Consider the following 67921-nt stretch of genomic DNA (forward strand, 5'->3'; position numbering starts at 1 on the left):
TGGGGGCGGGCACTGCTGGGGTAGGGATGGGGCTGCCGATGCAGACGGAGCACCAGGGCTGGCTGGCAGGGCCAGGGCTGTGGGGGCACCAGGGCTGGCTAACCGCTCAGCTCTGTCTTGCCATCGGCCTGTTCCTGGCAGAGGTGGTGGCCAGCCGGGTCACAGGCTCGCTGCTGGCTCTCTCCTGCTCACTCCAGACACTGGGGATGGTGCTCGCGCTGGGGGTGGCTCTGCTGGATGGCCAGCTGACCTGCGGAGCACACCCTGATTGCAGGAACACCTTTGGATGGGTGCGGGCCCGAGTGGCAGGGACCCTGGTGTGTGGTGTGTTCCTGACAGCACTCTGCCTGGCCCTGCTGCCCAGAGCACTGCACCGGGCAGGGCAGCCCCAGGTGACAGAGCGGCCCCTGGCACTGGTGGGAGTCGGGGCTGCTGGGCTCCTCATCCATCTGGCTGGGGTGAGGCTGGATGGGCAGCACCATCCCTCTCGGGTGAAGAGCCACCACAGCAGCAGTGCCAGCACCAGCAGAGAGGGTGCAGCTACAGGCAGATCTGCCCAGGAGACACAAGGTGAGTCCTGGCAAGGTTGGGGGCTGTACCGGGCCAGGCCTGTCTCTCAGCTAGAGGGCAGGGCTGAGCTGGGGGTTGGTACCAGGCCAGGCCTGCTGTGTCAGCGGGGGGTGAGATGTTTGGGGGGAAGGGGTACTGGGCCCTCTTTCAGCTTTGGGTGGGGGAGTTTGCATAAGTAAGAACTGAGCCTGCCCTATGACTCCCTAAGTCTTTGCTCCTTCCCCCCGCACCTTGCCCTGAGATCCCTGCCCTTTGCCCCCAAGCTGTAGCATGAAATGCTGCCCCCACACCCTTTTCACACCTCTTCCTTCTCCCCTGCACAGACCTGCTGGGGAACAGGCAGCCCTGGCTAGAGGACGGGTGCTTGCCTTCAGAGGAGTCTGGTGCCCGGTTGGCTCTCTGCCTTCGCCTCCTGTCTGCCTCCTTGGGCCCTGCCACCGTGCTGCTATATTCACTTGCCTTCCACCTGTTGTGGCCCGCATGCGCGGAGCAAGTGGCCTGCCTGCCCTCCAGCATTGGGACGCCATGCCGGCCCCTAGGCAGCCCTGCACCAACCCTGGCAGAGCTGGGGACCTGCTGGCTGCTGTACCTGGACCCTGGGCTTTGTGTGGTTATGGTGCTGGCCTTGATCCTTTTGGCTGCCCCATCCCTGCGGGGGTCTGCCCTGGTGCTGCTGCAGGCTGTGCCCGACCATCTGGACCTTTGGCGACTTGAGTTGCATCTGAGGGGCACGGAGGGGGTGGCAGCCCTGCGTGAGCTCCATGTCTGGCAGCTGGACAGTGCCTACAACCTGGTGGCCACAGCCCATGTTGGGTGCCTGGACACTGCCTCCTACGGGGCTGTGGCCAGGAGGATCCAGCAGGTGTTTTGGGAGCATGGGATCCACACAGCCACAGTGCAGCCTGAGTTCGATGCACTTCAGGGACCATGCTGCATGGCAGCAGGTGGGGGTGATGGCTGCTTGGGGCATGGTGAGGCCCCCAGGAAGAGGCACCCGTCACTCCCCTCCCCCAGCCCCACGGTGATCCTGGAGTACGAGACCATGGTGTGAGCCATGGGAGCCACCTTTGAACTAGCACTTAAAAGCGGCACATCCTGGAGCGAGCGGGGGCCATTGCAGCAACTCTCCATGAGCAGCGTCTGCTGCCCCCACTCCTCAGGCAGGTCGGGTGTTGAGAACTATGCCAGTGCCCCCACCCCCTTGCCATGCCACTGCTCTTTGCCTGCCCCAGGCCCATGTGAGTTTCCCGGAGGGAGAAGCCAGGGGCATGTGGGGGAGCAGTGGGGTGTTGGAAGCCCTGAAGACTGAAAATTAAATGGGGAGCAGAAACCGGCCTCCAAGGATCAGCAGCACTATGGGGATTTGGAACCTGCCGTGCTGCGGGACGGGGCTGCCTCCAGGACTCACCACGTGCCATGCTGCGGGACAGGGTTGCCCCTGGACTCAGCACTCAGGACAGGCCGTGGCACAGGATGGGGCTCCCCATAGGACTCAGGACCGGATATGCCACAGGACGGGGCTGACGTGGGACTTCCCCTTTTAGAGCACTGCATTCCCTGTAAATAAAGGGTACGGAGTTGCCTGCCAAGATGTTGTTCTTTATTGCTTGGTAACAGCCACAGGGGTTGGAGCACCAGGGGGAGATCAGGGACTGGCCTGGGCTGTGACTCCCTTTCGGCTGATCCCGTCATGTGCTGCCCTGGAAAGCACAGCACCCTGTGTGGAGAGAGGGGAGATGGGGCAGTGTCAGCTCCTGGCATGTTCATCCCCTGACCCCACACAGCCAGGGGCGTGTCCTGTGACCCCACATGGGCTGGAGCATATCCCTCAACCTCCCACAGAGCGCAGACCCCACCTGGGCTGGGACGTGACCGCCTAGCCCACTGGGCTTCTAATGCCTCCAACTACCCCTCAGCCAGGGTTCTCTTACCCAATCCCTGCTCGTTACTGTTTCAGGACCTTGCTGATGCCTTCACAGATGCGCTGCACCTTGGCGTTACTGTCCACATAGCCATCACCGTTCTATGGGATCAGGGGATGGGTCAGTCTGTGCTCCCCGTGATACCCCTGCCCTTCTGCCCATTTCCCCCTAAAGCTGGGGACGTGTCCCCCACGCCGCCTCCCAAAACAGGGATGTGCCCCCTGCACAGTGCCCCCAAGCACCCCCAGAGTCAGGGATGTGCCCCCATCACAGTGCCCCCCAGCACTCCCAGTGCTGAGGATGTGCCCCCTGCAGAGTGGCCCCCAAAGCCAAGGATGTGACGCCCCGCACAGTGCCCCTGTCCAGACTCCCCCAGTTAAGGATGTGCCCCCAGCACAGAGCCCTCAAAGCCGAGCATGTGCCCCCCACAGAGAGCCCCCCAGAGCCGGGGATGTGCCCCCAGCCCCCCAGCCCCCAGCCCCCCAGATTCCCCAGCCGGGAGGTACCAGCACACAGCGCCTGCTGGGTACTCACAATCTTGGAGTGCAGGACCTCCCCGCTGTCAGGGAGAAGAACCTCGAAGGCCCCAGAGCCGGGGGCCATTTCCCCTGTCTGGGGAGACAGCGAGTGTGTGGTGAGCAGATGGGGGAAGCGTGGGGACTGAACAGCAGGGCAGTGGGCCCCAAGGAGAGCTGTCCCGGAGTGGGGATGAAACCTTGAGGAGCCTGGGGCATGAGATCCCCACACAAATCTTGGGGATGCCCTTGGGGGCTCAGGTGAGTGGAGTGGGGCGCCTTGCTCTAACCCTGCCCTGCTGGTGCTGGAGAAGCTCCCAACCCAGATTCCCTGTCCCGCCTAACCCAGGCCCTCTGCCCCTCCTGCACCTGGTCCCCAAGCCCCAGCCTCACCCCAGTCACTCACAATCTCCAGCTGCTTTGGGAAGCGTTTCTCTAGGAACTCCTGCAGCTGCAGGAACTAGGGGGAGCAGAAGGAGAGATGGGGGGAAGGTCAGTGACTTGGAGTGGGGGAGGGCCCCACCACTGCTCCCCTTTCCCCAGCCCCAGGGAGCCTATTAGGCCCACAAATCCCCCTACACCCTGCCCTTTGGCATCACCCAGGGCATGCCACTCCTCAGAAGGGGAGACACCATCAGCCATTGGGCCCAGCTCCCTCTGCAGGAGGGACCCTGAGGGCAGATCCCTAGGGGGAAGGGCTGGGAACCATCCCCCACATATGAAGGTGTGAAGGCCCAGCAAAAGCCAGGGGCACATGGGGGCATTGGGAGGGCACACAGGTGGAATGAGGGCCACATAGGCTGTGTCTCTCACAGGAGGGTGGGGGACACATGTGGGGGGAGGTCTCTTTACTCACCCGGCTTCTGTATCCTCAGCTGCCACTACAAGGCAAACAGAGCCCAACATCAGTGTGGAGCAGCCCCATGCTGAAAGGGAACCAGTGTGGGCAGGAAGGCTGGGGTTTGGGCAGAGGCCCAGTGTCAGGGGTGTTAGAATTGCGGGGGTGAGAAGGGAGGCTGAGGCAGGGACCCAGTGCCTAGGGTGGGCTGTGCCCTTAGGGGGGCAGTGCTGGGTAAGAGGTTCCCATGGAGGGTGCCAGGGGGCAGTGCTGGGTAGGGGGTGCCCATGGGGGTGGAAATGTATGGGGTGTGCCCATGGGGGCATTTCTGGGTGAGGGGTGCCCATGCGGGGTGGAGCTGTTTGGGGCGTGCCCATGGGGGCAGTGCTGGCTGAGGGGTGCCCATGGGAGGTGTAGCTGGGTGAGCAGTGCCCATGGGGGTGGTGCTGAGTGAGGGGTGCCCATGGGGGTGGAGCTGTATGAGGTGTGCCCATGGGGGCAGTGCTGGGTGAGGAGTACCCATGGGGGGGTGTAGCTGGGTGAGGGGTACCCATGGAGGGTGGCGTTGTATAGGGTGTGTTCATGGCGGCAGTGCTGGGTGAGGGGTGCCCATGGGAGGTGTAACTGGATGAGGGGTGCCCTGGGGGGGCAATGCTGGGTGAGGAGTGCCCATGGGGACGGTGCTGGGTGAGGAGTGCTGGGGGGCAATGCTGGGTGAGGAGCGCCCATGGGGACGGTGCTGGGTGAGGAGTGCTGGGGGGCAATGCTGGGTGAGGGGTGCCCACAGGGGTGGTGCTGGGTGAGGGGGTGCCCACAGGGGTGGAACTGTATGGGTGTGCCCATGGCGGGTGTAGCTGGGTGAGGGGTGCCCATGGAGGGTGGAGTTGTACGAGGTGTGCCCATGGGGGCGGTGCTGGGTGAGGGGGTCCTGGGGGGCAGTGCTGGGTAGGGGGTACCCGTGCGGGTATCTCTGCCGCTCACCAGAAGATGATCCGCACTTGGAGGCCTGGGGCAGCCATGGTGATGCCGGACCCAGCAGGAGAAGGGGGGTTAACGGCTCGGAACCAGCCTGGCCCAGAGCGGCCCATTCATCCTGCCACGGGGGAAATGTGCCACCAAGGACAGCTTCCCCCCTAGAACCGACTTCTCCCCCCAGCCTCCCAGCAGCCTGCACCAGGGCTTGGGTCCACGGGAATTGGGAGGGGGGGGGGGTCTCTCAGGTTAAAGCTCCTACCCGCCCCACATGGATTGGTCTTGGCTAGGTCTGTGGGGCATCCCAGTTGTTAGGCAACCGCTGAAAATTCTGTGTGAGTCGATGCCCATAGGCCCTGCCCCCCGTACCTCTCACAACCCTGCCCTCTACCCCTGTCCCCCATGCCAGATTGTGCCCTTTCCCCCGGTCCTACCCCCAGCATCCCTCCCCCCCACCAGCTCCCCCCATGCTCCCTCTTCCCCTTCTGCTCCCCCTTTGCCAGCTATTTCCCCTTGGTCCTGCTCCCACTCCTCCTCCCAGACCCTGCTCCATTTCCCTGGCTTCAGCCATCTGAACGGGGCTAACCCCCCGATTCTTGCAGAAAATCTTGTAGGGATCCTGAGTGACCCCATGTGCAGGGGGATGGAGGGAGAGGATAGGGCTTGTCACAGCCTGTCCTTCCCCCTGCCCCTCCTCTGAATGGACACCTGGCCATTGTGAGGGGACCCTGCTGCCAAGCCCCCTGGGTCTGGGCTGAGCCAGGTCACTGTTACCAGCCCTGGATCTCTAAGTGCCCCCACAGTCTGGCTGCCTTACACGTTGGAGCCAGCACCCCAGCCTGCCCCAGCCCCAAGTGCTTGGACATGTCTCCCGGTCCACGTGTTCTCTGGACATGTCTCCCCAGAGTCCCCTGGGCCGCGGATGCTCTGGACACATCTCCCTGGAGTCCTCTGGGCCACGGGTGCTCCGGACACATCTCTCCAGAGGCCCCTGGGCTGTGGGTGCTCTGGGTTCTTGACAACGTGGCTGCTACCACTTTTGACCTGAGTGGCTGGTCAAGGCCCAGGGCCCTGGGGGTGGTTCTAGCTGGGAGGAGCCTGGACGACAGAGTCTGGGCCCTTTGGTATAATCCTGTGTCTTTACATGGACTGTACAAAGTCCTGTTCCCCCAAACACAGGTGGCACCAAACAACAGGAGGCAGTGTCCTTGCTCACAGCCCCAGACACAGCCCCCACCCCCCACCCCCAAGCGCTCTAGGCTTGCTCCTGGCTTGTGCTGCCAGCTGCTTCTTCCGGCTTTGTCTGACTCTTGTTTTGTTCTGCTTCCCTCTTACCCAAATACCCTGGAGAGCCCTCTGCCCACATAGGCCAAATTCCTGGGTGGGCTGGCATACCTCTTGGCTCAGGTGGGGCTGCCTAGCTGTCTCTTACACCGCTCATCAATGAGGACTGGCAGTCACAACAGTTTAAGGAGATTTAACCCAGCCCGCATCAGAACAGGGGCTTGGTCAAGGCATTTCTGAACCACAGGCACGTTGCTCTTAACCAAACCACCTGGAGATCCACAATGAGTCCGTGGCCACAACACAGAGCCCTGACTGCAGCTCCTGCCCCAGGCTGATCTACCCATCCTGGGAGGCCTAAGTGTGCCCAGCATCCTGAAGCCATACCACCCTGTCTCCTCTTAGCCTGGCCGCCAGGCACGGAACGATGGACTGGCCTCACTTAGGGTAGCCCCCTCCCTTTTAAAATCATCTTGGGCCCTCCTTTCCCCATGTGCTTCTGTTGGGGGAGATGCAGGCTCGAGCTGCTTCTGTGGAGAGGGTCAGTCCAAGGTAATGGCCCTATGGATGGCAAAGGCACTGTCTCAGCAGAGGAAAGCCAGTCTGTCTTGTGGCCCTGTGCCATCAAGTGATCAAGACGCATCTCATAGTCTTTCCACTAGGTGTCCAGCCCCCACTGCGCAATGGATGTGCCAATTAACTATGGACATGAAACATAACATGAAAGTCACACTCCTCCGGGAAGGTCCCGATACACAATGGTGCATTCACAGACCCAGGAGGAGGTCATACCGGAATATAGACATTGCTCCCAGTCTGTCACAGGAAGTATCATGAATTTACACGTAGGGCTGAGATGGGAGCCAGGACTCCTGGGTTGTATCCCCGGCTCTGAGAGAGGAGTGGGATCTAGCGAGTGAGATCAGGGCAGGCTGGGAGCCTGGACTCCACGTTCTTTTCCCAGCTGTGCCCCTGACTGTGTATTTTGTGTTTGTCTTTCTTGGCTGTAACATTCTCTTAGCTCTCCAGGCAGAGGGAAGTAAGTGTGTGTGTCTGTGTGTGAGAAGTGCCAGGTTCTTCCCCCTCACCCATGGTCACTGCCCTGGAGAGTGGGTCAGGCTGGGGGTCCCATGGCCAAGGAGTGGGGTACCTGAGGCTCAGTGTCTGGGGCCTCGGGCCGGACAACCCCTTCTACCAGGCTTCAGGGCCAAGCAGTTGGGGGTTCCCATCTCAGCATGGGACACAGCTACCCAGGGGTGGGGGAACTGATCCGTATTGTGGGGGCAGGGTGGATTGTTGCCCTGAATGCCATGAAGCACCTTCGCCAGGGCAGGCCTGTCATGGGAACGGGCTGGGGCTCATGCTTCCCCCTTCCTCCCCATCATGGCTTTTCCTTTCCCATCCTCTGCTCCAGCTGGACCCTTTCTTTTCCTTCCCTTCCCACAGCCCCTCCTGACACTGCTCCCACCACTACCTCATGGCTCAGCTAAACTGCCCCCTCCCATGCCTGCTGGGACAGAGCCACGGGCCTTGGCTCAGGGCAGCATGGGGAGGTATGTAGGTCAGACAGGAAACTCTCCAAGCAGGGAATGAAAGAGGCTTTGTCCCATCCTCCCCCCTCCGTCCCCAATCACTGGTGCCACCCTTAACACTCTGTGCGCTGGACTGCAGCCAGCATTGCACGGCCCAAGAGTCACTCGCAGAGCACACAGCATGTATTCAGACAGGACGGGGCAAATGCACATGCATGGATGGGGGGTTACAAAGAGTGTGTTTTTGTGCATGTATGACATGTTGGTCATGTGGAGGGGGTGAGGATGTGTTACAGTGAACATGTGTCTGTGTGAGTGTCTGACAGTGAGTGGGGATAATGTGCGTGTAACATGGTGTGTGTGTTTTTCAGTGATCATGTGGATCTGTGTGTGATATGTCAGTGTGAGTGTGCGGTATAGTGAGCATGTTCCAGTGAGTGTGTTGTCTGTGTTTGGTATGTGTTTTACATGGAGTGTGTGTTACAGCGTGTGTAAAGTGAGTGTGTGTGTTATAATGGTTGTGTGTTACAGCGAATGTCAATGAGTGTGAGTGTTCCAGTGAGTGTGTGTGTGTGAGTGAGCATGTTTCAGTATGTGTGTGGGTGTTATAGTGAGCATATGTTGGTGTGTGTGGAGTGCGTTTGTGTTACAGTGTCAACGAGTGTGTGTTACAGTGAGTGCATGTTATTGTGTGTTGCAGTGTGTGCGTGTTGGTGCACGTGTGAGCGGGTGTCAGACCCAAGGTGTTCACAGCTTTCAAGGCAGGCGATTGTCCCAAAACACGAAGCTCTTTGTAGTCGGGTGCTGCCTGGGAAATCATTGCGGCCGACCGAGTGCAAACAAAGCGCAGCTCAAAGCACCTGAGTGCCCAGCAGCGAGAGCCCCAGACACACACACTCCTGCCTGGCCCTTCCCCCAGAGTGCCCTAATGCAGAGGGGCAGGTCCTGGGCTCACACCCCTGTGGCAGGGGAGTGCCGGCTCAGTGTCTGTGGGTGAATGTTAGAGCGGTGCTGGGAAGCCATGCCAGCTCAGGGGGTGCTCAGCATCTGGCATGCGAGTGGCTCAGGGCCAGGTTCTGAAGGTGCTCACCACTGAGACCTGGCTTCCACAGCACGGCAGCCAGCGTGGTGAGAGCATGGAAAACCTGGCCTGGCAGTGAGTGTGTGAGAGAGCATGTGTGTGAGAGACACTGTGTCTGTCAGCGAGGGGCCAGGAGGGGAAGGGGCTGGGCTTTGGACCCAATAGCACATACTGTGTGTGCACGTCCGTGTGTGTAGCATTCGCATCCTGTGTCTGGATTTCACTCCGAGTATCTGCATGTTTCTCTGTGTGTGCACGTTACTCTGTGTGCCTGCATGTCTCTGTGAGCAAGTGCCAAGAAGGGAAGTGGCTGCAATCTGGCCCGTTATTACACTATGTCCCGTACCAGCGAGTTCCTCAGCCGGGGGCAATGATGTCTGCCCAGATTACACAACTTGCAGCATGAATGGCTGCGTCACAACAATACAGGAGCAACCCCTTCCCCCACTGCCCCATCTCACTGTCAATCCATGCTGGGGGGTCCCTTTGGCTTCAAAACAGCTGGGACCTAGGACACACACATAGGAGGGCTGGACTAGACAGAGGCATCTCCCCACCTCCATGCCCAGCCAGTCCCCTTGGCCCTGGGGTGCACAATCCTGAATGCAGACGGTATCAAATCCATGCATTCAGCCTGGTGCCCGGCACAGTGAGGCTGAGCTCTGCCCCAATACCTCCCTCCCGCCTGCGCCTGGGACCTGCGGAGCATCCCTCGACATGCACCATCTGTCCTGGGCTTCCCCTCACATACCTGGGCACCACGGCTTCCCCAGCAGTCAAGGCAGGGAGCTGGGCCGTTCCTCAGGAATCCCCAGGGCGAGGAGGGCGGGGGCTGCTGAGGGGGGTTGGGGCTGCTCCTCATTCCCATTCCTTCTGGGCTGGGGCCCTCTCACACACATCTGGGATGGATCATGTTTTCCAGGCAGTGGTTCAAGGGCCCTTGTGACGCTGCTGGATGTGGATGTGAGCGGAAACCCCAGCAGAGCTGGGTCCAGACAGATTGTCCAGGAAGTGGGGGGGAATAGCCCCGATGGGGGGTACCATAATGATTCACTGTTCCATGCAACCGACAGGAGCTGAAGGAGACGAGGGACAAACCTGCGGCCAGGACATTGCTTCTGGGCTTTATTCAACACTAACAATTTCACATTGCCAGCAGCACAGAACACCCCCAGCCTCCCCATCTCGGCAACCAGCCCCCTGCCATGGCTCCTCCCCCCACCGCGCCATCCCAGCTATGGGAGGAAGGTGGTCTCAGGGTGAAGCCCCGAGGCCATGCAACAGCAACTGGGACGACCTCCCCCCACAACAAGCAGGGGGAGCCCCAGGTAACCCCCTCCCGCACATGGAGCCAGCACAGGGGTCTGGTGCGGGATGGGACTGTTACTCAGAATGATTCATACTGGTTGTCAAGGGCCTCTGCCTATGGGTCCCTCTGCTCGCTCCCCCATGGGGCCTCCCCACAGCCCTTGATGCTTCAGGACCCCCCCCCCAACACACTTTCACTATATAAATATATAAATAAATAAATAAATGTTGAGGGGGGGCATCAGGACCTGAGCAGCCTCCCCCCATGTGGAGTGGGGTAGGTCATCATGCCCTGGCTGGCTCAGGTGGTGCCCCCTACAAACTCCACATCTCCGCCAGCCCTGGTCCCCACTGCACTGGACAGTCCATGGAGCGTGGCTGCGATCCAGGCCAGCAGTGTACATGTCTGGGGGCTGGAGGGTTCAGGTGCCCCTACAGCTGCTCCTTGCCCCCGTATGAGCCATTGGTCACCCCACCTGGCCCCACCTCTCCATCCAGGATGTTGTCCTGGGAGCCGTGGAACTGCCGTCTCCTCGAGCGCAGGGCAAAGTGCCAGGTCAGCGCGGCCACCACCACCAGGCCGAACATGGCCGCCAGTCCTGCCACCACATATGCATAGGGGAGCTGGGGGGCCAGGGTGCGGATGGTACGGCATGGTCCGTGGTCCCGACTCCCATCGTCAGTGGGGCTGACACCGGCCTGGTTGGCTGCCATGATGCACACCAGATAGGAGGTGCTGGGGTGCAGTCCCCCAAGCACTGCCATCCGGAAGGTGCTGTTGAAGATGGGACCAGCAATGGTGTGGTCCCCATCAGCCTGGTACATCAGCCGGTACTCCCACACTGTGGAGGAGGGGGCACACCAATGCAGGCTGGCCGCAGACTCAGTGACGTGCACTACCCCCAGCTGGGGCGGTTCTGGGGGCACATCTGGGCCAGTCACTCCAGGGCATAGGCAACCAGTCTCCTCTCTCAGCTCTGCACAGGCTGGCTGCAGGTGGCGGCAATGGTGGTAGTCACAAGGCTGATAGGATGGGTGCTGGGAGCCAGGCATCTCTGGGGTGGAGAGGTCCTCATAGCTGTAATAGTCTGTCCCCAAGTCATGCTGGGGGGTGGGGGAGGTAAGGGGGCTGCTCTCCTGGGCATGGAGCCAGGGCCAGTGGCTCTGGCCCTTCGGGGGAAGGGGTAGGGAGCCTCCCATGCTCGTTGGAGCCCCCTTTGGGCACAGGATCAGGAGGCATGCGGCCGTGAAGACTGGAGCCGAGAATCCCAGGAGGATGGTCATGGTTCCTGGAAGAGAGAGGACTGGGTGACTGTATGAGGTGAGATGATGCTACAGGATACTGGGAGAGGTATGATTCCCCCATCAGAGCACTCTGCCCCAGTCCCGCCTCCTTACAATATCCCAGGGAGCTATACAGCCCTTGGGAGCCAGGGCAAGGTTATTGCCCCTACTTCACACAAGAGGAAACTGAGGCAAAGACGGGAAGGAACTCACACCAACAGCCAGTCAGTGGCAGAGCTGGGAACAGAACCAAGGGGTCCTAACTGCCAGAAGTCCATTTGTCCCTACTGGGGGCTGGAACTGAAACCACAACTATCAATAAGATAATACTGTCCATGTGCCCCTTGGGGGCTTCATCCCACAGGCCCTTCCGCAGGAGAAGCGGGGGCTGGTTGTTCCCGCACAGCAACCCTCACAAGGAGACATCCCTGGGGCTTTGGCCTCCAGGCAGGTGTCCCAGGACTCTGGAGATGGGGGTTCCCTACAGCCCTGGCCTCACTCACCCGCTGCCTGCAACTGGAGGGGGGCGGGCGTCAGGTCACTGGGGCCACGGGGCTCTGGTCTCCAGCAGGAAAGGGCTCAGCGCTGGGGGTCGGGGTTCTCCTCTCCGGGGCGCTGCGGGATCGGGGCTGGCACCGCTCGACTCTGCTCTCGCGTCTCGTCTGCTTCGCTCCGGCAGCTGCAGCAAGTTTTATCCTGTCGGGGCGCTGAGCTCATCCCCCGCCCCCAGCTTAGCTGGGGCTGCCAGGGGCGGAGCGGCCCGGGGGCTCCTGAATGGGGCGTGGGGGAGCTGCAGGTGGCCATAAGGAAAATAAAACTCTGCCTTATAAGGACATTTCTGTCCCTCCCGGCTGATCCCCCACCCGGAGGCCGCAGAGATGCTGCAGGGCGGGCAGGGAGCCCAGCCCCCGGAGTCACGGGCACGGTCAGGGACGGCTGCGGGCGGGGTGGACAATGGGAAGCTGCCTGGCCACAGGTATCTGTTCCAGACAGACTCTTCCTGCCCTGGCCCAGCCCTGACAGTCAGGAACCAGACAGACCGCAGGGACCAAGCCTGCAGCCAGGGCAAAGCATGGGGAGGGCTGGGAGCCAGGACCCCCGCGTTCTAGCCTTGACTCTGGTAGGGGAGGCGGGGGCTAATTGTTAGAGCAGACAGCCTGGCAGTCGTGACCTGGTGCTGTCCCCAGTATTCAGAGGGAAGAGCGATCTAGTGAGCTAGAGCTGGGAGCCAGGACTCCTGGGTTCTGTCCCTGACTCTGGGGGGGACTGATGGATTAGAGCAGGGAGAAGGAGCTGTGTACTAGAATAGGTTTTATTCTCTGCCACTGACTCACTCTGTGATCTTGTCTCTGGGGCTGACATTCACCCACTTTACAATGGGGACAAGCATCCGGAGAGGCTCCATTCATTCCTGTTTATAAAGCAGCCACCATCCAATGTGTATGACAAGAGGCTGGTGGAGGCGGCCACCCCTTGCAGACAATGCTGACCCCATCAGCATCCGTGAGCTCGTGAAGGGCAGGAAGTGACAGTCTCTTCCCTGGATCTCAGCCCCTAACTGCACTGTGCACAGTAGCTGTGGTGGGAGCCAGCCCTGCTTTGGAGGCATGGGTGACTCATGTGGAGCAAAGAGAGCAGGAGCCGCTGGGGTGGATGGGATGGGAGGGGGGCTCTGCTCGGACAGACACATATGGTGCATCACTGCTAGGACAGTATCAGCTCCTGGGGAAAGCCTGGATCCTGCTCAGAGCCATGGCTGCTCCAGGAGAGGCCTGGCTTGCAGCAGAGCTGGGGGCTCCCCCACTGGTTCTCAGGTGTCCAAGAGGAACACAGCCTAAGAGCGGGGTTATTCGTAGCTGGAATGGTATGGGTGGGAAGGGAGCAGTGCCAATGTCAGAGTCCTGGCTCCCCCCAGCCAGGGGCCTCATGTACACCTGCAACTTGCTCTGGCTTAAAAGTGACACGCTGCCCTGGAGGCTCCGAATCTAATTAAACCCAGGTTACTGCAGGTTGGCTCGGACCTAGGACTCTGCCCAGTCAGCTGGCAGCAGCCAACTGTGGTTTAACACAGATTGAGTGAGAGGCTGGAAACTCCAAACTGTGACAGACTCATGAGTCAGGCAACCCAAATCACAAGATTTAAAAAGAACACTAAGTGTTGCAATGTTGGAGCCCTGCACACCTCACCCTAGAGGCATCTGCATCTCAGCACCAGCCAAAGGAGCCTTGCATAAACAATCCCCTTGGGCTATGCTAGAGGCAACTGTGTCTCCTTGCTGGGCAAGGGATCCCTCTAGAAAAAGGCCCCTCACTCCACTCCAGAGACAGCTGCATCTCAGTGCTGAGAGAAGTAAATTTTGCACCTGAGTTAATTAATTAACTGAGGTCTCTCCAGAGCTTTGTGTTCACCTGCTGCGGGCTTGGAGAAGCATCATTAGAACTGTCTGGTGACTTTTAATGTAAAACCAGGCTGCTTCAGTCTTTACATTGTTTAGGGTAATTAGTTACTTGGTTTAAGATGATGCAGCAGGGCCCAATTCTGGACCATGACCCCACTGCTAGTCAGGGATCACTCATTGCTGAAGATGTTTGTAAAAGATCTGTCTGTTCCCAGCAGCCCACCCACACAGTTTGGGAAGCTCTTAAAAGCACAGGCCCTAATACCACAACCACTGTGATAGGTGCTTTATGAACCCGGGGGGAGGGAGGGAGGACAGACAGACAAGACAAAAAGTCACTTGTTTAAAACATATGCTGGTACTGTTAGCGGTGGCTTGCTGCTGCATGGCCCACTGGTGTTTCTGAGCAAGGTGGCTTAGCTTAGTGGTGTCCTGGTATAATGTGCAGGTGCTTTTACACTACTATCATTATACCGCTGCAAGCCCTCCTAGGGATGCGACTAGCCCAATCCAGCCATCCCTAGCTCTAATCCAGCACATCTCAGAGTGCTTTATGGGCCCAGGCACAGAGAGGGCCACCAACTTGCCCAAGGGGACTGTGGCCAAGGTGGGGGTAGAACCCAGTTCTCTTGAGCGCTGGAGCTGGATTGAGGCTCCAGTCTCTTCGGGGTCATGGGTTCATATCCCACCACTGCCACCAGTTGTCAGGGAGGCCCCAGGCAATGCTCTGGAACTGCTCCCCACGAAGTCAGTCAGGACTCTGGGGAAGTCTCCTTTCTGTGAGCAGACTGTCTTCAGGACACACAGCTCACACAACTTCCACCTTCCTGGGTCTGACCTCGGAGCATTCAGCATCCTCTGCCCCTCTGTGTGCTTCCCACAGCGAGTCTGCCCAGGCAGGGTCCTGGGGAAGCCAGAGGGTCCTGCACCCCAACTTTGCAGTCAGACGTGACTCTCAGCCAGCCAGTAAAACAGAGGTTTATTAGATGACAGGAACATGGTCTAAAACAGAGCTTGTAGGTGCAGAGAACAGGATCCCTCAGCGGGGTCCATTTTGGGGGGCAGTGAGCCAGACAACCACGTCTTCGCTTCACTCCATGTCCCCAGCCAGCAGTTAGCCTTAACCTTGCCTAGACGGGGATGAGCACCTGCCCCATGGTAAAGCGGCAGCACCATTCAATAACACTAGCAGAGTCAAAGCTGAACTTCACTGGTGCAGAGATAAGGCCGAGGTTTCCAAACAAACTGATCACTAAAATAGCAACTAACCTGAAGCAGAGGGACTGTAGGTGCTGAGATACAAACACCTCTGGGGTGGGGCAGAAGAGCAGTTCATAGACAGAGCCTTCACTCCCACTGCACCCCCAGGACATCCTTGGATTCCTCCCTTCCCCCTAAAAACTGCCTGGGTGTCACCTTCCCAGCCTCCATTACAGGATTCTGCAACCCCCCCCATCCATGCCAGGGGCTGTGTGCCCACACACTGGCCCCTGCCATTTCCCCCCATGCCAGGAGCTCTATTTGCCCACCCAAGGATAAGACAGAGTTGGGTACTTAATCCTAGCAAAGATTTGGGAATGGAGAGAAACGCTCATGTGTCAGGGCTCAAGCTGATTGCAGAAGATGTGACCTAACCTGGGGGTAGGTTACTCTACCTCTGCTACTGGGGCGTTCTTGCACCTTCCTCAGCAGCAGCTGGGGCTGGACAGCCAGCGGCTAGGTGGGCACTGGGGACAGAGCCAGCCTGCCCCTTCCCCCAGGTCCCTGCTGTTAACAGGCTGAGTTGGTTGCACCAAAGCACGTTATTCCACGCAAGCTCACCTACAGCAGCCAGTGGGGCCATTGGCAACTGCCCAGCCCCATCGATGACGCAGCTGGATAGGGGAACATTCCCAGATGTGCCTCAAAGGCTTAGCAGCCCACAGTGCATTTACAAAGGGACCTTATGCCCCCACCAACTCATTGAAAGGGAAAGGGCTTCAGGCTCATATGTCACCCAAGGCCTAGAGGGGTGGGAACACCCCACAGCAGGAGAGGGACTGTGCCTCCCACTCCCTCCACGACTGGCCAACCAGCAGCACCCATGCCTGGGCCACCCACAGGCTAGGCCAGCCCAGAAACAGCAAGGAGGGCTGGGCCACACACTGGCTAGCAGTCTGGGGTCTTTGGCTGGGGCTGGCTAGGGAAGCTCTTGCCATCTAAGTGACAGACTGGAGCAGCAAGGACAAGGATGAGAGAGAGCACAAGGTGCGAGGGCAGCCATGGCCACAGCAGCCTTCAGCCCCTTTCTGCTCGGCTTGAACTGGGCTGATGGCACCAGGCCATGGTCAACCTGAGCGCAGGGTAGTGGTGGCTCCTCTACGGTCTTTGTGGAGTGGATGGGCTACCTCCAGGGCAACAACTCAAAGCTCTTCTTTCCCCGCCGTCCCTTGCCACTCCATCCCCCTCCAGCTCTGCCACCTGCAACCCAGCTCCCTACAGGGGCAAAAACTCCCCAGTGAAGCTACTCCTTGAAGCCCCCAGGCCCAAAGGGGGTGGGTGGGGGTACAAGGAGAGCAGATTCTTGCCCTGCTGGGTGGGGCTGCTCACCTAGGCTGGCAGGCAGAACAGTCTCAGGCATGGCCTACAGGAGGACAGCCAGAAGCTCATAGCTGGTCCAGAGACAGGAAGTGGTGTAGGTGCCTGCTGCCTACATTGCCCCCAAAGTACAGCTGGTCTTGGTGGAAGGGAGGCGGGGCGTGCAGCTAGAGCTGCCTTGAGGAGTTGCAGGTAGATGTGCCCCCCGAGATGGCCAGCCCCTCCCCCAAGCCCTGCAAACAGGGGATAAACAAGTGCAGCTCCCATGCTGGGAAAGCACCATTGCACTGCCCCCTCCCCACCTACTTAGCTGAAAGACAGTCTGGCAGCTACAATGTTCTCCTCCCACCACGAGGGCGAAGGCTGCAAGGAGTTTGTGGGTGGGTGGGGTGGCGGGATGTACGGGTTGGGCTCAGAAGCCTGGCCCTGAACCATGCATCACTCATCGCAGCTGCCAGGTGCCCACAGGGGTGGGTGAGAGGTGAAGGCTGCAGCATGCCAGGAGCAGACATCTCCCCTGCGAGGCTTACAGCCCTCTCCGGAATCCAGCCCCGCCATTACTGAGCCCTCTGGAATGTAGACATCACACAAGCCAGGCGGGAGAGCTCACACCGGCTTCCCAGCTGCAGTGAGCTCAGTTCAGGAGCGTGGGGAGAAACCCTCCCATCTGGCTTCGATGAGGCCCATGGGCCAGCACAGCAGACAGGAAGGGGTGCGGCTGTGGAGAGAGGATGGGGGAGCTGGGGGGGCCTCCCAGCCTGCTGCCATGGGTGCCCTGCTTGGCAGCACGGATGCCAGGGGGACCCCAGTCCAGCTCATCATGAAGGGAGGGGTCCCTCTTCTGGTAAGGGAGCAAGAGATGGAGCACAACTCATTTCAGCCCTTCACCACAGTGATTTAGTCCCTCACCTCCATGGAGAGGCCCCCAGCCCTCCTGTGCCCTACAGCCCCAACATCTGCACCTACCTCCACCCCACTCCCACACTAGCAGCCTGGGTCCATTAGCAGGTGGTTTATTAAAATTACAGCAGTTCCAAGTGAGGGGGCAGCAGGCTGGAATGTAAACATGAGCTGGGAGCCCAGGGAACAAGGTTAGCGTTTTTTGTTTTTGTTGGGGGTGGGGGGAAAGCATGGTGCCCTCAGGAGCTGGAGCAGATGTGTCTCTGACGGATCTCAGCCCCTGGGATGGGCTCAGCCCCCTCTCCCAGCTGTGGTAGCGTTAGGAATGTCCCGCTAGGGGGCGGGTAGTTGGCATCTGTGAACAGGGAGGACTCATCCACTGACTCGAACTCAGTCTCTGCAGGAGAAGAGACAGTTAGAGATCCCAGAAGAGCAACAATATGGGGCGGGTGGGGGGGGGCAGGGGCTCTCATAGGCTCCAGCAAGAGGAAGCTGCAGGGGTCCTGCAGACACATCCCTTCCTTCAGGGGCTGGACCCTCTGTCTACCCCCCAAGGGGCACACAGACAGCCCACAGGGGACAAAGCCCATCTCCCATAGAAGCTAGAGGCAAGGGGCAGGGGACAGCCTACTCCCCACTACAAAGCCGTTCCCAGCTGCACCCCTCACCCTCAGCCCTACTGCACAGTGGGGTTCTAGGTTCCTGCTTGGGAACAGAGGGTCTCTAGGTGCCCTGATGGATGCTGGAGCCTTGGACCACAGCTCGGTGGGTAAGGAGTGGAAGCTAATGGGTTGGGGCAGGGGCAGAGTGGAAAGAGTCAGGACACCTGGGTTCTATCCCCTGATCTGGTGCACGGGGGTCGGGCTATGAGGAGCCTGGAGCCCCCAGGGGGAGAAGCTGGGGAACTGTGTTACCCACCTTCACTCAGATCCAGCTCCTTAGCCTGGGCTGATCCCCCTACGGGGCCAATGGTCTCCAGAACCTCGCCTGGTAGCTGTGGGGGGGAAGCTGCAGGGGAAGGGGAGAAGCACAGGTCAGAGGCAGGGCTAGGTCCTGGGGTCCTGCCCCCTTGCATAGCAATTAGGGCAAAGCACCAAGACATGCCAGGTCACAGGGCCTTGTCCCCTCCTCCACTCCTAGCGTAGCCAACAGGCCACACTGGCCAAGGCTCCATTCTCTCCCTGGTGGGCTCATGGGAGCCCGCAGTAATGACTGGGCCTTCAACCATACCCTCATTGGAAAAGGAAATACAAACTGTCCCCCTAATTGGTAGCAGTAACTGGGCATGGGAAAGGGGCACTCGCAATAAGACTCAACGAGTCTCAGAGAGACCTACTGATGTGACTCAAGAGGAGCATGAAAATCATGCCAGAAATCAAAGTGCGAGAACAAGAATTAACCAATCCAAATTGGTGTGGCAGAAATTAAGGCTAATGGGTAAACAAAACGTAAGGGGATGGGTTGGGCCACCCCCCACTGCCTTTCGGGGTCCTCAGAAAGAGACTCTGGGGTGGGGGGGGAACGCGTGGAGACAGATGCTGGCTAAGAGATAGAAGAGCAGAAAGGAAGGAGCTTCACCATCACGGCTACCACCCACACTGTTCGCTGGGACCCCCAGATCCATTCTTGGGCTTTTGACCTCCTGATCCTGAGACATACCCTGACCAGACAGAGGGATCCAGATGTCACCACCTCAGCTGGCTTTGACTGAATCCCAACCCCCACCCCCTCACAGGTCCTTTTCCTTCCTTCTCTCGCATATCCCTCTCCTTTGGCCTTCTGGCTTAGTTGGCCAAGGCTGCACATTTTGCAACACTGCTGTAAGCCTGTTACCAGCTACAAGTACTGCCCCGAACAGCCCAACCCTGGTACGAGTTGCCCAGACGCGGGTCAGAACAGCTGACGGGCATGGGTGGCTGTGTCTGTGTTTGCCAGCAGTAGATGCAGGTGAGGAGCAGCAGAAGCTGCATTTGCTGTCCCTTTCTTTCTCCGCTGGTTTTTCTTCTAGGAAACAGGATTGGAATTTAAACAGCAACAACTGCGCCAGCCCATCTCAACTAATGTTTTCTCTGTTCCCAGAGGACAGTTACCGCCCTCTAACCCTGGTGTAAAGATTGAGGGGGGAGAAGGGGGGGGGGTCTTTCAAAACCTCTCTCCATTTGGAGAGGGAGAACAAGAGATGTTGTTACAATGCAAGCCTGACTTAACCCTTCACATTCCAAATCCTTTCCCTTGCTCTGTATGGTTAACAAAGGGTTTCCAGGGGACTGTAATGGTGTTTGGGGCTAAGCAGGCTGAGGGCTCTGTACTCCAGCCCCCAAGCCTTGGTTAACACTATTCAGTGGCGAGCAGCGATAGAGCCACATTAACACCTTCGCCTCTTTGGGTCCACCTAAATTAACAGAACAGCCCTGCCTCCCTGCCCAAACCCCACCTCAGCAGGTAGGGAACAGCCCAGCCGCAGGCTCCTCCCCCACAGACCCAGCTGGAAGGGAATCGTCAGTACCTGTGCCCTGGGGAACCCTCTCCTGGTCACTCTCGCCCGGCCCCATGGCCTCAGGCTGCGGTGTTGTCAGCTCCTCTTGGTCATCTGCTTCAGGACAGAGAGCATCAGGGCAGGGGTTGAGGCCAAGACCGGACCTGTTCTGCGCCACCCCTCAGGTGAGAGTAGTAGGACCCCCCCGCCCCAGCCACAGACAAATGGGAACCCCCCAACCCCACACAAAGGGAGAGCCCACTCTCCCCCCTAAACCTGCTTTACCTGGCCTGGGGGAAGCCATGCACCGTCGTGCCTCCTCCTGCCGCTGCTGCAGGCTGGCCCCATCCTGCATGTTCACCTGGGGGGGACGGGGGGGAGAGAAGGGGACAGGAAAGTGGGGGGACCAGGCAACACAGTGTCTCCATTAATGCCACCCCCACCCCACCAGGGCCCCATACCCCCAACTGCATAGTGGGGCATAGCCTCCTGCTCCAACTCCCCCCAGGCACTATCCCCTTACCCTGCTGCACAGATACTTGCCCTCTTATTTGCATGGGGTACATCTCCAGCTCCACAGCCTGCCCCCCCCCCCCCCCCCCAATTTCCTCACGCCCACTCTGCCCCCTGTTCAATGCCCTACCTCATCCCTCTGCTCCCCTAGCCACGGAGCCACCTTCTCACCTGTACAGAGAGGGGCTCCCGGGGCCACACGCTGCCCCAGATCCATTGCAAGTAGCTGAAGAGGACGATGACACTGAGGAAGGTGAAGTTACTGGCCACGCCCAGGATGGCCGAGGTCACTGGGAAATTATAGAGCAGGTACCTGGGGCAAGAGGGGGTGGAGCCTGAGCATTAGGAGGCTGCAGCCTGGATCCAGTCTTCCCCGTCCCAGACACAGGCCCCTCTCCTAACCCATGGGCCCCCAAGCATCATTCATGGGGCAGATTATAGGGATCAGCTTTGTGGGGCTGCTGAATTGAGTGCACTGCAGTCCCCTCGCACCAGGAACTGCCCCCAGCACTGGACAGTCCCATCCGTCCCCCCACCACCAGTGGCACCCCCCCCAATCCTCACCGCAGGCCCCTGAAGTGGGCATGGATCCGCAGCTGTGCCCCGTAGATCTGGATCCGCTTGGTCTGGATTTCTATCACGGCTCCAACAGTTGGGACATACTGGGGGTCGGGAAGGACAGTCAGGGTCAGAGCTGCAGGTGGGGCCATCACAAGATCCCCAACCCCAACAGCAGGGCATACACCTGCCTTATGCTCCAGTGCCCAACTCAGACAGCCAGGGCATGTGACCCTCCCGACCAAACCAGACAGAGCTGCAGTAACCCCCAGCCACCAAACTCGGACAGCCGAGAATACACTCCCCCCCTGCACTCATGCTCCCAACCCACACAGGAAGGGGAGCCATTACTTGCAGGGAAAAGAGAGGGTCTCTACGCCAGGCATCCAGGACACTCCTGGCAATCAGCTCCCACACTGGGGAGCAGAGGCTCTGGCCAGGCCAGCCAGCCAGCCAAGGCCCAGCAATCCAGGCAGCTAATGCAGAAGAGGCCTCCTCCCTCACCGAGTCCTCCCGGTAGTCTGAGAACAGCTCCACCTCGACCATCTGCTTCTGCTCAGCAAAGCCCACGAAGAAGAGCCCAGCAAAGATCAGGGTATCCAGGGTCTGCAGCAGGCCTGAGCGGTAATGCAGCATGGTCTGGGGAGAGAAGAGGCAGTGTTGGCATTGAACCCAGCCCCCAGCATCTCCCACCAGCTCCCCGTGGCCATTAGGGGCACTGCCAGCAGTGAGCTGCTTCTTGCCCAAGGATCTTCCAGGATTTCAGAGAGGAGTCCAGGGCTTCAGCCCCACTGCAGAGAGGAGAAGGGAACTGCCCAAGACTGCACGGGGCAGTGGCAGAGCACAGAATAGAACCCCTGTGTTCTGGCTCCCAGCCCTCCCTGCCTAATCCTCGAGCCCCACTCCCTCCTAGAGCCAAGGATAGAACCCAGGAGTCCTGACTGCCAGCTCCCTTTGCCATACTACCCGAAGTGTCACTGTAGCCCCTGGCTACGGGTGGAATAGCTGCCATGGGGACCCCTACCTCAGCCTCCCTGGAGGCTCTACGTGAGGCAGCAAGGCCAGGATTGTAGGTGTGTGTGGCCCTGAAATGTTCGATTGGATGGCTCAGAGAGGGGGATTGGATGGGCAGCAGACTCACCGATCTGGCTGTGGAGGAGATGATGCGCCCACCCTTGGTGTAGCAGGACATCACCACCATGAACATGCCCAGCTCCTGGTTCACAGGCGACTCAGGCAGCTCCAGCTCCAGGGAGATGCGGTAAGGCTGCCCATACATCAGCACCTACAGGACAGCAGGAGGCATCAGAGAAAGGGGGTGCTGCTTGCCCCTCCCGAACCACCCTAAAGGCCCCACAGCTTCCCAGAGATCACAGCTGAAGGGAAAGCGCATCAAAGCTAGAACAGGGAGCCTGCTCCCCAACTCTCAGAACCTCTTGCTGTGGGAAGAGTACATCAGATGGATTGGGAAGCCTGCCCCCAAACCGTTCCAGAGCCCCCGCTGCAGGGAGAGAGCATCAGAGATGGAGCGGGCAGCCTCTCCTCACAGCTTCCCAGAGCCCCCTGAGATGAACAGCGGGGACTATGAACTGTAGTCTGTAACTTATCATTTGAATCAGCTCCTGTACCAAATGACTGGAGGATAGCGAATGTGACACCAATTTTTAAAGAGGGCTCCAGAGGTGATCCCGGCAATTACAGGCCGCCTGACTTCAGTACCAAGTGAACTAGTTGAAACTATAGTAAAGAACAAAATTGTCAGACACAGAGATGAACATAGTTTGTTGGGGGAACAGTCAACATGGTTTTTGTAAAGGGAAATCATGCCTCACCAATCTACTAGAATTCTTTGGGGAGGGGGGGTCAACAAGCATGTGGACAAGGGGGAATCCAGTGGACACAGTGTACTTAGTGTGACATTCTATACCTTGGGGGAGCATCCTGTAATCCCCATATTCCTCATTTATATATAATTATGATATTGCATACACAGCATGGCATGTAAGGTATCAGGGTAAAGGTTATGATCTGCTGAAAGTCACTGTTCTATCTAAGTATGTATATCATTAGTGCATATGAAGTTATGAGATTGTGTTGTATGGTTGTCAGTAAAACATGTTATAAGTTGGGGAATCAGCCAGATATTAGGTCCCCAGAGACAACAGCAAGGAAAGTATTCAGTGCCCGGGCAGGTATCAAACAAAATCAACAGCCATTATCCAGCAAGGGAGCTACAATGCAATGACTCACCTGCATAAGGTCAAACCAGGGGAATGGCTCAACCTTGCCTGGGGATTCAGCAGTGCCTAGCAGACGTGCTTGGAAAACACAAGTCCAGGCATATCATGGACTAAGGGTAACAGAACAGAACACAGTGGCCACATGCTGGGCCTTTCTCCTGCCCCCACCTATGCTGCAAGCAACAAGGGCACTGGAAGTCTTCAGTCTAACAGAGGAGACTGGCCCAAAGTTTAAAGGAAAAACCTGTATACTATGAACTGCAATATCCAGTGGAATGAGAAAAACTGCTTAGTCTAGATGTTACCCAGTCTAATCGGGTTGAGAGTTTAGACTGTGTACTTACATTTTATTTTGGTAACTAACGCTGACTTTTTGCCTCTCACTTAAAATCTAAGTTGTTTTACTGTTTATCTTTATCAGCGAGTTTGCCTGAAGTGTTTGGTAGATCTGCTCAGGTTTGCAAAGGCTGGTGTGTATCCACTTTCCATTGATGAAGTGGTGAACCAAGTAACAAACCTGCACTGCTTATCTTGAACAGTGCAAGACGGTATATTCCTGAGGTGCAAGGCTGGGAGCTGGGGGCGGATTTGGCACTGGTGCCTTTCTCTGTGTGATTCATGAGTGGCTCTGGGAGCATTCATGCAATCTGGCTGCATGTGGGGCTCCACGTGCAGTTGTGCTGAGTGATAACAGAGCCTGGAGAGGTTTGCTGCTTGTCTCTAGCAAAGCATTGTGAGAGACAGCCCAGTCTGGAGAGTTAAGGGGGCACAGTGGTCCCACGGTCCCAGGCTGCACCCCAGAGATCCCATCACACTTTTCAGAAAGCTTTTGACAAGGTCCCTCTTAAGCAAAGTAAGCAGTCACGGGATAAGAGGGAAGGTGCTCTCATGGATCGGTAACTGGTTAAAAAATAGGAAACAACGGGTAGGAATAAACAGCCAGTTTTCAGAATGAAGAGAGGTAAACAGTGCTATCCCCCAGGGTCTGTACTTGGCCCAGTCTTATTCAACATATTCATAAGTGATCTGGAAAAAGAGGTAAACAGGGAGGTGGCAACATTTGCAGATGATACAAAACTACTCAAGACAGTTAAATCCCAGGAAGATTGTGAAGAGCTACAAAAAGGATCCCTCAAAACTGGCTGACTGGGCCACAAAATGGCAGATGAAATTCAATGTTACTAAACACAAAGTGATGAACGTTGGAAAACCATAATCCCAACTATACATATAAAATGATGGGGTCTAAATTAGCTGTTACCACTCAAGAAAGAGATCTTGGAGTCAGTGTGGCTAGTTCTCTGAAAACATCCACTCAGTGTGCAGTGGCAGTCAAAAAAGCCAACAGAATGTTGGTAATCATTAAGAAAGGGATAGATAATAAGACAGAAAATAGCATATTGCCCAAGTCTATATAAATCCATGGCATGCCCATATCTTGAATACTGCGTGCAGATATGGTCGGTCACCCTCCATCTCAAAAGAGATATATTGGTATTGGAAAATATTCAGAAAAGGGCAACAAAAGTTATTAGGGGTATGGAATGGTTGTTGTATGAGGAGAGATTAATAAGACTGGGACTTTTCAGCTTGGAAAAGAGATGGCTAAGGGGGGATATGATTGAGGTCTATAAAATCATGAATGGTGTGGAGAAAGTAAATAAGGAAGTGTTATTTACTCCTTCTCATAACACAAGAACTATGGGGCACCAAATGAAATGAATAAGCAACAGGCTTAAAAACAAACAAAAAGAAGTATTTTTTTCTACGCAACACACAGTCAACCTGTGGAACTCTTTGCCAGAGGATGTTGTGAAGGCCAAGACTACAACAGGGTTCAAAAAAGACTAGATAAGTTCATGGAGGATAGGTCCATCAATGGCTATTAGCCAGGATGGCCAGGGATGGTGTCCCTAGCATCTGTTTGCCAGAAGCTAGGAATGGGTGACAGGGGATGGAGCACTTGATGATTGCCTGTTCTGTTCATTCCCTCTGGGGCACCTGGCATTGGCCACTCTTGGAAGACAGGATACTGGGCTAGATGGACCTTTGGTCTGACCCAGTATGGCTGTTCTTATGTAACCATCCCAGAGGCGCCCCCCCCCCCCCCCCACTGCAGGGAGAGTGTATCAGAAATAGAGCAGGGAGCCTGCTCCCTAACCTCACCCCCCAGCACTGCTGTCAGCTAGTCCCAGATAAAAGCATCAAACCCATTGGGTGCCCGGGGGCCAGAACCCCACGGAGCTGACAGCAAGTGGTCTGTCTCACGCCCACTGGCACTTACCCTGTCCCGGCTGTTTTTGACCAGGGAGATGTTGGCAATGGGGAAGGAGCAGAGATCAGGGCCTGACGAGCCACAGTCTGTCCTGGGAGACAGAAGGCAGTGGGTCATGTTCAGTAGTCACCAGCTCCCCCAGACCGCTTCAGCCCCCCACCCCTTCCACTGCAGGAAGTCAGACCCTTACTCTTGGGAGCAGACCCCAGCTCAGAGGCACCCACAGCCCCAGAAAGCATGTGTGGGCTGGGAGGGGCCCAGGAGATCTGGCCCAGAGCAGTGCTCAGGCAGTGCACAGAATCCTACAACCACAGGTTAGGAGGAACCGCAAGGGTCATCTTGTCTAACCCCCTGCCAAGATACAGCATTTGTTGGTTCTAACCCAACCAAGACAGATGGCTTTCCAGCCTCCTTCTGAAAACCACCAGTGAAGGAGCTTCCACAGCCTCCCTAAGTAATCTCTCCCATCCTAGGAGGCAGGGGGGTCTGGCCCCTCCCAGGGGTGCCCCACTCACCTGAAGCTGTAGTGCACAGGGCTGACATAGCTGACGGTGGGCATGTAGGAGTAGTAGAAGCTGCCATAGAGGAAGACCGCGACCCAGAGCAGCAGCAACAGCACGCAAAGCAGGATAGCCGTCTGCAGCACCGTGCGCCGCACCCGCAGGAGCAGCAGTGCGGCCACCTCCTGGGCCCATTGCAGGAAAGGCCCTGTACTACCCATCACGGCACAGGGGCCCTGGGTGGCCACGCACTGGCGTCTGGGGGGAGAGCTGAGCCCCCAGCTCCTGTATTGAGGAAGGGGGGAAATGGAGCAGCAGTGCCTGCTTGAGCGCTTGCAAAATGGCTCAGGCTGCTGGAGAGTCCTCTTGGCCCAGCTGGAAAGGGCCCAGGCTCAGGGATTCCTTTACAGGGAAAAGGCACTGGCTTAGGGCAGGCTGGCTGGCCTGTCTGCGCCGCTTGGCCTTCCAGTAATTGTCTCTAGCCATGGAAGAGGGTACCACGGGAGTCACTGGCACCAGGACATGGTGAGCAGGGCCATGCCAACAGGCTTGGCGCAGGGCTGCCCTGGGATTGGTCACACGCTGGAGTTTTGCCACAGGGGCCAAAGACCAGAGCCAATCTGAGGAAGAAAGGACACAAAAAACAGGGTCAGAATGGAAACCACATGGGGGAGTCTAAACTAGGATTGCATGAGTGGGAGCTAGGACTCCTGGGTTCTGCGCCAGCCTAGGGGGAAAGGGATGTGTTAGGAGTCTGGATGCTTGGGCCTATTAGTAGCTTGGAAAGGGGGTGGGAAGCAGGACTAGATGTCTAGGTTCTAGTCTCAGGCAGACAGGAGGGCTTTGGAGTGGAGCTGGGAGTTTGGACTCCCAGTTCTATTTGTGAGAAATGCTATCCAAGAACTCGGGGGGGGGGTGTCTAGTGGTTAGAGCAGGTGGCATTTGCAGCCTGGACTCCCCAGCTCTGGGAGGGGCAGGGAGCTAAGAACCAGGACTCCTGGGTTCTATCCCAGCCCTGGGCGGGGGTCTAATGGTGGGGGGGGGGAGGGGAAGGAGCTAGGACTACTGGGTTCTACTCCAGCCCGATGCGAGGTAGGGCCCGGCGGTCAAGGCAGAAACCACGGACCCCCGAGTTCTAGGCCCGGGCGGGGTGCACCAGGAGCCAGTCCCAGGGTCTCGGCACGTCTCTCACCTCCCGGTCCAGGATCGGCTACTCCTGCTCCGCCTCTTCCGGGAGTGAGTGAGAGCTGGCAAAGACTGCGCGGGGCGGGGCGGGGCGGGACGGGGCGGGGACGGGGAAAACTCCTCCCACTGCAGGCACCGTCCGTCACGTAATTAAAGACACGCCTCTCTATGTTTCCATGGTGACGCGATCCCCGAACGACCCCGAACGCTCCTTTCCCCCGTAGGCCAGCCCCGCCCCCCGAGACACCCCGCGGGTCCTTATCCCCACCGAGAGGCCCCTCCCACTCCAGGGACAGCCCCTCTCTGAGGGATCCCGCAGCCCAGTGTCCCTGTCCCCGTCCCCCCCGAGCAGCCCCCAGGGTCCTGTCCCTTCCAGCCCCGGAGAGACAGCAAGACCAGACCCACCCCAGACAGACCGCCCCCCCCCCGGGATGATGGGCTCCCAGACAAGACTCTGCCCCCCACCCTCGAGGGAGACCCCTCTCACGTCCATGCCATGTGCTCCACAGCAAGATCCCCCTGCCCCCCTTCTCCACCGAGTATATCTGCTCTTCTCCCCAGGGTCCCCTCCAACTCTGGGGACCCCCCTCAGAGAGACCCCCTCCCCCTCCTCAAGGCCTCCCCCAGACAATGCTCTAGAGGAAGATGGAGCAGGGGAGAGGGCAGCAGGGCTTGTACTAAGAAGAAAAGGAGTACTTGTGGCACCTTAGAGACTAACCAATTTATTTGAGCATAAGCTTTCGTGAGCTACAGCTCACTTCATCGGATGCAACTTGTATTGTACGGGCTTGTACTGGGGCCCAGCCACACAGAGCTGAGCCAGTCCTAGGTGCCTGCTTGCCACCCCAGGTACGTGGCAGGGGACTGGGAAGGCAGGACTCCCGGGTTCCGTTCCCAGCTCTGGGGGAATGGAGTTGTGTCTGTTGGTGAGAACCGGGGGGCTGGAAGCCAGGACTCCTGGGTTCTATCCCTGGCTCTGACAGAGACTTGCTGGGTTGCTCCAGGTATGTCTGGTCCCCTCTCTGTGCCTCAGTTTCCCTCTCCCTAGACTGGGGTTATCCTTAGGCTCTCAGGTGTGAAACCAGCCAGTCCCCAACAGGGCTGAACTCCGCTGCCTGTTCCCCACCCCCTCACACTCCAGGCACTGGCCCAGCCCCAGGCTCCCTGGAGAGGGTCTCAGAACCAGGCATAGTAGCAGCCCCCATGCCCGGTGTAGCCCCTGATGTCAGATTTCCAAATGAGTGTGGTGGGGAGACTTTATCCTCACTGCAGCTACTGCGGGCCTGTACCACCAGCAGCTGTGCAGGGGTGCCGGGAACCCAGTCCCTGCCTGGCCCCCTCCTGGGGCGCTCTTCCCCCGCCAGCGCTCGCTCCCTTCCTCCTGCCCTGCCTGGGGCTGTGCACCAGGGGACTCTGGGGCCTGGGCAAGGAGCCAGAGCTCAGCCGGGCGCCGCTGGGCGTGCACTCCTCCCCCCAGAGCGGGCATGGTCCGCTCCCAGCATCGAGCGGCTCTGAGCATCTTCAAGGTACCACGGGCTCATTGAATTAGCTGCATCCCGGAGGAGGCACAGGGAGCGGAGCCGTCTGCAGGGCGCCCGGGGCACCTGGGCACACAGGGGAGCCCATCCCAGAGTCTCTCCAGATCTGGCAGCGACCGTCGAAGGTCAGTGCCCAGGGGTGCCCTGACTGGCCACTGGGGCATGCCTGGGTATCCAGGGGGCAGCCAGCCTCGATAGGGGGTGGGGGGCAGGGGGCACCTGGTATCGTCTCTGTACCGTCAGGGCCCATGTGGGTCTGGATGGTCGATGGGGCCCCCGCCATGCCGTTGCCTCAGGAAACGGGGGCTGGGGACAGGGTTCTCTCCCATCTGCACCCAAGGCATATTGCAGAGAGAGAGAGGGCAGGATCGAAAGAAAGCTGCATTTATGGGCTGGGGCAGATGCACTGGGGGGTGCAGCTGCAGAGTGGGCTGCTGGCGTTGTTAGAAGCAGAGCAAAGCAAGCAGCAGCCCCTTTGTCTGCACATAGGGCTGGGCTAGTCATCCTGCACCTGCGCCCAGCACTGTGCCATGGGGAAGCGGGTGCTGCTCCAGAGACAGTGAGAGGCTCGAGGATGCGGCTCAGATGGGTAAAAGGGGCTCAGCAAGGGGCAAAGGGGCTCAGGGATGGGCTAGAGCTGGGAGGGGGCACTCAGCTCCTGCCTCTCAGCCTGGTGCTCAGGTCAGTCTGGGATTTGGGAGCCCGGGGTCTTAGGAGACAATTCTGTGGGGCAGCGCAGGGCCCATTGTGCCAGAGCCTGGGGATAGAAGGGGGGTGGCGGGCTCAGGGATGGTCCCCTCAGCTCCCCTCTCCCTGGGACTGAGCCCTGGGCAGACACAATCCCACCCTTCAGCCTGGGCAGGCAGCCGCCAGCGTTGAGTGACCATGGTGGCAGGACAGTCCATTCTGCATCTACTGCCTCCCCCAAACTCAAGAGGAACAGTTCATGTACTTAGAACAATGCCCCTAGCTATCCAGCACTCCTGGCCAGCGGATGGTACCTTGCTACCCATAGGCAATGACCCCCCCCACGCATGGGCAATGACCCCACCCCAATCTCTCCAGGGCAGGAGTAGCCATACTGGAGCAAATTGGAGCTGTTATTCTGGAGCAACCCCCTGCCACACCCTCCCCAAGGGGATTGAGCTCCAACTAGGGGTGCTGGGGCTTGTCAGGACATGCTCTAACCATGGGCCAGGTGGTCCTGGGCAACCAAGATTGGGGATACAGGTGCCCCAGGCAGCTGGGAGCTCTGAGTTATAGGGGAAGTACTTGACAGCCAGGGTCAGGGATATAAAGCCTGGACCAGGAGAGGGTGGGGCAGACAGGGGGAAGCTGGTAGGGAGGAGCTGAGGCCAGGCAGGATTGGAGCTCCCTCTAACCCACCACCAGCTGGGGACGGTGCTGAGGGGCTAGGAGTGACCTAAAGAAGCTGAGGGCAGGGGCAGTTGTCCAGGGCATTGTGCCCACCCCATTGGTCAGGACGCTCCAGGATACAGGCTCCCAGGTGCCCCATGACCCTGGCCCGGGCTGAGCCCAACCTATCCTCTCCCTCTACAGGGTCCCCATGAAGGGCGAAACCCCCGTCAACAGCACCATGAGCATCGGGCAGGCCCGCAAGATGGTGGAGCAGCTCAAGATTGAGGCCAGCATGTGCCGGATAAAGGTGGGGACTGGGATGGTATCTTGACAGCTTCTGTGGCAGAAAAGGGCCCCACCCACCTCCAGAGCTGGAGTAGCGAGGAACTCCCCCCCCACAGCCCGTCCTCCTGCCCCATTCCCTGCAGCATCCCCTGTGGGGAGAGGCCAGGGCTGGAGTAGTCGGGGACTCCTCCTCCACCCCCCACAGCCAGTGCCCCCTGTTAAGAGAGGCCAAGGCTGGAGTAGCTGGGAGCTCCCCCCTGCTCCCTACAGCATTTCCCGCTGGGCCCACCCTGCAGAGTTCTCACCCCTCCCCTCCCTGCAGGTATCCAAGGCAGCAGCTGACCTGATGACATACTGTGATGCCCACGCCTGTGAAGACCCACTCATCACCCCGGTGCCCACCTCCGAGAACCCGTTCCGTGAGAAGAAGTTCTTCTGTGCCCTGCTCTGAGCCCTACCTGCCCCACCCCTCAGCTACAGCCACCATAACCCCCACTCCTAGCCTCTCCCACACCCTGCCCGGGTGATCAGGCAGGACTTCCCAGGTAGGGCCTGACTCCCCCCAAAACCAGCTTTGGAGCTGGGTGTTTGGCTGGAACCACTCCCCCCACCCACCCAAACTTCCACAGACAGGGCACCTACCCTGAGCACAAGTCCCCAAAGCCCCTCCCCTTCAGGGGGAACCCACCCCACCCCTACCCCACACACCTCAAATCAGGAGGGGGTATCACACCTCACCCTGGCAGGAGTCACACCAAGTCCTGCTCCCCTCTCCAGGCCTGGGGCAGCTGAAGCTGCAGGCCCACCCCCAGCAGTGTCACACCGGCCACAAATCACCCCATTTCCATTGGAGGGGGAGGGTGTCAGCTCCCAGCCTGCTGATCCTGGGTGCCAAAGGGGGAAAGAGGCCCATACCCTACCCCCAGGGCTGGTAGGGCAGTGCCCAGATTGCAGGGCTCAGCTGCTCCAGACAATGTAAACTGAGACCTTGAGAATAAAGTAACAGGAGGCACAGAGCCTGGGGTGGCATGAGTGTTATTGCGGCACCAGGGGCAGTGCTGGAGGTATTGCTGGCACTAGGGGGCCTGGGTTGGGGAGATGGGGTGGGCATGGGCAGTGCCATCAGAAGAGCCTGGCTGGGGCTTGTTTGTGGGGTGGGCAGGGGGCACTTTTGGGACTAGGGGCCTAGCTTGAGCAGTGAGTGGGGGTCAGGGGCAGCACTAGGAGCTTTGCTGACAGCTGGGACACTGCCCAGTCTGTATGGGGAGTAGGCAGCCTCCAGCAATGGGGCTCAGTGGTGGGAGCGATGCCCAGGATATAGGCCCCAGAGCCAGTCACCATCCCAGCGGAGATTGGATCAGAGACCCCAGCAGGGAAGGGAGCAGCCCAGAAACCCCCTACTCCCCTGTCCAATTCCCAGCCTTTGGGGGAAGCTCAGTGGCTTCCTACAAACACAATAATCCACCCACCCCCAAAAACAGCACCTGGCACCCCTCCACTCCCCACCAGCCCATCCCAGTGCTGGGACATGCATGGCCCCCTCACCTGACAGTGTCAGACAGTGCCCACCCCCGTCCTATCGCACTCCCCACTGACACAGCACTGGGCTCATGGTGAAAATAAATCATGGCTCTTTATAGCTATTTCTATACAGTGAAAAAGCAGCTGTGAGACTTCCCACAGTGCGGGGCAGAGCAGGGAGATACAGGCATGGCGGGAGAGGAGACAGGAGTTCCCAGTGGGGAAGGGCAGGGAGATCTTTGTCCCCATGGGGGGCAGGAGTGACAGGTGGAGCAGGAGCTGGATTTGGGCTGGGGCCTCGCTCATGGAGTGAGCACAGCCCGCCTGGCACAGTCCTGGAGTGAGGGGGCGGGCAGCTGCATAGCCCAGCCTCCAGCATGGGGGAGCAGAGTGTGGCAGGAGGCCTGTAAACCACAGGCCAGGGCTCCCCAGCATGGGCAGCACAGGGGGGATGGGGGACAATTCACTCTCTCCCAGGAGGGGTGGAGCCCCCCACAGCGCAGGGGGGTGCATGGCAGAGTGAGAGGCATGTGTGGGGCTGCTCCCAGCCCCTTGGTCCCTGTGATCCTTTGCTGACGGTCCGTGTGTTGGGGGTGTCCTGGGGCAGAGCCCCTGCGACTGACAGCCAGCCAGGGAGGCTCAGAAAATCTTGATGATGGATTCGCGGAACTTCCCGACGCCGACCCACTTCACTGTGAGAGGAGAGATGGGAGTGAGAACTGGGAACTCCCAGCCCTGTGGGGCAGATCCCTCCCCCACACAGAGCAGATTCCCCTGCCCCTCCCCACCACACAGATGCAAGGCTGATCTCCTCCACCCCCCAACAGAACAACTTCCTTCCCCAGGTGACAATCTGGGTGGAGGAGGAGGCTTCAGAAACCTTGATGAAGGATTTGTGGAACTTCCCAACACTGACCCACTTCACTGTGGGAGGAGAGAGGCAGATCCCATGTCCCACGGCATCCCCTCTCCAGGGAACTGCACAGCATCCCGATGGAGGCACCCAGCATGCCCATCCCCAGGCCCTCATGCTGCGGCTGTGAGCCAGGCCAGCAGGCAGCTCAGTAGGGCTGTGGACGTACCTGGCACTCCGAGGTAGTGCTCGATGAAGTGGACATAGCTCTGGGCCTGCGGAGGCAAGTCGGCAAAGCTGCGGGCCTGCTCTGTGCTGCACTGCCAGCCTGGCAGCGTCTCATAGCCCACTGACACCTTGTTCAGCAGCTCCTGGTTTGCTGCGGGGAGCACAGAGGCTTACTGGCTGCTGCAGGGCCCAAGGGAGCCCTTATCCCCAGGGTGGTTCAGCCCCTACTACCCAAGGAACCCCTATCCCCTGTCCCAGGAAGCCCCTTCCCCCACCTCATTCCCAGGGCAGTCCTGCCACCCCATCCCCCCACTCCTCAGACAGCTCTGCTCCCTGCACTCCCTAAGAATGTCCCCACCCAGGGATGGCTCAGTCCCTCCCCCCTGGAGCCCTGCACCACTCCCCCTACAGGAGCCTCTCCCACCCCCAAGCTCAGAGGATACAAGGCCTGAGGCTCAGAAGCCACTGCCCTCTCATTGTGGGGAAGGCAGAAGAAAGGGCAATACCTCCCCTTCATGGGGTAACCCAGCCACTGGCTCACCTGGGAAGTAGGCAATGGGTTTCCCCTCCAGCCGGTACTCCACGCCCACCTTAATCTCCGGGAAGGTGTCCAGGATATCCAGCTTGGTGAGCGCCAGGCTGCAGGGAGAGCAGGGGGCAGGTTATGCCAAGGTGGGGTGGGGAGGAGCGAGACCAGAGTGCGTGGGAGGCAGTGACTGATGGGGGGGTGGGTGCATGAGGTGAGAACGGTTAGCGAGACTGTAGGAAGGGAGGGACAATGGGAGGGGAGGATTGGTGAGTGGGTGGGGAGTTAGTGAGGCTGTGGGTAATGGCGGAGGAGATGGCAGGGTGGGTGTGGAGCGGGTTACTGAGGCTGTGAGGTGGGTGCAGTGGGGGAGGGGATGTAGCCCTTACGCGCTGAATCCGTTGACCATGTGGGCGTATCTCACCAGCATCAGGTCCAGCCACCCGCAGCGGCGTTTGCGGCCTGTGGTGACGCCGAATTCTTGGCCCCGTAACTGCAGCAGTTCCCCAATCTCCTGTGGAGCCAAAGGGGAAGGGACAGGCCGTTACTCCTGAGACCCCAGAGGGCCAGGATCTTCCCTGCTCCCTGGGGGACGCAGGGGGGGCCCCAAAGGGTCCTCCCTGTCCCTTCAGGGGGAATCCTATGGAATCCCACTTCCCTCTCTCTGGGACTACCCATAAGCATCAGGGGACATGTCCCCCCACTCCGCAACTGGTCATTCAGACCCACTCTGCACACTCACGTTGTCCTGCTCAGTGGGGAAGGTTCCAACGCCCACCCGGGTGGTGTAGGCCTTCACCACCCCGTACACCTTCCCGATGTGGCAAGGTGGGACACCTAGGCCTGTGCAGACGCCCCCTACTGTGCAGTTTGAGGATGTCACGAACGGGTATGTCCCTGGGGAGAGAGGAGAGGCCAGAGTGAGCTAAGCAGGGGGTGGCAGCAAACACACCACTATCCCAGCCCCAGACTCCAGTTGTGATGAGGACTCTTTCTTCCCAGCCTGCACTGCAGTAATCAGAACGTGTTCTCTTTGGCTCCCACTGCTTTTGCTGTGCGGAGCCCCATGGAGCAGGGAGGGGTGCAAAATGTGGAAATTTTGGTGCTATTTTTATTAACAATGTATGAGACTCAGTTTCCCTACTCACTTTGTGTTGCTCCCTGCTGGGGGTGAGGGTTAATTCCTCCTCTGAGGAGGGTGAGAAGGGATGGCTGGGTGCCACACAACCATATTGGTTCCAGCCCAGATAGCTTATCTATAGCTAAGTGCAGTCAGCCCAGATGAATGGAGGGCCCTGCAGAGACCATGGAAACCTGAAGCAAAGCACAACAGCGAAAGCACCAGGGCTGGAGTTAGGGACAAAGGAGCAGGAGTAGTGAGGAGAGAGGGCGATCTTGGCAGCCCCAGGCAAAGCACATGCAGGGTCAGACAGACACAGGCTCCAGGAAGCCATGGAGAAAGTACGGCAGTAGCTTCTGCCAATATTGGTTCGGATTTAAGCCCTGCTTTCATGGCTAACCCAAGACTTGGGAGCCTTGAAGCTGCCCTGGGAAAAGCTAAGCTCAGGCCTGGCACTCCCTAGAGACTGCACAGAGGCGGGGGGGCCTCACCCACCGTACACTGGGCATAAGGGCAGTGTGCCACACTTACCGAAGTCAATATCCAACAGGGCAGCATTGGCTCCTTCCACCAGGATCTTCTTGGGGGGCCCGTGCAGGGCCTGGTGCATGAAATAGACACCATCCTTCACCAGGGGCCGGATCCTTTCAGCATAGACCTGGGGAGAGATGCTGGGATCAGATGGGTGAGGTGCTACCACTCAGTCTCTGGGGCTACTTAAGGATACTGGGTGTTTTCGGTCAGGTGGTGGATCAGGGTGTATTTCCAGGGGAAGGGGAGGGCGGTTCCTGGGAGGCTGGTTCACACCCAGGTCGGGAACCCTGGAGGCAAGGAGGAATTCCTGGGTGGTTCTCAGGCAGGTAGGGGATCCCCAGAGGGGAAGGTGGTATTTCTGCGGGGCAGGTTGGTTCTCAGCCAGGTGGGGGACTCCTGGGGGGAAGGGTTATTTCTGGGGCAGAGGGGAGGGTGGTTCACAGCTGGGGGGCATCACTGGGGCCCTCAACCACCTTCAGCTGTTGCAGCTCAGCCTCCGTGTCGATGGTGAGAGCCGGGTACGTGGCCTTGTACTGCTGGGCTAGCACCTTGAACCTGAGAGAGAGAGAGATAGGGACTAGTAAGCCCACAAGCGCACCCTTAAACGCCGCTGCGCTGCCTGGGGTCACAGACACCCAAGCCCTGCACTGCCATGTGGGGTGTGATCTGTGAACAGATCCCCAGGGCAGGGGCAGGGCATCCTGGGAGGGCCCCAGGACTGGAGGGCATGAATGGATCCCCGGGGGCCCCTAGGCATCTTCCTGAAAGGATTGCTCCCCTCCTTTCCATCCCCCCCCGCCCCCCCCGCAACTCACTTCCTGGAGAACTCATGGAAGTCGGCCAGGAGGTCACAGATGCGCAGGCTGGTGCGGGAAGCCTTGCAGGCATAGGCGGGGCCGATGCCCTTCCTAGTGGTGCCCAGGCTGCCAGGGAAGCAGAGTCAGAGCTGGGTTGTGGTGGGAGCTCCTCCTACCTGCCAGGCTGCAGCCAGACTGGATGTTCCCCACACTGGCCCAGGCTGCAGGGAAAGGAGCTGCCCTGTCACCAAGGGATGGGAATCCCACAGAAACAGCCTTCCCTCCTCCCAACCCCAGCCTAGCCACTGCCATTGGTGACCAAGGGGAACCCCTAAGGAAATGCCCTGCTCCAGGGGACCCAGCCACAATCCTCCCCAGGCCCAGACCCAGCTCCATCCCTCCTGCCCCTCCCAAATGGGGACCCAGCTGTTAACCCCCACTCACTTCTTGCCATCCTGCTGCTGCCGCTGCTGCTCCTGGATCCCATCCACAGCCTGGTGGAAATCGAATACTGTGGCAAGAGAGAGAATGGGAGATGAGGTGAGAGGGGAGGGACACCCCAAAGCCTCTGCTACCACTGCCCCCACCAGCCCCCTCCCCATCTGCTTACACAGCCCGCTCAACTCACCCCCCAACCCCCCACTTCCACTGTTCACCTGCCTGGTCATCCCCTCCCAATGGGCCCAGTGCCCCTGGGTCTTGATAGGAGACATTCCAAGGGTAGGAGGAGAAGTCCCAGAGGATGCAGACAGCGTCCCCTGCTGGCTGCTCTGGACTTACCAATGTGAGCTCTATCTGAGATCACCATGCGGGACTCCCAGCCCTCCAGACCTGCGGGGAAGGAAAACACATCACCGTGGGAACGTGAATCACCCCTAGGCCTCCCACTTTGGACCCCCGCAGCCTAGACTACTCTACATGCCAGGCCTGAGCCTCCCATCCCCATGCAGGGGGCCGGTTGACAGCCCTGCTATAAAGCGTGGGAACTGGGATTTATTTATCGTGCCTTTATGTAACCAAGGAAAGAAAAGAACCCAGGAGTCCTGACTCCGACCCCCGTTCTAACTCACAAGACCCCACTGCCTTCCCAGAACCCAGGAGTCCTGCCCCCCCCCCGACCCTCTCTCCGAGGGGGGGGGCAGCAGGGTGGCTGGGTTCGGTCACTCACCAGGCCCTTTCTTAAGGTTCTTCTCAGCTTCTTCAAAGAGTCCCGGCAGGTGGATGACCACTCCATTCCCTGGAAACACACCCAGCAGAAGGGTCACAGGTTAGAGTGCAAGAGGCTGAGTGAGGGGCAAAGGGCCTAGTAGAGATGTGGAGTGCAGAGACAGCATTCCAGGTCAAGAGCCTACCAACTATTGGAGGGGTGTTGGCGGTCAGGATGGGGATACAGGGGGTACTGGGATATGGGGTATATGCAAGTGGAGGATGTCACTCAGCGATGAGGAGGTGGCATGGCAGTTCAGGCCCCGCAGGACAATTGGGAAGATGGGGTGTAGGGAGGTCTTCCACAGATAAGGGAAGCGGCATGGCGGTTCAGGCCCCTGCTGGGTGCCAGGTGTGGAATATTGGGATACTGGGGTATATGGGGTGTAGAGACAGCTCTCAGTGATAAAGGAGGTAACATGGTGGCTCAGAAGGCAGCTGAGCACTGCAGGTGGGGAGGCAGGAGGATACTGGAGTACATGGGGGGGTGTTGGGGGCAGGGATGCAGAAGGACATTGGGGTACACTGGAGTCACCCACTGAGGAAGGAGGTGGGGTGTCAGGGTGGAGATGCAGGGGGATATTGGGGTGCACTGGGGCCATTCACTGTGGAAGGAAATGGGGTGTCAAGGTGGGGCTGCAGGGGGATATTGGGGTGCACGGGGTCACTCACCGAGGAAGGAGGTGGCATGGCGGTTCAAGACCCCGCTGGGCAGCAGGTGAAAATTGTACTCGACCAGCCCCGCCACCACGGTGTGGCCCGCGTTGTTCCCCCCCTGCGGGGACAGGGCGGTCAGGAGGACGGGGCGTTGGGGGTCTCAGGAGCTACCCCCACCCTAAGCCCGCCCCGATGGTGAGCCCCTTCCCCGCCCCGGGCTCCCCCGGCACCGCAGAGCAGCCCCCCGTTCTCACCTGGCACCTGCACACCAGGTCGGCATCCACGGCCAGCAGATCCACCACCTTCCCCTTCCCCTCGTCCCCCCACTGTGCCCCCAGCACCACGGTCACCCGGTTTCCCCGGTCCGGCTCCGCCGCCAGCCGGGGCCGCTTCCCCCCACTTCCATCCCCATTCTGTTGGCCCCGGCCCGACCGCGCGCCCTCTGCCCCAGCCATGCGCAACCTCTAGCCTGCCAAACACAGGGGAACCTGGCGGCGCCCAGGCCGGCTTCAGCGCCCAGAGCCAACATGGCGGCGCCCAGGGTCCTATCACTTCAGGGAACCAACATGACACGGCACGGAGGATGAGTGCGCGCGCGCGCATGCATGTATGTATTCCTACCCTGCAAGCTGCACTTCAAGCATCTTCCATTCCAGCACTCAATATGGCAGCTCCTTGGGTAGCTTCCAATCCAGAATCCAAGGTGGCGACTCCTTAGGTAGCTTCTATTACACGATCTAAAATGGCGGCCGCTTGGGCAGCTTCCGTTCCAGTAACCAAGATGGCAGCATCCAGAACAGGTTCTGTCCCAGAAACTCAGATGGCAGCATCGCGTATCATCAATGCCTGGCCACGAATAACATGGTAGTCTTCAGCCAACTTCACTTCCACAGACTAAAATGGATCCCATGAAGTGAGCTGTAGCTCACGAAAGCTTATGCTCAAGTAAATTTGTTAGTCTCTAAGGTGCTACAAGTACTCCTTTTCTTTTTGCGAATACAGACTAACACCGCTGCTACTCTGAAACCAGACTAAAATGGCTGTACCTAGGAAAGCTTCAGCCCCATAGCAGTAGCTGTTTGTGTTGTGGCAGCACCCAGAGGTTCCAGTGGAAAGACTAGGGGCACTCCAAGCCTCAGACTAATCCTCTCTGTCTGCCATAGCTCAGGCTCTAACTAAACAGAACCATGCACAGTCCCTGCCACAATCCCAGTCCCAACCCCTTCCAGCCCCACATGACCCTCTCTCTGAACCTCCTCCCCAAGCCACTGGTACCTGAACACATGGGCATACATGAGGCTGACCCAGCAGGGATTAAATCAGGGCCTCCACAGTTTGAAGCATAAACTGCTACCGCTTGAGCTAAAGAGGCAGGGGACCTAGCTGGGCCTGTAACAGACTCTCAGGCTGTGGGGGTTGGGGACATGTAACACACCAACCAGTCAAAATACACAGACAAAATACCAGTCACTCCAGCACCCAGAAATGAGGCCTACCCTCAGCTCCACCCACAACATCCACCACCTCTCCCAGTTCTGGAATCCACTCTCCAAGAAGGCCCCCATTCTCCCTCTGATGCCATGAGCTCATGGCAGGGCCGTTGCATACCCCAGTGGCTTTGGTTCCAGTAACCAGGAAGATGACCCCTCCACACCAAGGGAAAGGGGTGTTAGTAGTGATGGGAGAGGCAGTATTTCCTTGCTCCCAATACCATAATAGGAAACAAGATGAGGACCCCCATCCTGCTCTGGAACCAATGTGATGGCACCTGTTTTGCCCATCCCACAGCCAACATGGCAGCAACCCCGGGGAGGCAGATGGTGCAGTGGGAGTCACACATTCAAAGACAAGCTGGATGTCAGGGATCACGTCTCATGTTTATTATCTGTGAGAACAAAGAGTGACTGGAAAATCTCCAAGCATCATGGGGCAGAACTGCCACCCAGCACCCAAAAGTGTTCCTAGTGTCCTCAAGAAGGCAACGTCTCTAGCTGGCAACAAGCCAGGATGTCCTTGAGCAGCTTGGGTCCCACTCTCTGATACAGGGCCCCAACACGTCTCTTGGAAGCAGAAGGCTGTGGTCGCGGTTCTCTGTGGGGTGATCCCATAGCTACTTTGACTCAAAGGTCTTCTGGAAGAGAGGGCTGAGGGTAAGTGAAGGACAGAGCCAAGCACCTGGTGGGGCTCCTTCCAGAAGTCTCTTCCCCTCCCACCCTTCCCATCCATTCCCATCATCATCCTACCACCAGCCTGTGTCTGCAGCAGATGGGACATGGTTCTCTGACCCACCCTCATGAAACCATGCACCACCCAGACTGCAACGCCACCGGGAATGGAGGCTCTGCCAATGCAACAGAGAGCCTGGGATCTCATTGTGTTGTGGTACCTGGGAGTGCCCTGGGATGGGGAGCTCCAGCACGGGGCACCCACTCCTGCTCTCACCCACTCCCCAAGGCAGTTGGGGTGTTAGCACTCACTTGGTGCTGCACAGAAACTATTAGCCCAGGCCCCCTCCCCTGACACATCAGCATTTGGTTCAGCTCCTCCACAGTCGCTTTATCCTCCAGAATCCTGGGCAAAGGGGAGAAAAGCTTCCATTACTGATGTGGCCCCTGACCCCCACATCCCCACACCCAGAAGTCCTCCCTGCCCAGCACAGGGGGTTGCTAAGGCTAGATGGATAATGCACCTGGCAAAGGAACAATACTGAGATGGGGAAGATAGATGCTGCCTGTGCCCATCCCACTGCCGCTACCTGACCCTGCCATCCCCAACTACTGTCCTTGCTCCCCATGTCTTGTATCCTTCCTCAACCCACAGGCCCATCCTCAAATCTGCCACCCCTGCATCTCCATGCCCCTCACTCACCCACCAACCCTGCACCCATCATCTCTCCATGTCCATGCCCACACCGTCTCCCCAGCACCCCCCCACACACCTGTACTACCCTATATTCAGCACCCTATGGCCACCCCTCCCCCTTCCAAGAATTAGCAACAATATCAGCTCTACCCAGCCCAGGGGAAGCTACCCCAGATACAGGGACTGGGGGAATTAACGGGGCTAAGGCTGGGTCAATTTGGGGTGGGGGTATTGCCCACTTCAGAGGCGGCCCCGCTCCGACTCTAGGAGCAGTCCCCACGGGAAGGCTTCTAAGAAGGGAAGTGGTACCCATGGGAGATCCCGGTTGCTCCATCTCCAGCTCCGCAGAGAACCCCAGGCGGGGCAGGGGTTGTCCTCTCTCCAGCGCCCCGGGGAAGAGAGGTCTGTCCTAGGCGGCGTTCCCCGGCTCATTACCTCTCCAGCGCCACATTGATCCGCCGCACGTTGGCCGTGATGGCCGCAGTGGCCCCGCTCAGCCGGCCGAGCGCGTCCTCTAGCAGCTGGGCATCACTCCGCGTCCGGCCCGGCCCGGGAAGCAGCAGTCCAGAGCTCCTACTGCGCCGAGCGCCACCCGGGAGCGGAGCCGCTGCCTCCATATCCAGACAGGGAGCGCGGGCAGCGTCGCCTCACGTGTCTGGAAACGCCCACGTGGGCTTTCAGGGAGCAGCCCAGCCTCCTAAGGAGCAGCTCAGAGTCACTCTGGCTCTAGGGCCAGGCCAGCTCCCAGAATTGCTGGGGGTCGGGGACGGGTTTGGACGTGCCGAGCCTCCATTCCCCGGCCCAGCCTCCGCCTGGGCCTCTATTCCGACCCCCCCAGAGCACACGTAGCAGTGGTGACAGGTGTAGAGGAAAGTGAAGCAAAGCAGGGAGGCACGGCGCCAAATAGGGCTGATCAGACAAGAGCAAAGGGGCTTTTAGGTTCCAGGAGACCCTTCCCCACATGAAGCACAAGCCCCCCGCCCTGTTAGGCTCGGATTATCCCCTCCCCAGCACAGGGCCCCCAGGGCTATTCCCTGAAAGTAAGCGACCAACCCGCAGCAGCCGCTCTCATGGATCCTGCCCTTGGGGAGAAGGGGTATTTCCCTTGCACAGATGGAGGGAAAGCACTGGAGTCCATATTAACAGCGTGGCTGACACTGGGCTTCACCACCAAGTGCTAGGCTGCTCCATGCTAGGGCCCACAGCGTGCAGCATGGGCACGAAGACTTCCCTTGTACAGCATGGAGCAGGCAGGGTGAGTGCAGGGGATCCAAATAAAGGAGCCTTATGAAAAGAGCAAAATTAGTCTGGTCTTTTGAGTTTTCTTTTTATTGGAGAGGGGAAGAAGAGCCAAAGTATAGAGACACCTACGAAGTCAGTGCAGCAACATAAGGATGTTAAGTCAAGCCAATGGTTATTTATTCTAAAAATGGAAGCTATTGCCTACATTTGCCAGAATCTGAAGGAAAGTTACAGATGTAAACAACCACACAGTTACATGTTCAATGGTAAAACCCTTTTACTGGCCACTTCTAAACGTTTTACAGTTTGTAAAAACATTTACAGCCTTCATGTTCTCTCAAGCTTTCCATCTACAGCAACTAAGACGTACAATCATGAAACACTAACAGATCTAAAACAGGCTGCATTTCCTTGTTTACCATTTAATTTTTCTTTTTTTTTTCTCTTTTTTTTTTTAACAAAAATGTGCAGAAAAAGACATCTACTGAAGTTGCTAAGATCTCTTGGTCTTACAGACAAGGATGTGGCAGTTCTAGTCATCCCCAGAAAAACAGGTTTTATTTAAAAAGGACTATAGCTTCAAAAGTTATTCTGTTAACGATGACAGCGCCTCCTGAAGTGATTTAAGCTTTCCTGGCTCCAGTGCCAGTTACTCCATGTCCCCCAAACTCAATGAAGCTGTGGAGGATCTGCACACTGGAGGCTGCCTGTGCCCCACCAATTGGAAAGCACACCCCAAGAAGGAACTTTTTAAAAATACCAAAGCATCAAACACCCTTGCCAGCACACAGATACTGCAGGCTCCTGCTTTCTCCCCTTTACCCCTGTCCCAAGAGTATTTTCTAGTGGCCCGAAGCATCATTTAAAATACCAGTTGCTTTGTTATAAAAACGGTCGTCACACAATCACACGTTCAGATACACACATGCGGCACCGCAGTTGGAGACAGTAGAACTCTGCTTCTCACTAGTTCTTGCATTGGGAAGTGGCACAGGGCTGGGAGATCCCAGCAACCTGTTACCTGTGCTCTCTGGTGCTGGCAGAGCCATATCTCACCATGTCCTGGTCTGGATGGAGGGGTTAGTCTGGGCTGGGATGTGACAATGGGCATTGGAGACAGGGCAGCTTGCAATGGTAGGCAGAGAATAAAAAAATTCAATTTTTAAAACAAACTAAAATGTTTGTATTTCAAACAGCAAATCACAGGGAGCAGAAGGTAATCTTCAAGCTGGGGAAGGGAAAGGAACATAATTAGCTCCCTAGCCAAATCCAAGGCTATAGGACCAGAACCAAGAATATTTACAATTCACTTCCTAAGAGGGTATCCTGTCCTCACTGGGAAAGGAGGATGGGGGAAGAATTGCAGGGCAGGAGACAAACTGATGACAATGAAACAAAATTAAAGATCAATGCTAAGTTTCATAATGGGAAAATAAATCAGCCTCCCCCCCACCCCCTTACAAAAGATACAAGCCAACCACATCCACTTCTGCCATGAATGCACTCCCTACACCCCACAGAAGTAGCTGCCCCTCTTCCTCCCCCCAACACATATAACTATTTGCCTGGGAAAGGAGTAATTTCTGAAATTATGCCCCCTCCTCCCACCCAATCTTACAGAAATTCTGAAGACTGAGGACAACCCAAATTTTATACTGGAGCACGCCGTAAGCACTGAAGGGATCCTCCTTCACACAGTGTCCTCAGGAACTCACCTCCCCTCTTGTGGGACTAGACTTCACAGCTAAAGAGTGTGTCAAAGTCAAAACCCTTTTGTTTTCAAGCCATGGGGAGGGCAGGACACACACACACACACACACACACACACACACACCCCCACTTACCCACTTCAGGCTGGTTCACTACTGCACTCAATCGCCTTCCCTAGTTTCCTATATACACGCTCTACCAGTTTATCAAAACCACAGGAGCACTTTACCAACTGTGCCCTCTTCTTACGGTATAAAATTGTTGCTATTCTCAGCACTATCTCCTCACAGGTGAAGGTTACACACTGCATGGGTTGCCTATATACACACACACGTTACGCTCTAATGAAGAAAAGATCCAGCAGAAACCCTGAGAAATGTTCCTTCTCTTCCACTAAAGAGGACAGACACTATACAGAGATGATGATTCAGCACCTGGCCAAGCCTGCTAGCCTGGGGGGGAGGGGAGGGCAGGAGGAAGAGGGGACGAGAACAGAGTCTCACCGAGACTGTCTGCTTTGGCCAGGGAAGAACGAGAATTTAGGGACTGGCATACCAAATTCCTGTGCTTCCTTCTGCCAAAAAACAGCTCATGATTCCATTTACAAGCTTTCAGGGAAATTTAATAGCCAGGGAGGTAAAGCAAACTGCTTGGCTAAAAAGCACAGCCTTTGGCCAGGGATACGTTACATCCAGCCAGCACAGCACTGCCAGACGAGACAACAGCAGGAACGTGGAAATCTGCCAGATTTTCCAAGGTGGAAACGGTCCCTTCTCCACCAGTCACTGAAGAGCACTAGACTCCAGAATCACTGTGGGCAGAGCCCCACATATCACCCCAAAGCTAGATCAGCAAATGATAATCTGGAAGGAAATTAGTTTTGCAAGTGAATGATCAGTCAATTAATATTGCCTGCACTCCCAACCCTCCCTCTCCCCCCAGGGGATGCTGGCCCCTCTATTCTCACTCATCTGTACCTCCAGGTTCTTACATGTTCAGTTCCCATCACTGAGCGCATCTTGCAAACCCCTGCACCTCCCTGCCCGGCTGCCAGTCCAGCTGCTCTAGAAAGTTGTTAAAGGGTACGTGGTTTTCCTGCCCAATCACAGGGTACAGGCCAGGCAGCGCTAAGTGCTGCACTCTCTGCGCAAACATTTTGATTACAAATATCTAACTAGGTTTGAAATGTTTTATAGAATAAGACAATATTCTTTTCAACAAACTTTTTAAAAAAAAAATTTACAGTTTTTTTCCTCTTCCCACCCCTCCCCCCGCCGCTGCTCTCCCCCCAACAGCCCTGTTTCCATTGGTTGTGTTTTGGGAAGTGGCAGACACCTCCGCAGATTCAGCTTCTTGGCTGAAGGGTGAAGACGGCTAGGATTTCACCGATATCCTTGGTATCCGTAGTAGTTCCTGTAGTATCGGTCTCTGTCTTGGTAGTAGTTCTGCCACTGGAAGGAAAACAGAAGCAGTTTGTATCCAGGGGCACTGTGCTGGAAAGGCCATGTTCCCCCTATAACCATACATCTATAGCTTCTACCCAGCCCCCTGTCCTCCTCCATAAATGTCCTAAGACAGCAGCTCTCAACTGTGAGCATGCTACTCTGGTTTAACCTGCTTGCTTCCACACTGCTCCTACAGGTGACCAGGCTCTTCATTGCAAGAAGAACTCAGAGACTTCTGAAAGTGATTGGAACAAGAAGGAGCTGTCCTTGTTGCCAATACATAAGAGAAGCAATAACAGGAACTGTGTTCAATAGAACAGGTAAAAACAACCAAACACTTTCTTAATACCACTCTTCCACATGGAAAGTTGCTATAGTTGCTACAGGGATGCTACTTCTACAGGTGGACCATGGCAGCAGCAAGTGGGAGTGAGGTGTCCACAAGACATCTACTCTAAAGGTTGAGAAGCCCCTCCTATAGTTATTACTGCCTCGTGGTGTGTGGCCACTCACCTCCCGGTTGTACTGCCTATAGTAATCTCGGTATCTGTTGTAGTCATACTCGCGTCCGTAGAATCGATCATAGTCCCCTCTGTACCGGTCATAGAAGTTACGGTAACCCTATGAAAACAGAGGTGGTTACCTAAGTACACCAAACAATGTGCCCTGTAGGAAGATATGTCCCTCTGGGAAGCAGAACCCCATCTCATGGCAGCACCGCATAGCCTCCAGTAATTCTTTGAGTTCTATTGTCTCTTCTATCCAAACCTCTCAAAGCATTTTATACAGAGGTAGGTGCATATCCCCATTACCGAGATGGGGAAACAGCAAATCAGTAGCAGCCAGGACTAGAACACCTAGGTTCAGGCAGCCACCATGATGCAGCACATGACGGCTGCCAATACCTTTAAGCCACATCTTATACACAGGGTAAGGCATGATGCAAAGGATCCCAAAGGCTACCAGGAAGGACTCTTTAAAAAATGTAACTTCTGTACTGATCAAGTCTCCTTCTCATGGGAGAAAGTGTGGGCTAGAGGTTAAAACACTGGACTGAGACTCAGGACATCTGGGTTCCATTCCTGGCTCTACAACTGGCCTGCTGGGCGTCCTTGGGCAAGTCACTTTCCCCTCTGTGTTTCTGGCCTCCTTTGTAAAGTACTCTGAGGTCTATGGATAAGAATCACCACACTAGAACTAGGTATTATCATCTCCTCCTCCTCAGAAGAAAATGGAGCAAGAATCACCCCCAAAACTCCTTCTTTTCCTGTAGAGAAAAATCAACAGCAGCCTTCATACCCCCTGCCTGTATTTGGTATGAAGTAGTCAGAACTATTGCACTCACTCCTCTGTTTCCAGGCTGCCCCCAGTACTGCTGCTGTCCATAAGATCGATTGTCATAACCTCGGCGCTGTCCACCAACTAGAAAGAAAACAAGCAAGGTCTCAGACAAAGCTACAGATGCAGTACCTCGTAAACATCAGCAAGAGTCAAGCTGTTCCTGAGTTGCCCCATGACTTGCAATCCCCTGATGGCAGAAGCCAACAAACAAGGTGTCAGAGACTTTCTAATCACAGGTCAGCACAGTAACTTCCTACAGGTTGCATGTTTCCCATTTGGGGAGTGAGAGCAGCAAAAACATTCAGTACAGAAGAAACCAGGACTCTATAGAGAGAAGGCTAGACTAGGTTTAACTTTTCTGTTAAAACAGCTAGAGCCAGAAGGAAAGAAATGAAACCACAGATTAAGAAGAAACGAAAATTCTGTCAGGAGAAACTAGCAGAGATTCTTGTGTAACTGACCATACCAGATTTTACACCCTCCAGTAAAGTTACAGGACAGAAAAAAATCCATCAGCAGCCCCACTTATCCCAATCTCAGTAGCTCCCAAGCAAGTGAAAGAATGGCGTTTGGATAGGAAGAGCATAGCATGAAACAGTCAACACACCATAAGCAGAGGACAAACATTAATGGAACAACATCCCACTAGGGAGAGATGTCCAGTAATGCTCTGCTGCAGTCTATAGTATGACTAGGACTAATTCATACAGGTATTGACAATCTACAGGAAGTAAAACATACACTGAGTGTTGTTTGTCAGAGATACTGAACAAGTTAGAATTGTCGGCAGAGGGAGAGAGAAACTGCTGGATGTTCTGGTAAGGTGAGAGAGATGGGGCAATGGGAACAAACTCAATTCAGATAAATAAGGCAGCAGGGAAAAGCTGTCTCCAAGCAGGAGACTGAGGAGTTGAGATAAGCAAGGGCTTACATCATTGTGATGCTGCAGCAGAATAATGCACATTTAAGACTCGAAACAAAGTCTTGGGGTAGAAAGGACACATGCAAATTAAGGAAATTTTTTTGTCACCAGTAAAGGTAACAAAAGCTTATGGGAACAGAGCACTCTATAATACAGATTTAAGATGGTTACTTCTGCCATGACGGTAAGAATTAAGGACCTGGAGGGAGCCCAAGTTTCACTGAAAGGCAAATGCTTTTGAAAATCTCAGCCCTCATAGTTATCAGTTAGCACAAAACACAAGAATAATTTAGGCTCTGAATAAGGAAGTGGAAGTTAAACCATGAGGGCAATGGGCAAGGGAGGTGCTTGAGAAAAGAACTAGAAGCTGGAGTGGAGAGAAAGTTCCGTTCTCTTGCTGAGGCCTGCACTGAGTGACCCAAGTCCCTTCTTCAAAACCTAGGGAGTAGAATCCTTATAGTTTGCCTTGACATCAAGAGAATATGGAAAAAGGAGCCTTTAGACACAAAAGAGACCAGAGAGGCAGTGCTGCCCAGCCCCTACAGAGCCTCACCATATCCCTGGCCACGGTTGCGGTTCTGACGGTTGCGCTTGTTGCGATTATTGCGACGGTTTGCCCGTTTCTCAGATGGAGGGAGCAGTTTTCTGGCCTCCTCCTTGTATTTGGTGACCAGTGGCTGGGCCTCCTCCTTCACCAGCTCTTCATACATCACCTCATCTAAGTAATCACTCTTTTCCGGAAGTGAGAAGTTAGCTGCGTTAAAATGGAAACAGCAAGAGAGTTCACAAGATCAAGGCAGCTTTCAGTGGCTCAAGACCCTACTTCCCAGCAGAGAAGAGATTCAGGAGGTTAATAGACTTCCTACCCCATCACCCCAAAGGGGCACCTGGGCTCTTGTCACTGCCCAGGACTGTCTGGAACTAGCTAGTTTCTCTGAATTATTTAAAGATTGTTAGAGATGCTGCAGCACAATGCAACAGGCTTGGTTGAGCCTGTCTACCTTTCATTTCCAGCATCACCGATTCAGGCACATCCTCCCCCTCAACCTCCTTCCTCAGCTCCAGCCTCTTCTTCCAGTCTTCTTCATTGGGGACAATCACAACCACCTTGCGAGAGAAACCCTTGAAGGCAAGCAGCTTCCGTCGCTGGCCGGAGTTATACACATTACACTGAGGGGGGAAAAGAAACAGGTTTCAGAAATTCATCTGCCACTAACTCAGCCCAGTCTGAATCCCCTCAAATCAGAATGGGACATGAGCTGAGGAGTACGCTCAGTGTGCCCCAAAGTCAAGTTGCTCAGGTCAGGAAGTCACTGGGGTTTAGTAACAATACCTGATCAAGAATGTAGTTTCTCTTTGCCCTGGGAGCAATCTGGACCAGTTTGCTAAGGCACTGGGCAGCTTGCTGGATTAACAGGTCTCGGCTCTTGGGATCCATCTCTTCATCCTCAAGGCCTTTTGTCTGGCAAGAGAAAAAGGGATATCAATAAAAGATTCTTCAGATACACACAGTGTTCTACCAGCCCTGTGGTCACCCATCTCTAGCACAGGTGCCAGTATAAACGTGTCAGATACATGCTCTTGATGCAGAGATAACCCAGAAAACAATTCCCACAGCTCGGTCACTAGTTCTGCCCTCTGGAGCTGTAGCCTTCCTTAGCCTGGAGTCATGTACAGATTGACCTTAAAAGAGGGGAAAACCCACCCCTTTTTGTTATCAGAGGAGTCCCCTCCCCTTACTACTCCACTAAGCAATTTTCTGCAATGCTACAGCAGAACATTGGCAATAGGATATAAAGCCACTATACTTTCTAGGATTGTCCAGCCAGCCCAGCGAAGGCTCTAAGTGACACCATTCTACCCAAGGGAAGGGCTTACCCTCATTTGGTAGAGAACAGTCTCAGTTCCCAAGATGATGTATCGTTTCTCTTGATTTTCCTGGGTGTACTTCTGTGCCCACTGGGTCTTCCCAGACCCTGGCAGTCCAACCATCAGCAGTACCTGCAGGATGCACCACAAAGAGGTTATAGGAGGAAGAGCTGAAGAGAAAAAGTAACAGTCAACACCATGCCTTGCAGGGAATGGCTCTTTCCACAGGTACATCAAGTTTTCCTTTCTAAAACCAGGCCAATATGCCATGCAACACAGCCACTAACTCACAGCCATGCCGACTCCTTACAAGCAATAACTAGGACTGTCTGGAACAAACCCCATTACCTCACACTCCTCTGTGGTTTTGGGTGGAAGAGGTGTGCGCACTCGGTCCTCAACCGGGATGGCGTGGATGAACACGTATTCCTCAGGAATTGGGAAGAAAGGCTCCTCCTTTTGACCGAAGTTCAATTCAACCACACAGTTTTTGCATAGCACATGTGGCAGGAGGGCTTTGTCAGTGAGAGATTCTTTACTGATCCGGAAGGCCACTCCCAGATCCTCCCCATTCTTCGAGAAGGACAACTCCACTTCTTCACTCTCAAAGTTCTGTGACAACAAAGAACACAAGAATCCTGTGACCAGCAAGTTTTCAGGGATGGCCACTATTTCTCCCTCCATTGTCTTTCCTCCAAATCCATCTCCTAGCAGGCTCCTGCATGAACAGGAGGAAAGCCACTTCACACATATTTTGGATGCAAGGATAGAAGTCTTCCCCCCTCCTGCCCCTCTGAGATGGCAACCACAGGCCTTATCTACAGCAGGGATTCTCAACCTTTTTCTTTTGGAGCCCCCCACCCCACCCCAAACATGCTATAAAATCTCCACGGCCCACCTGTGCCAAAACAACTGGTTTTCTGCATATAAAAGCCAGGGCTGGTGTTAGGGAGTAACAAGCAGGGCCACTGCCTGAGGCCCCATGCCACAGGGGCCCCCACAAAGCTATATTGCTTAGGCTTTGGATTCAGCCCTGGGTGGCAGGGCTCAGGGCTTGGACTTCAGCCCCTTGTGCTGGGATGTCAGCTTTCTGCCGTGGGTCCCAGCAAGTCTAATGCTGGCCTTGCTTGGCGCCGCCCCCACACCGAAACCTGCTCAGGGCCCGCCCCAGTGGGTCCCAGACCCCTGGTTGAGAACCACTTATCAACAGCACTTACCGCAAAGCAACTAATCACATCATTCTCCCCAAAGGGCTGACCAAACTCTTCAAACTGCCCATTTTCAGCCTTCAACCCTCGTCCATCATAGCCATAAGAAAACTCATCCTCACCTGGAAAAGAGCAGCAGCTATTACACGTGTGTTTTCCCAAATTGTGTCACTATTGAGCCAAACTGCCCACTGCAGCTCTTAGAAAATCCCAGCCTGGGCTGCAGCAGCAGCTCAACAGCTCTGTAGCCTGCCCCAGCTCATAGCTAACAGAAAAATGAGCTCAGTTACCTAGCTGGGAACGAGAGAAATCCACAGACCAGCCAACCCGAAGAAGCGGGACCTCAGTACTGCCTTCCTTCACTGGGAGATTCTGTGTCACCTGGAGAAATTAAAAGAGAAGGAGTCATTTAGCATATTGTGTGCAAAGCTAGAGTCAGGCCTCTGCGAGACTATAATCCTCCTCCAGGTGCTAGTCACACCTGGAGTTACACAAGCTGGAGGCATGCGCAGGTCACAGGTCTCTGTACCAAAGCCACAGTTTAATGGGGTATTTCCCCAACTTCCCCTGTAGCCTATTCAAATACAGATCTCATCTGCTTCCAGCAGACAGCCATTCTTGTCAGATACCCTAACAGGCACAACACAGCAGCAGCACCAAACCATCTCAGCCATTTAGAAGTTGATCCCCCAAGGCTTAGAACAGACAATATTTCTACAGTCTATTCCTTTGGTGCAGAGCCTAGTGAGAGACCTGACCAAGGTATGCTCCCCCAGCCAATCCTTGGCTATTGCTTGGACGAGAGACTGCACTGGTAGGACTATACTCACTTGCTTCCCTTTACAAGGCTCTACAGTCTCCATCCACCCATTATCTCACAAGATCAGAGACAGTAGCAGGAGTGGAAGACAGCACTGGGAACCTGCGCCACATAGAAACTTGTGTTGCAATTTTGAGTGAGAGATTTTGCCAGCCTGTCTCAGAATTGGGATGGATAGATTTCTGTTCTGAAATCCATTTAACAAGACTGCCAAATTCTGAGCCTCAGCCAGCATCCTCATGATTACTCCCATCAGAGAGGAGATCCACCAACTAGAAATTCTCTCAAATGGGAGACTGAAGTGATAAGGGTAAACCTAAGGAAGAATGACAGGTTTCAGAGTAGCAGCCGGGTTAGTCTGTATCCGCAAAAAGAACAGGAGTAAGGAAGAACCTATTCTATGCAAAACGGATTCCTGTCAGTGTATGGGCACACCAATACCCAGGACAGAGTAGCTACTGGTGAAACAGTGGGGAATTTTTTTCCCCAAAATAAAATACAGTTACTTTATATGGGAAATTCCACCACAAAAAGAGGTATGTTGTGACATACACCCACAAAAACTCGGCATTTAATATAACTTGCACAGAAATAAGAACAGCTTTGTGCTTTTTTCATTTTCCCCAGGCAGGATGAAAGCAGCCTGAAAGGTGTTTAAGAAAAGCTTTTATACATTAGATATCTAAGACAAGGTTAGACAAAGGGTGCTGTGAATGAAGAGATAGTGGAGTTAGTATCATAAAAGACTGACAGCTGAGCAATAAAGAGGTAAAGGGAGTTTTAGCTAGACGGATTACAATTCTGCTTTGAGAACACCTGTATGATTGGGATGTATAATTAACACTTGGAAGAAAGGAAATCTTTGCTAAAGATTAAACCCTCCATAAACCTTCAATTAAGGACAGAAGGTTCACAGAAACAACCAAACCCCTCCCCGTCCCATTACCCTCTCCCCTCTGGATGCCCTCCAGCAAACTAGGGGAGCCCAGACTTGATAATCCTGATATTTCAAAGGTAAAACACAAGCAGGAAAAAACCCCTAAGAATTTGCATGCCTTCTCTAATATTCAAAGCAGCAAAAGGGTACAATAACATAATTTTAATCACAAATTTGGCTCTAACTGCCACAAAAAGTAGGTTTATGTTTGCATAGAGGCCAAAGAGTGAATTCCGACAGATTGCGTCTCTCAACACTCTCTGCAAGATCTTCTCATCACCACAGCTCCTTATCCAGACCTTGTTTCTTTCTCTCTCTCTCTTTCTCACACACACACACACACACAAAATAAGCCAGGAGTGAGTCTTTCATGCACTGCTCTAAATTTCAATCCATTAAATTAAATACACTACATTCCTGATTAAATTAGACTAGCTCAGACCCAACATCTCATTCAGTGCTGAAAGTGCCAGTTACCCGACAGAACACACACGCCACTTCCCAACATACAGACTCAGCACATCCATCTAGCAAGTGCCCTACCTTTGCCTCAAAACAGACTTTCCCCTTTGTCACTCCATGGGTGCTCCTTGCCCCAGACCAAAGGGAGGGGAACTTCTCTGAGAAAAGAGGTTGTCCTCCATAGCGGTCCTTGCTTGCTTTGAAGTGGAGATCAGATGTATCTGTCAGAAAGAAGAAATTAATTTACTCTAAGTTCCTTTTTCAGATTTACTCAAAATGCATTAGACCCCACAAGCATCAGTAATAGCGTGGCTCATATCCAGAGAGAAACCGACATGCTAGAAGGCAGTTTTCTACCTTTCCACTGTTCCAACGTTACTGGCAGGCCCAAAGGTTGCTCTAGTGTAGTGGTTTTCAACCTTTTTTAATTTGCGGACTCCTAAAAAATGCTGAATGGTGGTGCGGAAACCTTTGGAAATCTTAGACATAGGCTTTAGACCCCCAAAGAGTCTGCAGACCACAGGTGGAAAACCACTGCTCTAGTGCTACTGCATTAATGCTGCACTTACCCAAGTACCCCCATATATTGCCCAAAAGATCAAAAAGAATTAGAAGTGTTCCAGCTGCTCAGAGTTCCACTTACAGAATCTCCTGTAAACCCTATGGTGGCTGAAGGAGTAGAGTGGCCTCTGTTATACTGACACACAGCCCATTAGCTATGATGCTTGGTTTCTCAAATTATATACCCAATAATTAAATCTCTGAACTTTAAATTTACCATACATCAAATAACTGCCACATGGCCCATACATACATGTGTCCAGGATCACAACAGTTTCATCATCTTCCTCTCGTGGTTCCTCTTCTGGTGGTGGTGGAGACTTAGACCTAGGCAGGAGCGAGAGAACAAACAAGCAATCAGATATCACAGAACATCCAGAAATAAGAACAATTTAGAATAGGGAAAACAGCAGAATATAAAATAAGAACACACATTCTGCCTTACAGTCCCAAACCAAATTCTATCCTTTTCCCCTCATCCACATGCAATGTCTGTCTAACCCCCGAGTTAGCTGATCAAATCTAGTTTCATTCATTGTCTGGGAAGTGACTTGGATTGCCAGTAAAAACACAACCAAAGAGTCTCTTCTCCTCACCGGCTATTGTAAGCCTCCTCTCGGAATTCATAATAAGCACGGCCATGTTCTTCTTTTTCTTCACGTTGTCTCTTAACCCCTCGCCGCTCTCCATCTGAGCCTGTTGGCTTTGATTTATCTTCATCCTCTTCGTCCGCTGTAAGGGGCAGAAGAAAAAGTCAGCAAGTCTTACTGAAAGTGACACAAAACCTAAAGAATGCAACACCAAAGCCTTGTGGGTCCCACCTGCCTGACATGTTCTCCTGGCAATAAGATGACACCTATAAAGTGCTTCTGTCTCATAGACCATTCTATTAAAAAAATCTGGTCATTTCATTTAACTTAACAAACCCAAAACCTGTTAATGGGACACCATCAGCTTAACAATTACACTTCTGACTGACTTTCACCTATTGTAAAGTGATAACCAATATCACTAAAATCAGAAGATTCTGCATTTCAGTTTGTTTAATTTGTGCATTTTCCAGTAATTTGTTTGGAGCCAGTTTTGCTATTTCCCATTTTGCTCATGTGCATCTTTCACCCAGCAGCTTGGGAGACTGCTACATTTCAGAAACAAAATAGGATTTTATAAAAACATAAAAATTGACAGATGTACTCAGGGGTGTGATTAGTACCAGAAACTATTGTTAACGTTTTAAAACTGACTAGACTTGAAGTTGAATCAGTAACACAGATGTGCATTGAAAAACTAGTGTTCTTATAAGCAAAACATTCTGAATTCAGTTTCTCCCTAACTTCCATGCCAAAACCTGGGTTCAATGTTCATTAGTTAATTAATAACATCTGTAATTGTATGAGGATGAAGAGAGCCATATAAGCAGTAAATATCAGTATCAATATCCCATATTTCACCTACAAATAGCTGAGAACATGGATATGCCCTAAAGAGTGCAGGTAAATCTCCTACCAGAGAAACAACCCTCTTCAGTCTGGTCTTGCCAGGAGAATCCATGAGAAGAGTTTTTTTTAAACTGTATTCTAATTTTTTAATTTTGCATTTTTATATTTTCCTACTTTGGGGCTTTAAGATTGCCTGCCTGCCTGCCTCCCTCCCCCCCCCCTCCCCGGGGTTGGATCCTGAAAATATTTATGTACATGCTTATCTTTGAGTCCCCCTAATTCAAGAGGGGACAGGGAAGAAACAGGGTGGGACAGGATGGTCTGGTAATAAAGCTAAACGTGTGTTTGAAAGATCAAGGTCTCTGTTTGTAGCCACATGTATATATTTTATAGAGAAAATGAAACTGTACTTTTAATAGTAATATAAATCTAAGCAAACCAGAACACAGAAAAAAAAATCCAATTCATTTTTTGTTGTTGTCATGGTCAGATGGGCTTCCCCCTCCTCCAAACAACTTGGAAACCAAAATAAGGGAACAGTAAAGTGGTGGTGATGCCAAAGTGAGGCTGAGCTTTTTGTTAATCAATACTTTCTATCACTTATTGTTTGCATTTGCTATTTTACAAGTTCATACCAATTAATGACAAACTGCTAGTAATTAACCTGGCAAGCCTCTCAAATATAAAGTTTGCACTGAACTACACCCCCCCCATCTTTTATTGTGGGAAATAATAAAGATGACTATATCTTAAGTTTAGACAAATTAGCGAGACAAGGTGGGCAAGATCGTATCTTTTATTAGATCGACTTCTGTTGGTGAGACAAGCTTTCAAGATTATACAGACCTGAAGAACTCTCTAATATAAGATATTACCTTGCACCTTGTGTCTCTAATATCCTGGGACCAACACCCCTACAACTATCCTGCAAACAACAATGGAAGGTTTAGCAAAATTGTGGTTTGCTATAGACCTTTGACAATGGTTTGTTTATAGTCAGTTTCCCTCCCTCTTTCTCTACTTTTTTCTTTAGATGTCATGGGGAGATAGAAAAAAACGGTACAATGTGTTTAGGTACCAACACTCGTCACTAAAATTGGCAACAGTCAGTGACAAGTGTTGGTACCTGGAACTACTTTCAAATTAGAACAGATTTAGACTTTATCCCAAAAGGACACCAATAAAGAGAACTGTCAAGCCATTACATTGGTGCCGATAGGGCTTTACCTTTACACCCTGTAACCACCTTCCGGGCTTTATAGCCCATGCACAAGCCATAGGATTGCTGAACCAAAAGGCAATGTAAAGAGACGTTCAGAACAAGTGCAATAGTGAATTATATACAGGGATGTTATCACTGAGCCTGGAAATTGCCTTTCAGGAGGCAGGGCAATTTGTGCCTTCCAAATTGTAAAGTTCCATGGATTTCCTGTGATTCTGCATATATACCAGGAATTGTATAAACGAACTTGGGATATTTAAAATATTATGTCACAGGTTTACAGACACCCATTTATCTAACATGTCAGAAACTAGAAGCTCCCAATCCTCTGGTCTGCGCCTCCAAATACCTGCTACAGTGATACTGGAGGAAAAGAATTGGGAAATAGGAAATAGCTGGGGGGAAGTGGACCAGAATGTGTGGGGTAACCTGTAGGGTATCTGGATAAGTGAGGTAAGGGAATGGTCCCAGATACGCAGGATAAAGAGAAAGCGGTGGGGGTAAGAGATCTGCATGAGAGATGTTGAAAGGGGCCTGGATGTGTAGGATAAAGGGAACGGATGTGTGGGATAAGGTAATTCCATGAAAGATATAGGACAGGACCCGGATGTGCCGGGAAAGGGGGATGCAGGGACCTTTGGGGTTCCCCGCGGGTGGGTTGTAGAGAGTAACCGGATGTGCGCATGACCTAAGGGGGTCCCCGAGGTGGGGAGGAGAAATCAGCGGGAGTCGCCTACGGTGGATGTTCCCCCCACCCCGCCTGGGGCCTCACCGGGCTCCTCGCCCCCCTCTTTGGTCTCAGCCTCGGCCGCAGCCGCCTCGTCCCCGCTGGGCCCCTCCTCCTGCGGCCGCTCAGCTCCATTCATGCCGCCCCCGTCGCTCCCCTCGGGCTGGGACTGCGCCTGGGCCTGGGCCGCTTCTTCCTGCGGCCCGTGCTGAGGCTGGGCCTCCCCGCCCAAGGCCGGGGTAGGCTCCTCGTCAGCCAACAGCGCCTCCTCGTCCTCCTCCTCCTCCTCTTCTTCCTCCTCCTCGTCCTCGTCCTCCTCGTCGTCGCCCTCCCCACGCGGATGGGCTCCGACGGGGCCCCCCGCAGGCCCCGGCTCCACCCCAGAGCAGGCCCCAGCAGCGCCGCCCTCGTCGGGCCCGGCCGCCAGCATCTCGGCGTCCAGGGCCTCCTGTAGCCGCTGGGCAAGCTCCACCTTCAGCCCACGGGAGTCGAGACCACGGCGACCCAGCTCAGCCCGCAGCTCAGTCACCTTCAGACGCTTCACGTCCATGGCAAGGGGGGGACAAGGCAGCGAGCGAAAGACTCCGACCGACCCAGCGCCTCGGCCGCCCGCGCCGTTACTGCGCCTGCGCCGAGCCCTACCGCCGCCTCGCAACACTACAGCGCAAGCGCGCCCACCGCACGGACGGACCACCGCGCAAGCGCGGGAGGCCAGTCCCATCACGGCGCACGCGCAGCCTCCAGGAGTCGCTTCGGCTGCTCACTGCGCAAGCGCGGGCTCGAGGCCGCCCACGCCATCGCGCAGGCGCAGATTCCAACGGGCCCCTTGGCTCACCCATATGCAGGCGGGGCTCCCCAACGGCCGCCGAAATCCGACATAGCGCACGCGCGTTCTCCCCACAACCCACGCAACTGCATATGCGCACGCGCCCCCCTCCCACTCGTTGACGCTGGGTGCAGACTCCAATTGTTTTCCCTCAGCCACCGTAAAAACCTCATGCAGTATCTTCGATTTGACCACCTAGCTGCGCACGCGCAGCCTTCTACTGAGCCCTTGCCGCCCTCGCGCTGCCTACGTACATGGCGATCGGTTTAGGCGGGTGTTTGAGGCCTCTGCGGCCCAGCCGTACCGGAGGCTGCTGAATTTTTTGTTTGGCTGGTTCTCTCCAATCCCAAAGGGCCGCGGTCTCTAAGCTGCCTAGCAACTGTAAGGCTTGCTTTTGATTGGGTGGAGGCCGATGAGCTCTCAAATCCCCCGCACCCTGCTTCAGCCGATACAGTCGCCATTTTGTGCCTTAGTACCTGAGTCTGAGAGAGGAAAGAGCTGGGAGAAATTATCCCGCCTCCCCCTAGGATAGTAACCCGCCCTGACCCCAGCGTACCTCACCCTCGTGACCTGTCTCTCAAGGTATAAGGGGATAATTACCCCACTCTAGTGTACCTGTCCTATATATATATAGGCAATCACTCTCCCCAGGATATCTGCCCCCAAATAACAGGAGCAATTACCCCCACCCCAGGGTAACTGCCCCCAAAGATGGGGGGCAGTGCCCTTCCCCACCAGCGTATCTGCTCTCCCCCATACATGAGCAGACTAGAACGCCAGGTACCTGCTCTGTGGTTTAACTGAGATGGGGTGTGTGAAAAATCCAAACCCTGGGGCTTTGGGAGTTGCTTTTAGGGGGTTAGTAAACTAGTTAGGAAGAGGTTTCAAATCAACTGGCCTTAATCCCAACTAAGAACATGAACACAGGACTTTGCACCTAGTGAACTCAAATGGTTTAAAAAACAATTTAACCCAGAGCAACTTTCCCATGTAGGCAAAGCCATGTGCATTAACTGGTGCCTGTAAGTACCAACATAGATTCATAGCCAGGCAGGACGATATAGTCTGACCTCCTTCATAACAGGCCAGAGAACTTCCCTGAATTCATTGCTGTTTAAACAAGAGCATATGTTTTAGAGAAAAGATGGGGAAGAGATATTTGATGGCTCTTTAATCTCATGGACAAAGGCAGAACGAGATCCAGTGGCTGTGTTGCTGAAGCTGGACAAATTCGGACTAGAAATACTGTGCACAGCGTTAACAGGGAGGGGAATGAAATTTCACTCGGGATGTAGTGGAGTCTTTAAAGTCTCTTTCTAAAAGATACACTTTAGCTTAACCATAAAATATGGGCTGGATTCAGGAACCAATGAGTGACAAAAGCTTGAAAAATGTGTCCCAGATACCCAAAATGCTTGAAAACCAGAACATGAAAGGGAAAAAAAGTATTCTTTAATATAAAATTTAAAAAACTCATAGATTTTCAACCCCAGAAGGGAACATTAGATCTCCTGGTCTGCCCTCTTGTATAGCACAAACCAGAATATTTCACACACTTACCTCTGCATTGAGCCCAATAATTTGTGTTTGCTTACCATCTTCCTGAAAGGCAGACAGCCTGGACTGGAAGCCATCATGAGATGAGGAATCAACCCCTTACCTTGGGAGTTTATTCCAGGGGTTAATCACCTTCCTGGGGAAAACGGTTGCCTTGTTTCTAATTTGAGTTTGTCTGGCTTTAACTTCCACCCATTGATTCTTGTTCTGCCTTTCTCCACTAGATTAAAGAGCCCTCTAGTATTTTCTCACCATGAAGGTATTTATACACTGTAATCAACTCACCTCTCAACCTTCTTTTTGAGAAGCTAAACTCTTTAAATCTCTCACTGTAAGGCATATTCTCTGGTCCTTTCATACTTTTTGTGGCTCTTCATCCTCTCCAATTTTCCAACACCCTTTTTACATCATGGACCCTTTTATATTATGCCCTTTTAACCCATGAACTATCTCCACTCTCAGCATTTATTACCTTCAAATACACAAATGTAGGGTTTCCAACCCCAGGGTTTAAAAATAATGATTCAGCCCTCAAAAAACATTAAATTGTTTCAAAAATAACAAGGTACTGGATGCAGTTTTCCAGTATCAATCTCATTATTTTAAGACAATTTAATGAGTTTTTCAAGGGCTGAATCATTATTTATAAACCCTGGGGATTGGCCACACTGGAAACCCTATATTTGCATTTGAAGGTCATAAATGCAGAAGACGGAGATAGTTCTGGGTAAAAGGGGCATAACAAGAAGTAACAGGATGGGATGGAGCACAATAAAATAAGCTGAATAACAGGACAAATTTAGAGACAGTGAGAAGACTGAGTCTCAGGCCTGGTCTTTCAAGACAAGAATGGGAGCCCTATTCCTGTGATCTGATCTTAGCATTCATGAATATAGTGAAGGGAATAATTTTGCACTGGTCCCTATTGTGGATAGACAAGAGAGACTTTAAAAGATACTGGTCTTTTAAAATCTACTCAGTTTCAGACAAGTAATTACAAGAGTTTTAGGTGCTCTATCTACCTAAGTGTCCCCCTGCCAATTTGTGTGGTTTCACAACCACATTTTGTTAGTTTATGTCATACAGAGAAGTTAGATAAAAACATAAATCCTCTTTCTGGAAGGTTGCAATGTCACACTACATTATTTCTTAGAATTCAGAATGATAACACAGCAGGAGACAAAGCAGGCTGCTCCCTAAAACAGAAAGGCAAAACTCACCCCACCTTACTCTAGGCTGTCTTTTGACAAACTTGCTGCTGCTAGGCCCAGATCACTTCCCTAGCAGAGCCTCCTAGCCTGTGTGCAGCACCAGGAAAACCCCATAAACATTTCAAGGTATTTCAATACAGTTTTCAATATACTGCATCACACATTTACCTTTTTTGCCAGCTCCCAATATTTCATCTCTCTTCATTGTTTTATGAAATACAAACAAACCTGAAAACTGTTTATAGGGAAAGAGATCACATATGAAACAAATGCTAGGCAGCTGGTGTGCTGACGCCACAGCCTACCAGTATTGTCTCATTGTTTCCTCATGTTCCTTCATCTGTCTGTATCCAATTCTTGTCTCTTGCTTTATACTTAGATACTTATTCTGTGTTTGTATAGCACCTATCACAATGAGGTCCTGGTTCATGATTGCAGCTCCTAGTTGCTACAATAATACAAAATAAATAATAATAATCAAATATACAAAGCAAACATATTTTTCAATGGACAAATTTTCCCCTTCCAAACTTAGCTGTTGCTTGTAACAACAGCAACAAAACATCAATGTGATATGTAAGTTGATAGTGTCACTTTGCAGAAGGAAAAACATTTTCTAAACCAATGTTGCAACTCATGCAATAGTTGGTATTCTTTAAGCCTCTGCTCCAGGAGTCTTGTGAGAATCTCTGCTTTTATTTAAAAACAAGCATAAGTTTCTAGCCCATTAGGCTGCAGAGAAAAGCTGGAAAACATAACCCCCAAATGCTCAAAAAGCAGAAAGCCAATAAAAAGACCCCAACACTTATTGTTTTTTAAAATCTCCTGGTTTTGGGTGACCTGCCTCGTGATATTTGAGCGCTTGAGGTTGGTGAAGCTGCCAACCTACAGGCTGGAATATTGAGACATAAGGTTACACGGAAAAAATGTTCATGTTTTTAGTACTGTATGAAGAAAGAAATTGAGACATGAGAATATTGATGGGATTAACAGGCTAATTCAGGCCTGTGTTTAACTTTACACTGAGGAGTAGACCGATTAACATTGATTGAATAATTACTATGTTTGCAAGATCAGGGCCTTAATGTTATGGCATTAGAAACACACATATTTGATTTAGCTCTACCAATTAAGTAGGGTTTTGGAATTCCAAGCTCACCCCCCAACCCATTTGCAAAAATTATTTGAAACTAACACTTTCATAAATCATTTGCAGTGTCTTTGTAGCCATGTTGATCCCAGGATATTAGAGAAACAAGGTGAGGTAACATCCTTTACTGGACCAACTTCTGTTGGTGAAAGAGACAAGCTTTTGAGCTCTTCTTCAGTCTGGGAAAGGTATTCAGGCCAGGTCTACAGAACAGAACTATATTCATATAACTGTTACTCAGTTCTATGAAAAATACCAACCTAACTCCCCATGTAGATAGCGCAATGATAGGAGCATCTTCATTAAAGCACTACAGCGGCACAGTTGCACCACTGTAGAGCTGTGCATGAAGACAAGCTCTCAGAGTGTCACAGCTAAATACAAAGTGGAACAGATTGTTTAGCATAAGGACAGTGGTGAGCTGGAGCCAGTTTGCACTGGTTCATGTGAACGGGTTGTTAAATTTTGAAGCCAGTTTAGAACTGGTTGTTAAAGGGGTGGGCAAACTGTGGCCCACGGGACCATACTTTCCGTCCCACCTGAGCTCTCGGCTGGGGAAGCTCCCCTGAGAATTTTTACTCACCCAGCGGCACTCCGGGCCTTCATCAGCACTTCGGTGGCTGGTCCTTCACACGCTCCGGGCCTTTTGCGGCACTTTGGCGGCAGGTCTTTCACTCACTCTGGGCCTTCGGCGGCACTTCACAGCAGGTCCTTCAGTGCCACCGAAGACCTGGAGCGACTGAAGGAACCAGTTCTTCAGCTTCTGGCAGCTCATCAGTGCATAAGATGCATCGGATACATCCGATGAAGTGAGCTGTAGCTCACGAAAGCTTATGCTCAAATAAATTGGTTAGTCTCTAAGGTGCCACAAGTACTCCTTTTCTTTTTGCGAATACAGACTAACATGGCTGTTACTCTGAAACCTGATAATGTGGTGTTTTTGTCTTTACCATTTTTCTATGTGAGTTCTTCTGAGAGCATAGTTTTCATCCACATAGTTGTTATTGGGGCATTTAGTGCACTGGATGAGGTACACCACATGTTGTGACAGGCATGTGTAGGACCCGTGAATCTCGAAAGGTGTGTTGTGGGGGTTATTGATCATTGTAGCAGGGGAGATATGTCTTCAGGTTGTTATGGCAGGGTCTGGTGGCGCTTTGAGTTGGTGGGTCCTGGTCCATGGAGAGCTTATTTCTCATAATGAGCCTGGTGAGGTCAGGGGCTTGTTTGAAGGCCTAAAGAGGGGTTTCAGGAAAGATATCTTTCAGGATGTGAAAAGAACGAGGAGTCCTTGTGGCACCTAAATAAATTTGTTAGTCTCTAAGGTGCCACAAGGACTTCTCATTGTTTTTGCTGATACAGACTAACATGGCTTTCACTCTAAAACCTTTCAGATGTGGTCCTCATTGAGTAAGGATTGTAATTATTTAATGATCCCCAGTAGGGTTCCAGTGTGGGATGGTACATGATAACTAGTTTACGTGCTCAGGGGGGTGTTTTTCTTTTCCTTATTGAAGCAAGTTCTCTTGGGATATTTGGGTGGCCCATTCCATTAAGCAATCTACTTCTCTGATGGAGTGTCCTTGTTTGGAGAAGATGGTTTTAAGTGTGTTAAGGTGTGTATCCCAGTCTTCCTCCTTGGAGCATATTCTGTAGTATGAGAGTGCCTGGCTGTAGAGAACAGATTTCTTGGTGTGTTTGGTGTGGTTACTGGAACTGTGAAGGTAGCTAAGGTGATCTGTGGGTTTCTTGTATGTAAGTTGTCTTTAAGGTTCCATTGCTTAAGCTGATCATGGTGTCCAGGAAGTTGATGCTGGTGTGGGTATGTTTCAGAGAGAGTTTGGTGGATGATGGTGGAAATCTATGAGGGAGCTTAGGTCATCTGTCCAGAGGATGGAAATATTATTGATGTATACCACTGGCTTTGTGGTGCATTTGTCCAGAAATTTTTCCTCAAGGTGTCCCATGAAGAAGTACCCAGGACTCTTCCTATGGTTTGGACAAAGTGTTTGTTATTGAATGTAAAGTTGTTGTGGGTGAGGATGAAATGGATGAGTTTGGTGATGTGTTTGGGGTGGATAATTGAGTGTTGTCCATTGTCTTATAGATAGTTGAGGCAGGCAGTGATGCAATCATTGTGAGGGTTGTTGGTGTATGAAGAGATAATGTCCATAGTGGCAAGAATAGTGTTCTGAGGGAGGTGGTTAATGTTGTGGAGTTTCTGGATGAAGTAATCTATGTCCTGGAGGAAACTGGCCCTTTGTACGGGGAGTGGTTTGAGGATGGTTTCTGTGAGTCCCAATATTCCTTTAGTAAGCGTGCCATGGCCAGATATGATGGGTCTGCTTGGATTCCCTTGTTTGTGTATCTTGGGAAGCATGTAGAAGGTCCCTGGGGTAGGTTTGTGGAGGATGAGCTTCTTTTGAAGTTGTTTAGGGTAGGGCCAGAATAACCTTTTGTGGGCCCAGTGCCAAACATATTTGTGGGCCCCCATGGGGGCAAAGGATCATGGCATGGGGAGGTCGGTCCCCAGAGTAAGGGGCTAGCCAGGGGCAATGGGGCATAGCATGGTGAGGCCAGCCCCGCTCCACCCAGCCCAGTGCAAGGGCACTGTATACAAACCGGCAGTTGCCAGATGCACATTGGCCCGTCCACCCCTATGCTGCCAGTGTGCCCCTTCCCCTCGGGGGTGGGCCCATGCCGTGCCACACAGCCCCCGACTCCCTATGTCCCGCGTCCCCCGGAACTGATATGCCCAGCATCCCTCCATACAGACGCTCCACCACAAATGCACAGCGGCCTGCACACCATCACCCCTGCCCAGCACCCCCACACACAGCCACACCACTACTGCCCAATGCACTTCCCTGCAGCCCACCACCACAACTACACAGCTCTCTCCCTTAGATCTCCCACTGCCTAGCATCCCAACACACAGACCTCCCCCACCGTCCCCCAGGAGACCCCCCACTGGCCACACACCTCCAAAGACCCACTCCCTCACACCCTGCCCCTTGGCCACAGTCACCGCTGCTGGAAGGTAACTGTGTCTGCCAGGCTGAGCTGGCAGCATGGCCAGGGCCGGTCCAGTGCCAGGGCACGGAATCACTCCGGCCTCTCGGGAGTGGTGTGATTAGCCAGGCCAGGGTCTGCCCCCGCCCTGGCCAGATCCCCTCAGGACCCACTTGCCTGGAGATAGTTGCCTGGAGATAGGATGACCATACGTCCCCGTTTGGCCAGGACAGTTCCCTTTTTAAACTCTGTCCTGGCCATCCTGACTTTTTTGACAAAAACGGGCATTTATCCCGTTTGCTCTTTGGCAAGAGCAAATAAACAAATGCCCAGTTTACCAAAAAAGTCTGGTGCGCCCCCCTAGCGGGGCGTGGAGGATCATGTGGGTGGTGAGTGGCGATGCAAGGTGTCAGGCAGCAGAGCTTGGGGGGTCAGCCCCAGCCCCAGGTAGAATGGAGCTTGCGGGGGTTAGGGGCCAGCCCCATCCCCTGGCAGCGGTGCGGGGAGGATGTCAGCCCCAGCTCTTGGCAGTGGTGCGGGGAGGGTGTCAGCCCCAGCTCCTGGCAGCAGCATGGGGAGCTCGGGGAGAGGGGGTCAGCCCCTGCCTGCAGCGTGGGGAGCTGTGGGGGAGGGATCAGCCCCAGTGGCAGATTTAGAGTTAGTGGGGCCCTGTGCTCAGCTTCATTTTTGGGGCCCCTTCTTGGAACCCAGCCAAGAAAAAGAACATTCTTTCTTATCTCCTCCCCGCCCCCGTTTTTCATTCTTTTTTTCTTCATCCTCCTCCTATAAGTAATAGCAAGTAAATGAAAATAAAGTGAGGTACCTTGATTGTTTTGTAGTCTAACTTATTTTTCCAGAGAGCACTTGAAAATCGCTGAGGGTCTCGGCGGACCACTTAATGATCTTTCCAAATATTGTTTGTACCTTTAGCTAACTAGTGTAAAGCGCTTTGGATGAGAGTGCTTTATAAAAAAAATGTAAAAAAACATTGGGGTGCGGGGGCTGGCCAGGATTTAGGGTGCGGGAGGGGGCTGCGGGTGCAGGGTCTGGGAGGGAATTAGGGTGCAGGAGCAGCGTGGGGGTTGGGGTGCAGGGTCTGGCCAAGAGTTAGGATGCAGGAGGGAGCTCAGAGCTGGGGCAGGAGGTTGGGGTGTAGAGCGCTTACCTGGGGCAGCTCCTGTTTGGTGCAAGGGGTGCAGGTGGGAATGTGGAGGGGTGCAGGAGCTCCCACTTGGTGCTCAGAGTTGGGGTGGAGATGTGGGGGGTGCCGGAGTCAGGGCAGGGGGCTGAGAGTGGGGGCTGGGGTCATGGGGGTGCTCCCAGCCCCTCTGCCCTGCGCTGCTCATGGTGGGGGGAGGGCATGGGTAGGGGAAGTGCAGGGGCCCTGCCTTTGTTCTGCCCTGCCCCAATTCCACCTCCTGCCACAAGCCCCTCCCCACCTCTTCCCCCAAGTGCGCTGCAACCCTGCTCTTCCCCCTCCCTCCAGGAGCACTGGCAAACAGCTGTTCTGTGGCTGGGAAGTGCTGGGAGGGAGGGGGAGGAGCAGGAACACAGCATGCTGGGGGAGGAGGTGGAGAAGAGGCTGGGGAGAGGGAAGCTTGGCTGCCGGTGGGTGCGGGACAGAGGCGAGGGGTGGAGAAGAGCTGGCGGGGCCTTGGACTGCAGCCCAAGCAGAGCAGGCCAGGCCGGGGCCCCTTTGGAGCCTGGCCACAGCGCCATTGTAAACCCGGTCCTGGTTTGGGGGAAGGGTTTGATTCTATCCTTACATTCCTGGGTGAATGGTGGTGTGGGGACTTGAGTTCTTTATAGCAGGTGATGTTGGAGAGTTGTCAGTTGGCCTCTGTCAAGGTTCCTTCCCCACTCTGAACTCTAGGGTACAGAGGTGGGGACCTGCATGAAAGACCCCCTAAGCTTATGTAAGGGGACTGTTGCCCCCTTACTAACATTCAGTGGGGGTGTTTTAGTTGCTAGCTCCCAGTACTAAAAAGAGGGAAGGGTCAATGGGGAAATCAGGACCCTGAGATTGACAGCCCCCAGGAACAATGGGGAGAGGCCAATGCTCCAGGTCAGCCTGAATGACAGGGCGAGCAGGCTAATCAGGGAGTCAGGAGGCCAGGGAGGTCCCATCCCCCCTATGAGCTCGAATTGCCTGGGTCAGACAGAGTGGGGCTGAGCTAAGGAGAAAGCAGGGGCCCAAGCTGAGCTGGGGAGCTGAGCTGTGCCAGATCCAGAGGGACCAGAAAAGCAGCCCAGAGAGAGCAGACCCTGTGCTGGGAGCAGAGCTGCAGCCCCAAAGCCAGAGGCACAGCCCAGAGACAGCAGACTTGCCCTGGGAGCAGAGCTGCAGCAACCAGAGCCAGAGGGGCCAGAAAAGCAGCCCACGAAGCAGGTCAGTGCTGGGAGCAGAGTCACAGAAGCAGCCTGCAGAGCAGACCTGTCCTGGGAGTGGAGCTGCAGCAACAAGAGGCAGAGGGGCCAGAGAAGCAGCCCAGGGAGCTGGAGGCAGACCAACAGTGCTGAGACAGAGTGGTGAAGCTGGGGCTGGAGCAGTCCGGAGCTGGGTGCGGTGAGCAGCTGGGGAGACCGAGGGGGACCCTGGGCAGCGGGCCCAGCACAGGGAGACGCCTCAGCCAAGAGGCTCTGCAGGACAGGCTTGGATCGTAACCCCGACAGGGTGGGGGCGACACTGGGAAGGAGGGTCCTACCACTTAGAGCTTGAGAGCATGTGGCCAACACCAGAGCAAGTGTCCAACGCACAGCATCCCTGAAGCACAGCCAGGGCCTGAGAAGAAGGCCTGGGACTTACAAGGAACAGACTGTGAACTGCCCTGACATTCCAGAGACACTGTTTGTGATGTTCCCTGCCACAGAGCGGGTTGATGTGTTTCCTTTAACCTTTCCCATTTTTCCTTATTCTTTTTAAAATTAATTGTTGATTAAATAACTTGCATTTGCTTTAACTTGTATGTAATGGTCAGTGGGTCAGAGAAGTGCCCAGTGCAGAGAGAGTACCCTGGAGTGGGGATACCCTAGCCCCTGTCCTAGGTGACCACAGCAGGGTTGGGGGTCGAGCCCCCCAGGAATCCTGGGCCCAGCCTTGTTGGGGTTACGAGGACTCTGCCAGACAGGAGAGTGGAAGGGGAGTCCTCAAGGGCAGGGAGGCCACTGGGTAAAGGAAGTGGGAGCGAGGACTCAGATCCTTTCGCTAGCCCACTTCACTGGGGTAGTGCAGAAGCCAGGAAAGTTCCCCACAATAGCGGGACTGTTCCCCTGCTTACACTTATTCTTACCAGCTTAGGTTAAAACTTCCCCAAGGTACAATCTTTGCCTTGTTCTTGAACAGTATGCTGCCACCACCAAGTGTTTTAAACAAAGAACAGGGAAAGAGACCACTTGGAGACGTCTTCCCCCAAAATATCACCCCAAGCCCTACACCCCCTTTCCTGGGGAAGGCTTGATAATAATCCTCACCAGTTGGTACAGGTGAACACAGACGCAATCCTTGGATCTTAAGAACAATGAAAATCATCAGGTTCTTAAAAGAAGAATTTTAATTAAAGAAAAGGTAAAAGAATCACCTCTGTAAAATCAGGATGATAAATACCTTACAGGGTAATCAGATTCAAAACATAGAGAATCCCTCTTGGCAAAACCTTAAGTTACAAAAAGACACAAAAACAGGAATACACATTCCCTCCAGCACAGCTTATTTACCAGCCATTAAACAAAAGAAAATCTAACGCATTTTCTAGCTAGATTACTTAGTAACTTAACAGGAGTTGGAAGACTTGCATTTCTGATCTGTTCCTGGCAAAAGCATCACACAGACAGTCAGAACCCTTTGT

General features: G+C 54.4%; 6 protein-coding genes across 11 annotated transcripts in view; 2 read left to right on the forward strand and 4 right to left on the reverse strand.

Annotated features, from left to right (window-relative positions):
- LOC144267937 (proton-coupled zinc antiporter SLC30A1-like) overlaps window positions 1–1621 on the forward strand; it is a 1622-nt gene extending 1 nt beyond the window's left edge. The window contains exons 1-2 of the mRNA XM_077822383.1: window positions 1–570; window positions 894–1621. The exon at window positions 1–570 is cut by the window's left edge and continues 1 nt beyond it. Coding sequence (XP_077678509.1) covers window positions 1–570; window positions 894–1621 — 1298 coding nt within the window. The remainder of the gene's footprint in view (window positions 571–893) is intronic.
- Window positions 1622–10454: 8833 nt separating this feature from the next.
- Window positions 10455–11306, reverse strand: LRRN4CL (LRRN4 C-terminal like). Its single transcript, XM_077821517.1, has one exon. The coding sequence runs from the start codon at window positions 11304–11306 to the stop codon at window positions 10455–10457; it is 852 nt and encodes a 283-aa protein (XP_077677643.1).
- A 5973-nt stretch (window positions 11307–17279) lies between these two features.
- BSCL2 (BSCL2 lipid droplet biogenesis associated, seipin) lies at window positions 17280–27020 on the reverse strand. Of its 3 annotated transcripts, none has more exons than XM_077822237.1 (11): window positions 26937–27020; window positions 25760–26364; window positions 25254–25335; window positions 21871–22014; window positions 21234–21368; window positions 20736–20833; window positions 20343–20484; window positions 19944–20019; window positions 19689–19772; window positions 18101–18190; window positions 17280–17579 (listed from the first exon to the last, which is right to left on the reverse strand). In XM_077822237.1, exons 2-11 carry the CDS (start codon window positions 25963–25965, stop codon window positions 17422–17424), a joined length of 1215 nt encoding a protein of 404 aa, XP_077678363.1. In that variant the 5' UTR covers window positions 25966–26364; window positions 26937–27020; the 3' UTR covers window positions 17280–17421. The 3 variants fall into 3 exon arrangements, with proteins under 3 accessions (XP_077678363.1, XP_077678362.1, XP_077678364.1); XM_077822236.1 differs by having other exon boundaries at window positions 19689–19775; XM_077822238.1 differs by lacking the exon at window positions 25254–25335 and having other exon boundaries at window positions 19689–19775.
- A 3014-nt stretch (window positions 27021–30034) lies between these two features.
- On the forward strand, window positions 30035–30562 carry GNG3 (G protein subunit gamma 3). Its single transcript, XM_077822168.1, has 2 exons — window positions 30035–30133; window positions 30434–30562. The coding sequence occupies exons 1-2, from the start codon at window positions 30035–30037 to the stop codon at window positions 30560–30562; spliced, it is 228 nt and encodes a 75-aa protein (XP_077678294.1).
- Window positions 30563–31725: 1163 nt separating this feature from the next.
- On the reverse strand, window positions 31726–38009 carry LOC144267903 (adenylosuccinate synthetase isozyme 2-like). Of its 3 annotated transcripts, XM_077822320.1 has the most exons (13): window positions 37808–38009; window positions 37569–37671; window positions 36859–36927; window positions 36471–36521; window positions 36135–36201; window positions 35709–35816; window positions 35367–35448; window positions 34891–35017; window positions 33982–34136; window positions 33629–33753; window positions 33255–33352; window positions 32715–32864; window positions 31726–32324 (listed from the first exon to the last, which is right to left on the reverse strand). In XM_077822320.1, the coding sequence occupies exons 1-13, from the start codon at window positions 38006–38008 to the stop codon at window positions 32272–32274; spliced, it is 1389 nt and encodes a 462-aa protein (XP_077678446.1). In that variant the 5' UTR covers window position 38009; the 3' UTR covers window positions 31726–32271. The 3 variants fall into 3 exon arrangements, with proteins under 3 accessions (XP_077678446.1, XP_077678447.1, XP_077678448.1); XM_077822321.1 differs by lacking the exon at window positions 35709–35816; XM_077822322.1 differs by lacking the exon at window positions 37569–37671 and having other exon boundaries at window positions 37808–37850.
- A 1402-nt stretch (window positions 38010–39411) lies between these two features.
- Window positions 39412–56952, reverse strand: HNRNPUL2 (heterogeneous nuclear ribonucleoprotein U like 2). Of its 2 annotated transcripts, none has more exons than XM_077823424.1 (16): window positions 56366–56952; window positions 53529–53664; window positions 53186–53259; window positions 52453–52592; window positions 50443–50533; window positions 50162–50274; window positions 49293–49556; window positions 48954–49076; window positions 48409–48537; window positions 48077–48245; window positions 47629–47829; window positions 46158–46234; window positions 45326–45433; window positions 40851–44818; window positions 40031–40124; window positions 39412–39681 (listed from the first exon to the last, which is right to left on the reverse strand). In XM_077823424.1, the coding sequence occupies exons 1-14, from the start codon at window positions 56868–56870 to the stop codon at window positions 44750–44752; spliced, it is 2199 nt and encodes a 732-aa protein (XP_077679550.1). In that variant the 5' UTR covers window positions 56871–56952; the 3' UTR covers window positions 39412–39681; window positions 40031–40124; window positions 40851–44749. The 2 variants fall into 2 exon arrangements, with proteins under 2 accessions (XP_077679550.1, XP_077679549.1); XM_077823423.1 differs by having other exon boundaries at window positions 39412–39684.
- Window positions 56953–67921: the final 10969 nt, after the last annotated feature.

The sequence above is a fragment of the Eretmochelys imbricata genome, chromosome 7 (genome assembly GCF_965152235.1).
Source record: "Eretmochelys imbricata isolate rEreImb1 chromosome 7, rEreImb1.hap1, whole genome shotgun sequence".
NCBI lineage: Eukaryota > Metazoa > Chordata > Testudines > Cheloniidae > Eretmochelys > Eretmochelys imbricata.

Excerpts from the sequence above, each read along its gene's own strand:
- HNRNPUL2 (XM_077823424.1), bottom strand. The coding sequence starts at position 56,870 with ATGGACGTGAAGCGTCTGAAGGTGACTGAGCTGCGGGCTGAGCTGGGT. Across the intron at positions 49,557-50,161 it reads ATGTGATTAGTTGCTTTGCG|AACTTTGAGAGTGAAGAAGT; the intron begins GTAAGTGCTGTT and ends TTGTTGTCACAG. Across the intron at positions 48,538-48,953 it reads CTGTTCTCTACCAAATGAGG|ACAAAAGGCCTTGAGGATGA; the intron begins GTAAGCCCTTCC and ends TTCTCTTGCCAG.
- GNG3 (XM_077822168.1), top strand. The coding sequence starts at position 30,035 with ATGAAGGGCGAAACCCCCGTCAACAGCACCATGAGCATCGGGCAGGCC. Across the intron at positions 30,134-30,433 it reads CCAGCATGTGCCGGATAAAG|GTATCCAAGGCAGCAGCTGA; the intron begins GTGGGGACTGGG and ends CCCTCCCTGCAG.
- LOC144267903 (XM_077822320.1), bottom strand. The coding sequence starts at position 38,008 with ATGGCTGGGGCAGAGGGCGCGCGGTCGGGCCGGGGCCAACAGAATGGG. Across the intron at positions 35,018-35,366 it reads CTGAGCTGCAACAGCTGAAG|GTCTATGCTGAAAGGATCCG; the intron begins GTGGTTGAGGGC and ends ATCTCTCCCCAG. Across the intron at positions 33,754-33,981 it reads TCCCCACTGAGCAGGACAAC|GAGATTGGGGAACTGCTGCA; the intron begins GTGAGTGTGCAG and ends TTGGCTCCACAG.
- LRRN4CL (XM_077821517.1), bottom strand. The coding sequence starts at position 11,306 with ATGACCATCCTCCTGGGATTCTCGGCTCCAGTCTTCACGGCCGCATGC.
- BSCL2 (XM_077822236.1), bottom strand. The coding sequence starts at position 25,965 with ATGGGTAGTACAGGGCCTTTCCTGCAATGGGCCCAGGAGGTGGCCGCA. Across the intron at positions 20,485-20,735 it reads GCCCACTTCAGGGGCCTGCG|GTACCTGCTCTATAATTTCC; the intron begins GTGAGGATTGGG and ends CTCTTGCCCCAG. Across the intron at positions 19,776-19,943 it reads CATGGCTTCCCCCAGGCCAG|CAGATGACCAAGAGGAGCTG; the intron begins GTAAAGCAGGTT and ends TCTGTCCTGAAG.